The 61,800-nt window shown below is 34.7% G+C and overlaps 2 protein-coding genes across 2 annotated transcripts; one reads left to right on the forward strand and one right to left on the reverse strand.

The window, feature by feature from the left end:
• Positions 1-36,094: 36,094 nt before the first annotated feature.
• Positions 36,095-37,931, reverse strand: LOC131039236 (heat shock protein STI1). The gene is made up of 2 exons (XM_059213643.1): positions 37,505-37,931; positions 36,095-37,390 (listed from the first exon to the last, which is right to left on the reverse strand). The coding sequence occupies exons 1-2, from the start codon at positions 37,929-37,931 to the stop codon at positions 36,972-36,974; spliced, it is 846 nt and encodes a 281-aa protein (XP_059069626.1). The 3' UTR covers positions 36,095-36,971.
• A 12,422-nt stretch (positions 37,932-50,353) lies between these two features.
• LOC131039290 (methyltransferase FGSG_00040) lies at positions 50,354-52,150 on the forward strand. The gene has a single exon (XM_057971996.2). The coding sequence runs from the start codon at positions 50,354-50,356 to the stop codon at positions 52,148-52,150; it is 1,797 nt and encodes a 598-aa protein (XP_057827979.2).
• Positions 52,151-61,800: the final 9,650 nt, after the last annotated feature.

The raw sequence follows: 61,800 nt of genomic DNA on the forward strand, positions 1-61,800 counted from the left end.
TCCATGTGACTTTCATTACAATCCAATTCATTGCATATTTATGAGTTCTGCAAATTCCCTTTGCACATTCCTTATGTAATTATTTGTTTGCAATATGTATGTATGTTATACATTATATGCGTATGCATATGTATGTATATGTGCATATGTGCAATTCTATGTACATGTGCATATGTATGTAGGTGGATATGTATATGTATGTACTTATGCATTTGAATACGTATGTATCAATGTGTAAGGATTGTATACATGTTGTCAAATGTTAAAGACAGTCAAAAAGTTGTTATGCATTCAATAATGTATGGATGATTTGTTGTGACAACGTTACGCTACCCTCGATTATTACTATTTTTTGCAAGCATGCTAGAGCATTGAGGGAAGAACCATACTTGTGGAAGATCATCATATCAATGTAAATGTGTTTATTAACACACTTCAATTCTTTGGAGATTATGCCTTTAATGCTTACATCTTATATTAATTTGTGTAGATATCTTAGGTAGTTATGCATTTCTTATTAAATGTGTTTCTTAACACACTTTAGTTTGTTTTGCATTTTTTTGTGATTTTTATGGCAGGAAATTACAAAAATGATAAGGATTCACTATGTCGAAGACAACAAGCCTTCCTCTCAGGTAAAATCAATATGACTTTACTTTGGCAATGATCTAGTAGACAATGCAATTTGTCGTTTGTTTATGTTTCAATTTATGAATTGTTTATGTTTCAATTTCTGAATTGTTTATGTTTCAATTTGTTTAATTTCCTCACTTAGTTCATATGGCTGCAAGAAACACACTTAGTTCACATTAGAAAAAAATCTAGTAGAAAATGCATTTTTTGAATTGTTTATCTTTCAATCTTCTCTTTGTGGGACTTTCCTTTGACAATGATCTATTAGACAATGCAATTTCTGATTTGTTTATGTTTCAATCATCTCTTTTGGGGAATTTAATTTGTTTCAATTTCAACACACCTATGTATATTATTGATCAAAAGGAAGTGCCCCATTTGTAAAAAAAATCAGACAAAGAATTGTTTTATAGTGCCTTAAAAGATATTTTGGTAGATACTGCCAACAAGGAAAACTTGGTAGCTAACAAGATATCTTGTAAGGCACTAGAAAATAGTTCTTTGTCTGGTGCCTTTTTACAAATCAGACACTTCCTTTTATCGTTTCAATGCAATGACCTAGTAGACATATTAGACACTGCAATTTATATATGATGACTGCAATTTGAATAATTATAAGTGTTCAAATTTCTCACTATCAAAAGAGGACATATCAGTGGCATCTGAATAATCAAATGCCACTGATATGGCCTTTTTGATAGTAAGCAATTTGAACACTTATGTGGCCTCTTTTGATAGTGAGAAATATATGAGAAAGATCACATCAGAAAAACCAAACATATGAGATTTATAACAACACCATCAATTCATTGGAATATCCATTTGAGATATCTAAAAACAACGAAGTTCTGAAAACATTACAAAATATGCCAGTATGTCATTCTATAATCACATCACAGTTGTATTGAAACTCAAAATCTGCTCTTCGGAGGGCTCACAAAATATAATTGATCACGGACTTGATCAATTCTCCATATGGGTATTAAATGGAGGAGGTGTCACAAATCCAACCCCAACAGACTGTGGCCTACTAGGCTCTGGCCCAACAGTGGTGTTTTCTTGGCTGGGAGGGGTTTGTAAGCAACTTGCTATTTGAGCAAGCAATGCCTGGTTGACACCTGAAGTAAGTTGTATGGTGTCTGAGGATCTAGGTGCAGTCCCAACTTGCATAGTACTAATAGTTGCAAAGGCTAGGGATAAGAGGTTCATCATTTCCATGAGAATTGGGTGTTAGATGGGTAGAGGTTCTATGACTGTGGCCACATATTTCATCCTCTTTGCACGCTTGGCTGCCTTTCCAACTTTCATCCTCACCTTCTCAAAGTTTGCTTCTGCATCTTTCTTTGCCTTCTCTTGTCTTTGAATGAACATCTCTTGGGAATCCTACAATTTTTTGGCCTATTTTCTAACCTCATAGCCTCCTTTTCTATCGCTTCTGCTTCATGTTTTGCCTTCCTTTGTCCCATCTGTTCTTTCTTTCATTCTGCCAATTCCTCATCTCTTTTCCTTTCAGCCTCTTTATCTTTTTCCCTTTGAATGTAGTCATCAGATGTCAAGATCTGTGACTGGCTACTAAGACGCAGCACCCCTTTCCTACCTCCACGTGAAGATTGATTCATTTTCTATAGTGGAAGTCTTAAGAATATGGTGATTTGCCTTGGCACTTGTTGCCCATCCTCATGTGTAAATGGAACAAACTCAGGTTCGTCTTCACTTATGTGAATTTTGTCTTCACAATCAACACCATCTTGCTGCTCCCACTTGATTGCATTGGTGAAGTAATGTATCACATCTGCTAGATCAATTTTTGGCAGACTTGGCATGGAAAGGGTTACATCATCATAGTTGGTTGTTTCTTGGGTCCAGTTTGGTATGACAACTTGTGTTAGCAAAGACATGCTTGGTGATATACTTTCCAACCCCTCATTTGGCTGGTTGGGTTGTGGGGGCAGACTTGGTTCGATAGTTTGTGGTGTCAAACTTGTACCCTCAACCATTGCTTGTGTTCTGCTATGGTGTTCTACAAAATCTTGAATGTCTTCCTCATTAAAACCAACCAACCGCAAGCAAGCTTCCATTGCCATATACTCTGGTTCTTCATCCCTTGAAGTGGAATCATGTTATGTTCCAACAATTGGTTGTATATCAACTGCAACCTCAAATACCTCACTTGGCCTCATATCATTCTACAATGCAGATCACCTAAGTGGCCAAATCCCTATCCTACGGAAGCCACTAATTATATTAGCTGGTGTCAATGCTTGGGCAAAGGCCTTTCTCACAAGAGTTGCCAACTCTTCCTTTCCAATTTCAATGTGGGTACTTTGACATCCATATACTCCTCTGTTGTTTGAAATAATTCTTGAAAGGTGAGAATATAGAAACATCAAGTGGCTGTAGTTTGTGGCTTGTATGAGTATGAAGGGTTACCATATCTATATCTATCTACCTTGCTTCTTCAATTGTCTTGAAGGCTACATGGTTGCCATGACTGTCGAAGATCAATAGGGCCCTACGTGAGGGTGAAACTCCACCAGGGATTGAACATGCAAAATGTTCCAACTAATTTAAGAATGACTCCTTTGTCATCCATGCATGTTCTTGGACTGCCATGCATGGTCCTGACTCATAGTTTGCAATGTACTTTCAGATATGCCTCTTATATTTGAACAAATAAAATCCAGGAATGCTGAAACCACATGCACTAACACATGCCAAAACAATAATCCAGTCTCTATTCTTGGAAATTAGGTGTGGTACACACCTTTGGCCCAATTTGGCTATCACTCTCATTCCACAATTCCTCCCAGCTTGCACACCAGTCTCATCACAATTCCAGATTTAACTACTACCATAGTGATTGAGATTGTACATTACCTCCAAGTTGTCATAGAAAGAGGCAAAAATACAAGGTCAAAGCATAATAGCCCTATTGGAGTCCACTCCTTCTGTTCTCATCATCAGATTAGGGTGCCTTCATCTAAACCCTGCCCACCATGACCTCGTTGGCATCCCTTTTTTGGAAGGATTAGGCCTATTCTCAGTAATTTGGGCAATGGTTGATTGAAGTCAATTGATTTGGAGACCGTGACCAATTTCAGCCATGTCTTTGCACCATTAGACAACTTTGTCCTCCTCCTCTGCTGATAAAATGGTGCATGGACCCCTCCCAATTGTGGTTGTGGCTCCCATAAGCCATGCCCTCAAAGAGGCAATGGGGATACCATACTTGATTGATGTGCCTCTAAGAGACATGTGCTTGTCTTCTATGCATGATATTGCTTCTTTCATGTCAGATATGCTCCATTTTGGTTTGGGAACCTTTGAGGCCACCTGTACTTGTGGTGTTTCTAGAATAGGATTACAAGTTGCAGTAGAATGGTCATGCACAACAATAGTTTCCACATTAGTTGCATTGTTAGGTGAATGGTCATCTACAACAAGAGTCACTGGGTCTTCATTTTGGACAAAACTATCTTCATCAGGGAAGTGCACCCCATGAGTGACTCTAACTATTCGACATCTAACACATCAATTTCCCTTTCTACTTGGTGCCATTATGTTCAGTGACTTGCAACGATAAGGTACCAAAGATAAAATGCAACTGTGTGTGCCTATATAAATATATATACAGAGACAGATAATTGAAATGAAACCCTCAATGCCATTGAGATAAATGATAAAAAACAAATCAATTTCTGTAGGTACCAATGAGTACAAATCCATAATTGAACATCTTTGAACAAAATAAAATGGTACCGTGTCTCTATTTATGTATGCCTGATAATATAGAAAATAACCATATAGCCAGAGAACTCGAAACAACCATGCAAGAGTTAAGTATGTAACTGTAATGTGATTGAAAATTGGATATTGCTGATATTCTATTAGATAGTGAACAATTACATCATTGAACATGTTTTAACAAAATAAAACAATGTTGTGTGTATATATATACATACACACGCACATAGGTACAAAACTTGAAACATTATATAACAAGGAGAGAAACTAGAAGGATGAGATGCATGAGTGAAAGATGTAACTATGATGTGACTAAAAACTGGATATTGTTGATATAGTATTAAGATGCAGATTCATTTCTCAAATGACTAATAATTGAATGATGTTGTTGTATTTCTCATAAATTTTTTATTGGAAGTAATATATTGTATGCCTGATAATATTATTTACAGTGAGTATATTAACAAATTGAAGGCGGAGCAAACAATGAAAATGCCTCAAAAAATCTTCATTTCCCAAAGTTTTTTAGGGCAATGTAGTTGGCGGTAATTCGTGCCAAGTGGCCCATAACGTGTATGTGAGAAGGTTGTTATATGTCAATAATAACACAAACACACAAACATATATGTGGACAACAACCTTATAGCCAATATATAGTCAATGTAAGTAATAGTATCAGGAATACACATTATTTTAATGATAAATAATGAAGGGGTTTCGAATAATTATGAATAATAATCAACTTTTTTTGCATTCTTTGTAATTATTTTGGCATTATAAACAGAGAGACGCCATTTAACAATGCACCCATAAAATGAAATGATAAATAATGAAGGGGTTTCGAATAAAACAAATAGATAATCATTTTTCTGTGAGGATTTCAGCATTATTATACTGTAAGGATTTTGACATTATTAAACTGTAATAGAGCATTGAAATGAAACCTATATCGCAAAATGAAGCAAATAAAATGGAGTCAAGTTCACACTATAATGAAGCAAAGAAATTGGAGTAAAGTTCACACTATTAATGGACAATAACCATATAGGCACATTAAACTGTAAGAGAGCATTGAAATGAAACTGTAAACCGCATACAAAGAAATCATCAATAGACAAAGTATAATGCAGCTACGAAGGAGCTAAACCATCATTAGACATCCAATATGGCTGTTAATATTATTTACAGTGACTACATTGAAAGAAGTGCTAGTTTATTGAAAATCGTATAATTTCAATTGAAAGATTTATAGAATTTAGCGTTGACTGCAGAGGGAATTTAGTTATTCTATGTGTACCAAGGTGAATGTGCGCCCTTGAATAAGGAATGTGTAGAGGGTATTTGTAGAGCTCAGGAATATGCAATGAATTGGATTGTAATGAAAGTGAAACGAAATTTTTTTGTCTTATAATATAATTTGAATGTGCAATGCATTCCATTGTGGTAGCTAGCTATTTTCAAATTTGAATTTTTGTGGGAAATAGTCGGTCATGTCATATTAAATATGCAGTCCTCCATTGCTTCGAATTGTTTAGTTTTCTTCTATGCTTTGAATGAAACTTGGTTTTTTTAATTTGATTTTATGCAAATTCTTGGTTATTGGGGAGCCTTACACCAGTTATTGCAAATGCAGGTACCAAATGCAGATCCATTTAATGCATGAAGCTTTGAAGTGATATTTCAAAGAATGTACACTTGAGTGTCTAAGAAGTCTAAAGTTGATTGTTTTTATGTCATGTAATGCACCAATGGTTGTGCATATGTAATTATAATTGGAGTACATTTGTACTTTTTAGCCACTTGCATAAAGTGGCAAATGTAAACATTAACTTTTAAAAAAAATAAAAATGTTTATTATTTGTGCAAGTTGTTTTGTATTAAAATAGGAAATGTACCAGTAGTTGTTTATTTTTTTTTAACTTTTTTGTTGTCAACTACTGATTCATTTGTGAATATGTATTGGTGTTAAAGTAAATATTTACTAGTATTTTTATATTTATGTACTGACAATTTTTTTTTTTTTTATGTTTTGGGGGGTCAACATGGCAATAAGGTGACGGTTATTGGAACTATGTTATCTATTGGTACTCTTCCCCTAGTTAGTCACATGGACATTAATAGTTCTTTGGGAAAAATAAAAATAAAATAGTTACATGCTCAAAAGGAACTTTTCAAACCTTTTATTTTTACTTTTTTGAGTAAAAGTAATAATATATATATATATATATATATATATATATATATATATATATATATATATATATAATTAAAAATATCTAAATAATATCATATCTATCTTCCTTTAAATCATCATTTAAAATTAAATATTTTAATCTTAAATGACTTAAATAATTTAAATTCTAATTAATCGAATTTATTATTCAAATAAAAAAATTACATTGTATGTTTTATTCTCTATAAATACAATTTTTTTTAACATATTTCAATATTTATCATATTTATATATATATTGTAAAAGATGATTTTATCTTAAATTCTTTACATATGTATTCTTTATTATTTTTTAAATCAAATTAAAGCATAAAATAAAACAAGATCTTCAAATAATATTATTGGACCTCATTTTTCCTCATATTTCAATGATGTTTTTAACTCTTGTTCTTTTTGGCATTATAACATGGACAATATTTTAAAAAAATATCTCATGTTAATGATAGTTTAGAACTAACCCAACATTCTTAGCATTTGTAAACATGGATCGTAGTCAAATGTAACCAAGTTGGCAAAAAAGAAAATAACAAGAAAATAATAACCATAAATGCTAGATAAGAATTGTGTGCATGCATTAAATAGGCATATGGTATACATATGAAAATGATCATAGATATATAAACATGGTAGCATGGGATATACATGCAATCTCTCTCTCTCTCTCTCTCTCTCTCTCTCTCTCTCTCTCTCTCTCTCTCTCTCTCTCTCTCTCTCTCTCTCTCTCTCTCCATCTACATCTACATTTTTCCTCTCAAACTATTGGCAGGAATATGACGCACTGTGTCCCTTATTTTTAGTAGTACACGCTGCTTAATTGATCAATTAATATGTGAATCAGTTAACAAATCAATTGCGATAATTTTACATTCTTTAAATGTTATGAATTGTTAATGTGTTGCTTTTTTAACATAAAATGTTTAAAAAGTTGATTATCTACAATATGATTGGTTGAGGAGGTTTTGAGTCTTTTTGGGGGCCTTCATATTGTTGGAGAAAAACAAGTACTTTTCAAATGATAAAATATTGGTTGTTTAAAATATTATGTATTGACAAGTGTTTTTTAAGTAGTAAATTATGGGAGGTTTAAATATTTTATGTATTGTTATAGGGATATTTGGTACATGCAATAATAATGAGGCAATAATGCAACACAAGTTCATATGTGTACCTTCAAATGAATTTGACGTTGAAATTTTTCAAGGTTAAACAAAATGTGTTTTATTTCAAATATAAAATGTGAATTTTTCACAAAAAAATTTATTATAGAAAAAATATGGAGTTTGTCTTTTGGTGCAGGTTGACATCACTAATTTCATTTATTATGTGTTGTGTCAATCTAAGTTGTTAAATGATAGTCATATTGTTTTATGTTTTCTTATCGCAACTTTATATTTAAGATGAACCTAACATTTGTAATTTTTTTATTAAACTAACACATGTCCTAAGCCAACTAACTTATATATTATATGCCTCCTTTTAAAATAGGGTAAATTGTCATATTGGTTTCCACATGTCAGTGCCATGCACCCTTGCAATTTGGAAAGTGATCCCACCATATGAAGACATGATAGCAACACATTGCACAATGTAGTAAGAAATCTCCATGTGGAGTCTAGTTGAATAGAGAGTGGAGTCGCTCTTTCAAGCTAAAGAACAAAGAGATGTCTGCATCAACTTCTAAGAATAGAATTTTTTTTCACCATTTTACAAGCTTGCAACTTCAAACAAATGTCTAAGATTAAGGAAAAACATAATAGAGTAGGATCTGATTGAATAACATAACATGACACAATTGCATTGACATCTAACAATACAAATGCTTGTCACCATTTCACAATTTGAAACATTTTGAGAACAAGAAAAAATGTGAAAAACTAAAAGGACCTAACACACTAGTAAAAATTGATAACCTCAAGACCTACTGACATAGTTGTTATATGAAAAAATGTTGTAGTGTCTCAATTTTAAGATTGGGCCACCTCAACAAGGTTGCAATACAAAGGCCTTGCATGACACAATAGGAAATCGACAACTTGTGAAAGTTTGGACTAAACTTGTTGACTACAACATTAGGATTTTCTTGTGAAGACATGAAAAATTTAAAAGGTTTTCCAAGTTCATTAAATACCATTGATTATTGTGGTTTTTCAAAGTCTTTATATTAATGTCAAGCATTGATCTTTGTGAATCTAATAGCTTTGTGATGATTCTAGAAGTTTCAGTTTTCAAGTCTAGTGTTCCCCGTATTTTATTTTGAAAATCAACTACAACTATTCATCAAGTGAAATGTTTTTTATTGGGTAAAACAGGTTTGAAGGGACCCCAAAACCCTTTACAAGAAAATTTTACAGGAATCTGGAACCCACAAATAAAACATTGCCAGAATATCAACAAAGACCAACAACAACCTAACAATAGTAGAATGAAAAATAGAAACTAATAAGATTTGTCTAAAAAAGAATAAGGATGAAGCCACCAAAAATCTTAACTCATGAATACAACCATCATGGGTTTTAAAATGACTCCTACAACCTTGAGACAAACATCAATAAGTAAAACACCAGTTACCCACCGCCTACAATCAGTAGAACAATAGTAAATGAACCAAAGAAACCCTACTAAAGCAGTAAGAATTTCACCTTATCCTGCAACCCAAATCTCCACCTCAATAGAAGACACCTTCACTTCTATAGGATGGATCTACAAAAGATGAAAGAGAAATACCCTAAATATCCACTTCAATAGGATAAGAAGAAGGTCCACCAGAGGAAGGGCAACCACAATCCCCTTACAACATCTTCCACCTTTATTAACAGATTGCTGCCAATAGATAAACAAAGGCATACAATAGCTCATCAACTCAAAACCAAGGCTAGTCAAAGCTCCCAAACAACATCTCCCCACAAATCTTGCAAACCATGTCTCCACCTCCATAGAAGAAGACTCCATCTCAAAAGGAGGATCCAACAGAAAATGAACAAGGACAAGTTGAAAGTCATAAAAACACAACACTACCCCCTCCATCTCAAAAGGATGCATAGACAAGGGCAACACAGAAAGGGAAAACAAAGCCCCCTTGAAGCATAATCAAGACAAGACAACAAAAACTCCCAACCAAAAACAAACTGCTAGAACGTACCCTTAAAAACTAGTAGCAACATACCAACCAACACACAACATTGAGAGGCTACAAAAATGAGGGAGAGACAACACTCAACCACAGAGGAAAAAATACAAACACTGAAACAACCCCCAAATTCAGAAGCCAAAGGTGTAGAGTAGGCCTTCTCCTCCAAGAAGCCCCTGCCACCACAGTTGATCTCACCAAAACCCTAGTTATGACAGTCTAGGGGTAAGTGCACAAAGTTGAGTCTCTCTTTGGGGGAAGTGCGCGCATTGGAAACCCTGCCCCTAGGAACGGGCCCCTGTTATGCTTCCGGGACTCGAGGATAAAATAAAAAAGCGGGGCTCTGTTGTTAATTGGCTCTAGACCATAATGGGCCCCGTTTAGAAACATAATGGGGCCTCGTTATTTAAGTCAAAAAAATAACAGGGCCCTCTTTACAAAATGTGGACCCGTTTCTTAAATTTTGAAAATGGAGCCTGCCATGTGCATCGGGTTTTGGTTCGAGAAAGGCATGGAATGTCCAACCCTTAGCCTTGGACCTAGAAGTACAAGGTTGTATAAATGACATGGTGAAATGTTGACTTCTAGCATATGTTTACTTTGATGCCCATTATCAGAGAATTTTTCAAGAAAATTAAAACCCATTTTAGATTACACTATGTAGATTCCAAATATATAATTTTTTAAAGATTTGATTTTTTTAAAATTAATTTGTACTAAATTTGGTCCACTAACTTGAAATATCAGTTTATCTTATGTATTTAATAAATTTTTGGTTTTAATATTTTTTGAAAAAAAAAATATATTTCATCAATCTACACAAAATTCTTTTCAATTTAAAAAAAAAAATTCAAAAAAAGATAATTTTAGGTCAAATTATGTGGGTCGTACACGACGAGTTTTTAAAACGACAATTAGGGCCAATAAAAAATTAATAAAAAAATAAATTAAAAAAAAAAAAACAAAAAAATATGCTCATCAATCTTTAGTGTGTTACAAATCATTTCCCAAGAGGGTTTGAAAAGAAAATTTTATTTGTGTCAAAAAGTGTGGGCCGCACACGTGCATGGTATGGTCCTGAAACATGAATTTTTAAAAAGTGGTTTTTAGAAATCCCTTTTGAAAGTCAATTTACATTATTTGGGTAGTAAAATAAATTACATATTTGAAAACTAGACTTTGAGTGCTATATTTTGTACTACTAAATTTTTTCAAGATTTAATCTCTAAGTGCTTCAAATTTTCAGCTCAAATGTGGCAAAATTTGAAAAATCAAGGAAAACACTTCCACTTTTTGGCCAAAACGTGGACTCAACTTCTTGCACTGTCCCCTAGAAAAGAACCAAAAAACCATCCCCACAACCAACAACAAAAGATTTGGAAAACAAAACAAAGAGAATCCAATCTAGGGAAAGGGCATAGAAAGGAGCCCCCCAGATGAGCCAAACCATGACCTGGGTCGGGCCCAAAAGCGCAGCACCGTGCCAAACCCATTATAGATCAAGGGCATCCAAAGCTAAAGCCACAATAAAAAGCAAACTGCCAAGCTCAAAAAGTGTTGCAAACACAGGGGCCCTTGCAATCACTATCGTTGGAGTAGAAAAAAAGTGGGACCAAACAACCCCCCATAAAAGAAAGGCTCCCATAAGAGCCTCGAGCCCAGCCCACCAAAACAACCAAACAACCTTGCTCATCATCTGGATCATTCACATCACCCTCTCTTTCCTCGCTCTCCATGGATGAAACCCTACTTGCAAACTTCCCACTCCCACTCATCCTCCCCTCCACTGTAATTGTGAACATTATTATATTAAGATGTGCTAAATTAAGTTAATGGTTTTTTCATCAAGTGAAATGTTATATACATAATTTCTATTAATATGAGTATATATTATTATTTAAATATTTTTATAAATTAATAGTTAGTTCCTCTTGTGAAGCAAAACAATAAGGTAATCCAATAAAATTTATCTACCTATTCTTAGTGTTAGATTCAAAGGCATTGCATCTTAATTTTTCTTGTTGCAACTTTATATTTAAGAAAGGCCTACAATTTGTGAATCTTCCATAAGCCAACATGTGTTCAACACCAACTAACTATTTGCATTTAGTTGTGTTGTTTCATATTGTTGGTTCTTAACATATGTCTCATTTCAAAGTTGTGATCATGTGAATTTTTTTTTTGTGTTGTGATATCCTTGAACTATTGAGAATAATGTCATATGCTTGAGAAATATTATAGTTAGGTCGGATAGAATCAACTTTCAAATATAAGGCATCGACTATTGCATGAGCATCTATGAATTTAATTGTATCCATTGTTACTCAAAAGAGGTTGCCCCATTAAAGTAGCCAATGATATTTTAGAATAAAATTTTATCAAATTTAATAAAATAATATTATTTGTGTTCTCATTTTAGGAATGGCCTTCAGATTATTCTATACTAGAATATTTGTATTTTCATTCTCATGAATATATTATTATTACAAGGTAATTAAATAACTACAACCTAGCATGTTGTAAACTTATTATGGAAAAGTATAATTTAATTATGACTGACTCAATAAAGATCATTTTCTATTCTTTTTTATTAAGTTTTACTTTTTTTTAATTCATTTAGCTACATGGTTAGATAATCCTTCATTAATTTTTTCATGAATGATTGCATCACAAACATTGTCCAATTTTATAAAAGGTTTTATCATGTACCATAAAACATCTTTTGAGCGAGATTATAGAGCCAAAATTGAATTCCCAGTTTGATGAGTTGATTATGATGGAGTTATTGAGCATTATGACAATGTAAGAGCATTATTTATTAGTTTGATGAGTTGATTATGATGGAGTTATTGAGCATTATGACAATGTAAGAGCATTATTTATTACCATGTTGACATGTCATGGAGTGAGATGCTAGAATTTAGGCCCTATTTTTATATGCTATATTTAGGTCAAGGTATTACCCATAAACCCACTTATGATTTCTTGCATTAGATTCCCTTTATATTGTGTGCTTAGATTAGAGTCAATTATGTACTGTTGTATTTTTTATTTATAGGTACTATTTTTCTACTAAAATTACTTCAAAATATTACTATTGGTGAACATCCTATAAATATGTAGCTTGATATTTGTATTGTACCTCATAGTTGCTTAATAATAAAATTGTTTTTTCTTTGGAGTGTGTGATTTTTCTCCCAAAAGGGGTTTCTCGATGCATTTCATCTTATTATAGTATAACCTCTTTGTGTATTATTTTATAAAAGAATAATATTAATTATTCTTACAAATATCTCCCTCAAAGATTATTATAAAAAATGTATCCTATACCATTTCTTTTCAAGGATTGATGGTAATCATAAATAACTTTGAGAAGTTAATAAATAATAAGTGTTCATGTATTACTCAATCCACCCCCTTGAATGATCAACTTTACAACTTTGAGCAACTGTTGGCAAAAAAATATGTTAGTGTTAAATTTCTAATATACAAATGCTATTAGAATTAGTAATCTTTGTATTGTTCCAAATTCATATGTTCCTTGTTAAATAGTCCTTAAAATATGGTTAATGCTTAATGATTATAAAATGATAATTTATGTTTAAGTGCATATCTTTAAATTCTGAGACATAACAAATTGTTGTGCAAACATCTTCTAAGTCGACTTCCAACAATTATGAGGTAGTGGGGGGAGTTGAAAAATTGAATTTCATGTATCGCTTTTGTTGGTTGCAAGAATGACCTAGGGTACGCAATGCTAGACTTATAATAAAGTAAATATCTAAAAATATATATATAGATAAAATAATGATAAGATCAAATATACATAAGTTTGTATAGGTGAGAATAAATAAGGATAAGGAATAGCAAAAGAATCGAAACTTTTGTACAAAAGTGTGTCACATTTCACTATATAATTGCTAGCATGTCAAGTTTATTACATTGAGTAATATCACTTAGTTAGTTGCATTCTATTTAGCAACTTCTTCATACCATATGAATATGTATTACAATCATCAAATAAATCAATGAAACTTTATGCTCTTCTCTTTATTTGGTATCAGAGCCATAATAGTTCTTTCAATAGGTTTTGAGTAGGCACAAATTTGGGTATAAATCCTAAAACTTTCTAGTTCCACTACTATGTACAAGATCACCACATAGGAAAATATTGAAGTAGGATCAATGCATATGGAAAGAGTGATGGCGTGGAAAAGAGATGTTTGACCTATGCAAGGTGTGGCAAACCAAGCACTTTGAATGGTGCTAAGGAAGTGAGGGAAGGATATTCCTTAGATAGAGGAAATTGGTGAAGAGTTGGAAAGACATAGATAAGATAAATTTAGGCATTATATATGTTTTTGTTATATGAATGAGTCCTTTGGAAGGAAAACCCCAAGATTGGTATGCTTATGGACTGAGAATTCATGTTAAGGAAAAGATAAAAAAAATATGTACTCAAGTTGAATGATTGGATGTTGAAATTCTTTTACAGAGCAGAGTTAAGAGCTTCTAATTGGCCATTAAGATACTTGTTGTTCGTGATGGGTTGAGATATCATAGAGAAAGATTGATTTTGGGTTGATTAGCCTTTTTATTGCATATGTTCTCATTGAAAGTGGCCAAGTGAGTAATTGCTTCATTTTGGCTTTGGTTTGTTGGATAGTGACAATCGCATAATTGTCTTTCATAAACAAGGTTGCATACAAGCTTCTATGCAAGGGTAGGTATTATTGAAGAAAATCCTAAATACCAAGGTAATTTCATTTTTGTTCTTAATGTGTTAGGCGAGCATTTGTATTTCATTTTTTCTTATTTCTTTTGGATCCTTTTTTACTAGATCATTTGAAGTAGATATGATAGCGATTGTGTGTGATTGATATTTTTTGTTTGGAGTGATAAGGTTGATATTTGTTTGTATTTTCTAAAATGGACATACCATTAGAAATGTATTCTAGATTCAATTTTTATTTTTGGCTGATGGTGATGGTGATGGTGATGATGGTGATGCTGATGGTGATGCTGATGGTGATGGTGGTGGTGGTGGTGGTGGTGGTGGTGGTGGTGGTGGTGGTGGTGGTGGTGGTGGTGGTGGTGGTGATGGTGATGGTGGTGGTGGTGGTGATGGTGATGGTGATGGTGATGGTGATGGTGATGGTGATGGTGATGGTGATGGTGATGATGATGATGATGATGATGATGATGATGATGATGATGATGATGATGATGATGATGATGATGATGATGATGATGATGATGACATTTAGCTATCTTGTTAAATAATTTGCCTTGAAAATATAGTAATACTATTTCTACACTTAGTCAAATAACTTCACAATCATTAGAAGATATGACTTCAACCCTTTTAGTAGAAGAAAAGAAAACAAAAGAAGATGCAAAAGATGTTTCTCAATAAGAGAAAACATTATATTTGCAAAGAAATAATAAAATTCAAGCACTAATAAGGAAGAAATTAAATTTTTTTATTGCAAGAAAAAGGGTCGCATAGCTTGGTTGTGTAGAACTTGAGTCGATAATGTTCTTGAAGGAAAATTTAAGGATCAATCAAATGACTTCAAGTAACCTAGTTTTTGTTGAGGATGAGGATTCAATAGATAATGAAGCTTTTATTAATGATTCTTTTGGTGCAAATAATTAACCCACATACTTCAAGCCTTTCACATTTGGACGTTGGTGGCACTAGAGGTTGGAAGACTTTCTATCATACCAAGTCAACTTTTCACTTTGAGATGATCCTTTGAATGAGAAGCAGTTTTGGTTTGTTAGCTTTTCTTTTTTGATTTTGATAGATTTGAAGAATAAATGTATTGTGAAGATTGATTTTTGGAGACAGGTAAAGGATTTGGTGTTGATCTTAATATAGATAATTGTATAGTGAGTTAATGAGTTTGTGATTATAATTATACCCTTCTAAAGGTCATTAGACAACTTAATGGAGCTTTGTTGCAACTCAATATGGACTATTGTTGAATAATCCAACTTGAAGCTATGAAATTTGACATAAATATATATAAATTTGAGCATTACAATGATAAACAATATCGCCATAATTAAATTTTATTCTATAGTGTTGGTTTAGTTAATCTATATCTAAGTTAAATTGAAGCCATTTAATGATTTGAATTTTAATAATGTAAAAATAAAATAATAAAAAAATGTAAATAAATCAAAGTAATCTTCTTTTAGATATTGGATCCCTCCAGTTCTTTTATGCTTTTTCTTTCCCAAATTTTGATAAAAGATTTTATATCATGGAGAAAGAAATCTTAACACTTTGACTTTTCGCTCTTTATGCACTTAGCTCTCTAGTTGATTTGATATTCTTGTTTGCCCATACCATTTCTTGCATTGTGAATGTTTTGTTTGCCTCCAATAACACTTCTCTCTTGTTTATCTCATTTGCCCATACCACTCTCTCACATACAATCACATCATACATCAAAGATCATCCACACCAAACTTATATACCAACAATCACAAAATAGGTCATTTACCATGTCGGCCTGCTAGTGTAACGTGTAGTCTCATGTAGGTTTGACAAGATCCCAAAGGATAAATGCGGATCACAAAAACAATAATAAAATGATGTGTCCATGTCAGCCCAATCATCCCAAACATGATTCAATGCACCATAATTACCAAAAAGCTTTCGAACCAAAAATGCGTTGTTCACCATGGAATACCGGTTAACTAGCTACCGGTTAACACTTGCTTCTGGATAAGAAGAATTACGACCACCAGATCGAATATATATGAAGAGTTGCCATCAATGACAACCCTAAACCAATAATCAGCCAGTGAAAACTACCAGAAACCACCAGATGAGTGTCAATTTCCAACAATCTACCCCTTTGGCATTGATAGAAACACTCGTGAAAAATAGCTAAGTGTTGAACGCTGTTCACCAATTCAAAATAATCAAAACAATTTCTAAGGCTCCCCCTTAGACAAAGAATTCCACTCTTCTATACTGTACATTTTTCTCCTTTCCTCTCCCCCTTGACAACAATGCCAAAGATGGGGTGATGTCCAAAACTTATATACAAAGATATTTGCTGGAGAATTTATAAATACTTGAAGATGTCAGCATAAATAGTCTTCAAAAATCCTAGGTGAGTATCCCACCCACTCTTCAAGTTATCCAAAACTTTGATATAAATGCACTAAATACAGTGGCATGAATCTCTAATTCCTTTAGATCAGATGGCATGGGTTGGGCCATTTCCTTCATACAATCTACCTTATTACTCAACATGGTGTCCAACCGGGGGGCAGGTTCTGGAGTTCACTAAATTTTCTTAAAATTTTGTCCTTGTCCACTTGGAGGCTTAAGATCTGATCATTTAGAGCTATAATCTTCCCTTCAATACTGTTGGTCAGAGTTACATTTGGGTTGAAGGATTGTGAAATACTAGCAAGCTTTCCCTAGCAAACACCGATATGCTTGTCTATATCTATAGTGAATTTAGGCAAAATTAGACAATACTTGTACAATTTACCATCTTCTGACAATGCATCAGAAATAATCTGCAGTCTCTTATATAGTCTCAGTCTATCATCCTCAATCATCTTCTAGAATGTCTAGACCTCACATCCTTAAATCTATCCAAAACTTTCTGAGTAGCAAACTTCTCTAAAGAATCAAAATTTGTATTTACATTGTTAATCAATTGCAACAATTTACCGAAGGGGATATTATTAGAATCTAATTGTACATTTTGAGCCACCTTCTGCAAAATGTCAACTGACATCAAAATGAGCTTCTTATCTTTAAATTCAAACTTCTTGTAGGAGACATATGTGCAAGGTTCACTGAACCATCTATATTTATAAGGATTTGAGGTGGGATCCTTGTAACCAGAGGAGTGAAAATTGCTGCATCAACTACTCCTTTGCCTTTGTCGGACTTTGCAACCTTTCTCTCTGTACTCTCAACATCCTTCTTCTCTACCTCATCCCCTTTATCTTTTACACCGGTGTTGCCACTTGGTGTAGTATCATCCTTTTGGATCTTGGGGGTTGCTGAACTATTTACCACAAGATGATTATCACCAGTCTCAACATCAAGTGATGTGTTTCCTTGAGCTTCTGAATGTCCCTCAATCAAAGTTTCATCCTTCTGACCACCAGAAACACCCTGTTGTTCTTTTGGCTGAGAGGACTTAAATGCATCTTTGTATAAGGAATCATTTACAATTATTTTTCTCCATATGTCCTCTGTCTCCTTTCTTACTTCTTCCTCTTGGCCAATGATTAATTTGTTTACCCTATTTTTGCTAATGAACTCTTTCTTGTTGGCTTCTTCAATAAATCTTTTGACTTCATCATGAGTAACACAGGTACAAACATTTATTAATTCTCTTTCTTTTATTTCTCTGTCAATCTTGCTAGCTGTTAGCCTCCTTGCATCAATAATGTTATATATATCCTTAGGGATACTACGCCCTAATTCAATCAAAGTCTTGCTAAATTTATGCAAGTATAAAACTACAACTTCTTCAACCTTTCTCTAATCTCCCTCATCTAGATGTTCATAATAAGCTCCAAGATTCTTCAAGTTCCCATCAACAATTATTTCATTTATCAGTTGGTCTATTGACAATGGAGAAACAATTGTGTACCTACCTTGTAGGTCACCATACTCAAGGTCTTTGTCAAGTTGACTTCTAATCTGTCTTCCTCTCTTGGGTCTACCAATACGGGCAGGTTCTGATTTAGTTTTCTTGCTTAGCTAGGCTCCACCGGATTGCAGCTTCCTTACCACTCTAGCAAATTCACCTTTCTTCTTCACCTTTCCTGCTTCCTCATCATATTTTGTTTCAGAAGCCATCAGAGACACAACAGCATAAGTCCTCTAGGGCTTCTCCTTTTTCTTCAATACACCTTTCTCGGATGGGCTAGGTCTTGCAGATTGTGCCATTAGAGAAGGAGCAGATTTGGTTTCTTTAGGTTTGACCTTGGAGGGAACCAGATCAACCTTAGGCTTCTTGGTTTCCTCTTTGGCCTCTTTCTATGCATGTCTCTCTATTGCTTTCTTCACCTCCTCTTGGGTGAATCCCATCTAAGCTGCCATCTCCTTGGTCATCTTTGTAACTTTCCTTTTTCTGGCAAGTACAGTGAATTGCATGTGCAAACTAAGATCCTTCTCCTTGAATGTTCCAAATCTCCCTTCCTTATGATCCACTGGTTGACTCAATAAATGTTGAGCATATGCCTCAAGTGTGATGGAGTCAATTGCATACCCTATGGGCATGATCCATACTATTTTGGGCTCCACAACTTCCATCAAACATTGATATTTGTCAACCATGAAGCAAATGATTTGCTCATACTTCTCCATAATTTCCTTAGGGATTCTCTCTCTTCTTTTCATTGCTGCTTGGAAAGATTTGAAGTATCCCCAGAGAGCAGATATTCTCATTGTAGCATCTCCAATTCCCCACAATCCCTCTTTAATCTGCATCGCCATTGGTCTATTGTAGGCCCATTGGACCTTTCCTTCACACCGGGTATCTTATTCAAGAAGTATAAGGCCAAGCAAATAAAAAGAGTTCCATATTTGAAGGTGTGCTTCTTATCTTGCTTAATTTTCTTCAAATTGCTTAATAACTCATTCAGGAGGACTGTGCACAAGTCATACATCTTGTAATCTTTCAACATCTAATAGGCTGGGTATATAGCAGTACCAAAAAAAGAGTTGTGTCTGCTGGACTGGTAAACCTTGTATCCGACAACCATAGATGAAAACTTCACATCATTCTCCAAAATATTGCTGATAGTCATTGCTCTATTGTCGAATTTGGAACCAGTGGTCACTATCACTGAGTCATTCAACACTTTCCTTAGGCTAGGTACTTCACCGGTTTCATTGAGGGGATGTCACGACTTGGATCGCCTGTTTGGTAATCTTGTGAGGCCTTTCTAGACATATAAACTCATCACGAACTCGATTGAGAATGTACCGAATCCACTCTGCTTCGTTGAACAATGAAAAATGGATGAACTGTGAAAAACCCTTGTCTTGAAGAACTTTGTACTTAGGTTTGAGATTTCCCAAACTATCTGCCAAGTGTTTGTTATATAAGTCCAACATATTTTCATTACCAAGCTCCTCAATATCATAGTGGATGTATGCCATAATATCTTCATTATGAAGCACACCATAGGGCACTGAAGAAAATGCACCTTCTGGATTGTCTTCAACAAACTTGAAAGGGTGTTTCTTGAATATAAGTCTAGCTCTGTCCTTAATCTTGATCACCAAAGGGGTAGCAATACCAAAAGCTGAAGCCATTTCAAATTTAGGGTTTGCGGAAATAGATAGTCTGAACAGATAAATACCTTGATTTGCAACCGGGCGCTGAGATTCATTTTAGAGTCTCTGAAATCACTGTTGAAATCACCAAATCACTTCGCTCTGCTTATTTGCACTATTTTCTTGATCGCATTGTGACAAATGTAACTTTGAAGTGCCTTTTTATCCTTCGAAAACCTAATTCTTCACTGCAATAAATGTTGCAACCAGTTATCATGATTTTTATAGAGTCGCTTATCGGAGCATCAAATTTTCTCTAAAACTTTCGGATAACATCTGCATTCATGATTTAAGCCTTTTGCAACCTTCTAGAATCGATTGTAGATCACCAAAGAGGGGGTTCTTAGAATCTGTATGAAAAGTTCCCCCTAAGGCATAAAGCCCTAGTTACCAGATGAAGATCCTGCATCGGATTCGGGTGCAGACCCATTTTCTGCTTTGGATTCATCTTTTCTAACACACATCTTCTTATGTTTGTCTCTGATCTCTTCTACCTTTGCCTTTCCCTTCTCATCTAATTTGTTTTTATCTACCGGAGCACTATTTTTTCTTTTGCAGTACTTGATAATGTGACCTATTTTGTTGCATGCACGATAAAAAACATTTCTTTGCATAGGTTTGAAATTGATCTGATTTGGTCTCATCCTACACTGGTTAGAGATATGTCCAAACATCCCACTAACTGACTTGTGTCCAAAATTATTGCATATAAAACATTGACCGGTAAAGGTAGGAGCATTATTCATGTTGTTCATTCCCTTATTCATCCTACTTCTGCATTGATTCACCATATGACCAGATTTATTACAAGTATAGCATCTACCATTGAATTTATGAGCATTAGGTTGTCTTACCGGAGGATTATTACCCTTCTTATGATCAGGTTTTGCATTTCCTTGTCCAGATCTGGAGGATTCACCTTTCTCAAATCCAAGTCCTCGCATGTCCTTTCCATGTCTCTGAGTTTCCAACATCTCATCAAGCCTTACTAAGCTGGCTTTGAATTTATCTTTGTATTCATTAGCAGCAGCAAGTTCATCCCTTAAGGTAGTAATTTGTCTTTCAAGTTTTTGCCCATTATTTCATATTGTGTCATCTCAAGCTTCAACTAATCATTTTCGTAGGTAATCCTGAAGCATTCATCAACTCTTTCCTTAAAATATTGTGCTATATTCTCTTCATTTTTCTTCCAGTCCTCAATCCCCTTAGTCAGTCTCATCACAATGGATTGCATCTCATTCTTCAAGGTAGCATTCTCTCTCCCAAGCTTATCACATTCATCAACTTTACCTTGATTTTCCATGATTTGATCTTCTTTCTCCTTCAGCTTGTCCATTAATTCCTTCCTCTTATCTCTTGAAGTGCTCACTTGACCCTTCAAGTCATTAATGAAATCATCAACAACATTCAGGTTTTTCTTCAAAGAACTGATCTAATTTTTTGTTGCATCAAGATCCTCAAGTGCCACACTGATATGTCTTTGAAAACCAGAATCCATTTATTCAATTTGTTGGACCTTCCTCAAGCAATTAAGCTTCCTCAGAGGAACTAGGCTTTGATACCAATTGTTTGGATCTGGGATCACTGAGAGGGGGGGTGAATTATTGATCTACCAGTTATCATATTTTCAAACTTAACTTTAAACCACCAGAAGCAAATAGATGAAATTGAAATGCAGAAACATAGAACAAACAACCACAAAAGCATAACACCATATTTTTATGTGGAAACCCAAATGGGAAAAACCACAGCAGGATTTGAACCCACAATATTATTCCATTATATCCAGTAGAAAAACAATATTACAATATGGGAATGCACAGGCATTCAGCCACAGTGCTTAGAGCTCACAACTCAATTACAATAACCCGGAAGGCTACAAACCTAAGGGAAGGCTCACTGCCTTACAGATTGATTACAATAATGAATTATAGAAAAATGAACTCTAGAATAGCATCTACAATGCTTGGATGAGTTTCGGTTGAGTGCCAAATATACTGACTAGATTACCTTCTCTGCTCTGCCCTGTTCACAGTCTTAGTCAGCTACTGGATAAAAAATGTGAACATGAAACTGTGCTACAAAGGATTCTCGATAACCACTCCCTCGCATACAATCACATCATACATCGAAAAGATCATCCACGCCAAACTTATATACCAACAACCACAAAATAGGTCATTTACCATGTCGGCCTACTAGTGTAACATGTAGTCTCATGTCGGCTTGATTGGATCCCAAAGGATAAATACGGATCACAAAAACCATAATAAAATGATGTGTCTATGTCAGCCCAATCAACCCAAACATGATTCAATGCACCACAATCACCGGAAAGCTTCCAGACCAAAAATTCTTTGTTCACCCTGGAATACAAGTTAACACTTGCTTCCAGATAAGAAGAATTACAACCACCAGATCAAATCTCTATGAAGAGTTGCCATCAATGAAAACCCTAAACAAATAATCAGCCACTAGAAACTACTAGAAACTAGCGGATGATTGTCAATCGCCAACAAATGATAAACCTCAGCTTGTCTGCGAACATGCACTTCTCAAAAACCTTCTTCTTGTAGTTTAGATGGAACAAGCACCTGCAACCAAACTAACAACTAATAACACAAATCCAAGATCTTTTAGCTCTGATACCAATTTGATGCAGCGCATCTATCACAAACCATAAAACCTTCAAGGGTACTACTAATTGAAACTAATTCAAGACCTTCAACCTGATTTGATAAGGCATCCAACAAGATTAATTTCTCTTTAACTTGATTTGACATTTCACACATGTTTCAACACATCCATTCTCCTCTAACCATTAGTTTTCTTCACAAGTATTTCATTTACGATTACCAACAATAGAAACTTCAACACACCTTAGGATCATCCAACATACCTTTCTTGTACCCCTAAAACTTGTCCACAAAGTAGGGATCTCACTGTTGTAAACTCTGCTACAAAAGAAAACTTATTTCCCTCAAAAAAACAAGTTTTGATCATACATTCAAGAGACAACAACTCTAGCCCCAAAGGACATTCAACTATCTTATGTTGTCTCAATAAACAAGATGTGAAATGGGAAATTACTAATTTGTATCAATGCCTTCAAATAGGATTACTAACTCTGATTTTTAAGGGTAACTGTCCCTACCCAGTGACTATATTGACAATAACTTCCCATAAATACTTCAATCCTTGATTGTGATTACATTTCTTGACTCCCTGGTGCAGGAGCACCTAGTTGAGTAAAAACTCCCATTTTTTAGTATTTAATGCTTTCATGTTTGTAATGTCTTGTGTTAGGTTTTTTATGTTGTTTTAGGTTGTTATGTGTCATGTTTAGTGGTTTTGATCTCATTTTGGGCTCAAGAGATCAAGTTTTGCCTTTTAGGCTTTGAGTTGACAATTTTTGGCAAAAATGTGCAAAATTGCCAAAAAGGTTTTCTCATGCCTTCAAAAGCATTGAAACATGTTTTTTAGGTGTTTTTAAGCATTTCTAAGTTTTTTAGACAAGTTGACAAGGGTATATTGTCAAAAATGCCTCATTGAGCAAGAAAAGTTGTCATTTGGATTGAAAAGTTGTCAAAGTTGTCATTTTTGGGTTTTTCTTGCAAAATATAGTTGTGAAAGCCTCCTGTCCATACAGGGATTGATTAATAATTGGATGGACTATAAAAACACCTCCCTTTTCCTTGAATAAGGTTGGTGATTGTATGAGCAAGAACTTTTCAATAAAAACATGAAAATTTGGCTTTTATGACTGTTTTTTCCTTCCTTTGTAAAACAGTCCATACTGTAGCTCCATAGTCCATACTGTACCTTTGGGAGGTGTTCATAATAGTTGTATAATTCTCTCTAATTGATTGTGGTATTTTTTTCTTTTGTAAATTGGATTGTACAAAATTATTTGCAAACTGTGTGCTTGCTGCCCTGTCAAGGGTTTGAAATTCTAAAATGTCCCCACTTGACTAATCCAGGTCTGGGATCCCACATAATGGATTTAATCAAGTTGAAATTCATGTATATACTGTACATATGCTCTATTTTGCACCAAAATTATGGTTGGAAGAGGGACTTGAGTGAATACTGGGCAAGTACGGGTTATTTGGCTAGTAGCATGAACAAAAACTCAAGATTTGTACCCAAAAGTAATTTGGAGTGAACAAATGAATGAGACAGAGGTCTGGGCATGTGGCCAAGGGAGTGAAGCATCATCTTGATCTGTTAGTATAGCTTGTTCCATTTAATCATTCTCACTTTGTAAACAAAACAATGAGTTCACTGTTTTTCTGAATTATGTTGTCAATTTGCTTATGGAATGCTTCAAAAGCATCATCCAAGCCTTGTAAATGAGAAGGAATTGTAATAGGAGATTATACAATGTTTTTTGACCTCATTGAGTTGTATTTCCAATTCAAAATCCTCCATTTTGCAGGTCCCAAGGCGTGATAGTTGCTGACTGGTAAAAGGGTAGCCTTCTTGACTGTGACAGTGACAATTTTGTTGTTTTCTCAGTGACTTGCCAAGTGTTTGGCATAATGCTGGTCCAAAAAAGGTAGGAGAAGCTCTAATTTTCTATGGCAGAGGTCTCCAAGTAGTATGGGATGATGAAACAAGTTTGATGGAGAGAATATATGGTGGAAGCACCCAAACCCTCATGAAACCCTATGTTTAAGCCTAAAATGGTGGACAGTCATTAAACCAGTTTGAGGGAGTCCAAAACCAAACAAATCTCTTTGCTTAGACCTAATCCACACTAACCAAATCATTTCCCATGGTTAAAAATCCCATCGTTGGGTATTATGAGCAAAATTTGGCCAATTAGGCCTCCACGGGCTAGTAGCCCTTTGACTGCATAACACACACTTTTTGGAACCTGATTGCAAGGAGGACTTGGGAACTTATTAAATCTTATGTGATCATTCTAAGATAGTGAATCAAATGTCAAATGGAACCTTGGACAGTGTGTAGCCCCTTTTTGAGGTTTTGACCCTTGGTTGCCTAGTTGAGTAAGCCAAGGCTATGGGCCTTAAACTAAATTGTGAGCATCAAAACTGGAATGAAACCTTGCTGCCCCTACTTGTCCATGTAAAAGACTCCTAAAGCACTCTAAAACAGAGGGTTCAATGCCAAAGAACAAAGATTTAGGGTGTGTAGTTGGGTGGAGTGAGCAATTTCAATAGATTTGATCATGGGTGTGAGCCATCACCAAAAAAGGGAGTTTGTTAGGGAAGTGATACATGAAGTGCTTGGCACTATAACCACAAGAATGATTTTGTAAACACATACAACAGAGTCAAACAATTTTTTGGGTAACAAATTGAACCTCTTGAGCAAATTGGCCTTTTTGAGCACTTACCTATGAATCTCCCTATCATAGTGGTATCGGAGCCAACAAAAGATTCAGGAGGAAAAGAACATTAGGAAAACATGGTGACTAATGTAGAATTAGCCAAGAAGGTTGAAGACCAAGAAGAGGAAAATAGGGCACTCAAAGAAAGATTATATCAACTAGCAATGAAACTAGTTGAAGTAGAAATCAAAATTGAAGAGGTCCATGATAAGGTTGGAGATAAGGGTAAAATGGTAGCCATAGAAGATGAGGTTCCCATACCTGACCCTGTTATTGAGCAAGAACCATTCTTGAAATCCTTGAGAGCTATGAGTGGTAATACCTTAGAAGGAGTGGCCCTTTTCAGTGGAAAGATGGATCCAGATGCTCTAATAGAGTGGATTGAAGGTCTAGAAAACCATTTTGAATGTGATGGTATAACCGAAGCACAAAAGGTTAAGGTGGCAAAATCAAGGCTGAGAGGGGCAGCCTTAACTTGGTGGAAGTTCATCCAAGAGGAAAGGGTGAAAGAAGGTAAGCAACCACTAGCCCCCTGGAAAGAAATGGTAACCGAAATCAAAGAAACCTACCTTCCTGAAGACTATGAAATACAACTTCACAAGAAAAGACAAAATTTGAGAGAAAAAGACCTAGATGTCAGTAGCTACACTGAGGAGTTTCAAAAATTATGCATGAGATCCAGAGTAGAGGAGGATGAGAGCATAAAAGTGGCAAGGTACTTGAATGGGTTGAGGTGGAACATCCAGGAAGAGATGAGCTTTTTATGCCCACAAACAGTACACAAGTGCTATCAATTGGCACTTAGAGTGGAAGAGAAAGGTAGGAGGAAGCAAGAACAAAACAATAGAGGAAGAGGTAGGGGAAGAGATGGTAGAGGCCATAGAGGCAGTTTTGGGGGAAGGAGCATAGATCAACGATCCCAGGGAGATTCTAAACTTATTGAGCAAAGTGGGGATTCTCATAGCAAACCCAACTATAGGGGTAGGGGATCAAGCAACCCGAGTAGAGGTAGATCTAATGGACTAGGGAGAGGGTCCTACTTCTCAACCATGAAGTGCTATAATTGCCAAAAGTTGGTCCACCTTGCCTATAGATTCCCAGAGAAGCCTAGTTCATCCTATGGTGGTGAAAACAGGGTAAACTATGTTCAGGAAGATGGAGGAAATACCTGAACTTCAGCATTGAACAACCTAGCTTCAGAAGATGGTGAGAGTTTAATGATCAAGAGAGTGTTAATGAAGAAGCCACACAGTACAGAGGTCTCACAGAGAAGAGCATTGTTCAGGATTAAGTGTAAAATCATGGAAAAGGTGTGTAAGGTGATCATAGATTCAGGATCCAGAGATAACATCATATCAGAGGAAGCAGTAAGCAAATTGAAACTACCTAGGATACAACACAAGGAGCCATACAAAGTCACATGGTTAAATAAGGGATAACATGTGTTAGTAAATGAGCAAGCCTAGGTAGACTTCCACATAGGTGGATATGTAGATAGGATCCTATGTGACATCCTTCCTATGGATGCTTGCCACCTGCTGTTGGGTAGACCATGGCAGTTTGACAGAAAAGCACACCATGATGGGGAAAGAAACTCCTATTCATTTCAGAAAGATGGAGTAACCTATTAGATTCAATCCCTCATTGAAGAAGGAGAGAGCAGCAATAAAGTACCTAATATCTTGTTAGTGAATGGGAAAGAGTTCATAAAAACACTAGAAGAGGGTGAAGGAGTGGGATTTGCACTCATAGTGAAACCCAAGGAAGAAAAGGTAGAAAAGAAAGTTGAGATACCATATGAGGTGCAGAAAATCCTTGATAACTTCAAACAAATAATCAGTGATGGTACACCTACAGCCTTACCACCTCCTAGAGCCATTAGCCATCAGATTGACTTCATACCTAGAGCCTCTTTGCCCAATAAGACAGCCTACAAGATGACCCCTGAACAAAACAAAGAGGTAGCAAGACAAATACAAGAACTCTTAGACCAAGGGCTGATTAGGAAGAGAATTAGTCCTTGTGCAGTACCTAAAATGTTGGCACCTAAGAAGGGTGGAACATGGAGACTTTGCACAAATTCTAGAGCCATAAACAAGATCACCATCAAATACAGATTTCCCATACCTAGTATAGAGGATTTGATGGATTGTTTGGGGGGTGCATAGTATTTCAGTAAGATTGACTTGAAGAGTGGTTACCATCAGATAAGAATCAAAGAGGGGGATGAATGGAAGACAACTTTCAAAACAAATGAGGGTCTCTACGAGTGGCTTGTCATGCCTTTTGGACTCTCTAATGCTCCCAGCACATTCATGAGACTCATGAATGAAGTTTTACATGATTTTATTGGCAAGTTTGTTGTTGTGCATTTAGATGATATTCTTATTTTCAGCAAGACTAAGGAAGAGCATTTGAAGCATTTAGTTATTGTTTTGAGACAGTTATCTGATGAACAACTAACCATTAATCTAGAAAAATGTGATTTCTTGAAGAAAGAATTGGTCTATCTTGGTTTTGTTGTATCAGCAGGCAATCTGAAAATGGATCAATCTAAAGTTGCAGCAATAACCAGTTGGCCAACTCCTCGGACAACCAGTGATGTTAGAAGCTTCCATGGTTTGGCACAATTTTACAGAAAGTTCATCATGGGATTCAGTGAGATTTGTGCTCCAATGTTAGACACCATCAAAGGGGGTGTAAAGGTAAAATTCTAGTGGACAAGTGCAGCCAATAAGGGGTTTGAGTTATTGAAAACTAAAGTAGCTACTCAACCAGTGCTCATTTTACCTAGTTTTGATAAGCTTTTTACTATTGAATGTGATGCTAGTAATATTGTTGTAGGAGCTGTTTTAAGTCAAGAAAATAGACCATTTGCATTCTTTAGTGAGAAGTTGAATGATGCAAAGAAAAAGTACTCTTCCTATGATTTAGAACTCTATGCATTAGTACAAGCACTTAGGAAATGGAGACACTATCTTCTTCCTAAGGAGTTTGTTGTATACACACATAATTAGGCACTAAGTTTCTTGAACTCACAGGATAAACTGAATCATAGGCATGTTAAATGGGTAGAATACTTGCAAGCTTACACTTTTACTCTTAAGCATAAGAAGGTTCAGTTGAATAAAGTAGCAGATGCTTTGAGTAGAAGGTTGTTAACTATTCATGAGATTCAAGTTCAGAGCATTGGTATTGATAGTTTCAAAGACATGTATCCTACTGATGATGATTTTGCTAAAGCTTATAGAGTTTGTCAAGATTTTGAGAATAATTTCCATGGTGCATATGTTGATTTCACGTTGCAGGATGGTTTGTTATTTAGGGGTGGACAGTTGTGTGTTCCAAAAGATTCTATGAGAGAGAACCTCATTCAAGAGAAGCACAATGGGTGCTTAAGTGGACATTTTGGTATCAACAAGATCTTAGAGCTAGTTCAAAGGTTCTATTATTGGCCTAAGATGTAGAGAGACATCAGGAGGTATGTTGAGCAGTGCTCGGTATGTCAGAAAGGAAAAGGTAATTCCTCTAATGCTGGTTTATATCAGCCTCTTCCCATTCCACATAGGCCTTGGGATTGCATTAGTATGGATTTTGTGGTAGGATTACCTAGAACTCAAGTAGGATTTGATAACATCTTTGTAGTAGTTGACAAATTTAGCAAAATGGCTCACTTTATTCATTGTAAGACAACACATGATGCAAGTCATATTGCTTATTTGTTTTTCAAATAAGTTGTTAGAATTCATGGTTTGCCTACTAGCATTGTTTCAGATAGGGATGTTAAGTTTCTTGGTCATTTCTAGAAAACATTGTGGAAGAGATTGGGTACTAATCTCTCTTTTGGTTCAGCTTATCATCCATAAACTGATGGCCAAACCAAAGTTGTGAACAAGTCTCTTGGAAACATGCTTAGGTGCTTGACAAAGGAATATGGGCAGAGTTGGGATCAGCTCATTCATCAAGCAAAATATGCCTACAATGACAATGTTAACCGGTCTATAGGTAAAAGCCCTTTTGAAATTGTTTATGGTATGCATCCAAGGGGTATAATGGATTTGAGGGATATCACTAATTTGCAGCATAAGAGTGGAACAACAGATGACATGGCACAATCCATGAAGGAGGTTCATGAGCAAGTGAGACAAGCTCTCCAAGATACCTCCCAAAAAGTCAAGGCAAGAGTGGATGCTACAAAGAGAGATGTTCATTTTTCCATAGGTGATTATGTGATGGTTCACTTGAACAAGGCAAGGATAAAAAAGGGAGTTCCAAGAAAACTTCAGATGAGGAGAATAGGCCCTTGCAAAATCTTGGCTAAGTATGGGTCTAATGCTTACAAAGTTGATTTGCCTATTGATGTTTCTTTGTCTCCCATTTTGAATGTTGCAGATCTGATTGCTTTCAAGGGGCAGCCACCTGAGGAGATTCAACGAGTTTCAGATGTTTCACAATCCCTTTCTAGTCTATCTCTCCCTTCTCTTTCTTTTCCCCAAGCAGAACAGGTTCTAGACTCCAGGATTCTCAAAAAGACAAGGAATCACACCTACATGGAGCATCTAATAAAATGGAAGGACAAGCCTATCTTAGAGGCCACATGGATACCTGAAGCTAACTTTTAGAAAGTTGTCATACCTTCTTCTTTTCTGCCTCAAGGAGTCACATGACTTCTTTGTTTTGGGGGGAGTATGGTGGAGGAGCACCTAGTTGAGTAAAAACTCCCAATTTTGAGTATTTAATGCTTTCATGTTTGTAATGTCTTGTGTTAGGTTTTTCATGTTGTTTATGTTGTTTTATGTTGTTATGTGTCATGTTTAGTGGTTTTGATCTCATTTTGGGCTCAAGAGATCAAGTTTTGCCTTTCAGGCTTTGGGTTGACAATTTTTGGCAAAAATGTGCAAAATTGCCAAAAAGGTCTTCTAAAGCCTTCAAAAGCATTGAAACATGTTTTTTAGGTGTTTTTAAGCATGTATAAGTTGTTTAGACAAGTTGAAAAGGTTAGATTGTCAAAAATGCCTCATGGAGCAAGAAAAGTTGTCATTTGGCTTGAAAAGTTGTCAAAGTTGTCATTTTTGGGTTTTTCTTGCAAAATCTAGTTGTGAAAGCCTCTTGTCCATACAGGGATTGATAAATAATTGGATGGACTATAAAAACACCTCCCTTTGCCTTGAATAAGGTTGGTGATTGTATGAGCAAGAACTTTTCAATAAAAACATGAAAATTTGGCTTTTATGACTGTTTTTTCCTTCCTTTGTAAAACAGTCCGTACTGTAGCTCCATAGTCCGTACTGTACCTTTGGGAGGTGTGCATAATAGTTGTATAATTCTCTCTAATTGATTGTGGTATTGTTTTCTCTTGTAAATTGGATTGTACAAAATTATTTGCAAACTGTGTGCTCGCTTCCCTGTCAAGGGTTTGAAGTTCTAAAATGTCCCCACTTGACTAATCCAGGTTTGGGATCCCACATAATGGATTTAGTCAAGTTGGAATTCATGTATATACTGTACATATTCTCTATTTTGTGCCAAAAGTATGGTTGAAAGAGGGACTCGAGTGAATACTAGGCAAGTATGGGTTATTTGGCTAGTAGCATGAACAAAAACTCAAGATTTGCACCCAAAAGTAATTTGGAGTGAACAAATGAATGAGACAGAGGTCTGGGCATGTGGCCAAGGGAGTGAAGCATCATCTTGATGTGTTATTATATCTTGTTCCATTTAATCACTCTCACTTTGTAAACAAAACAGTGAGTTCACTGTTTTTCTGAATTATGTTGTCAATTTGCTTATGGAATGCTTCAAAAGCATCATCCAAGCCTTGTAACTGAGAAGGAATTGTAATAGGAGATTATCCAATGTTTGTAGACCTCATTGAGGTGTATGTCCAATTCAAAAATCTCCATTTTGCAGGTCCTAAGGCGTGATAGTTGCTGACTAGTAAAAGGGCAGCCTTCTTGACTGTGACAGTGATAATTTTGTTGTTTTCTGAGTGACTTGCCAAGTGTTTAGGATAATGCTGGTCCAATAAAGGCAGGGGAAGCTATAATTTTTTATGGTAGAGGTCTCCAAGCAGTATGGGATGATGAAACAAGTTTTATGGAGATAATCTATGGTGGAAGCACCCAAACCCTCATGAAACCCTATGTTTAAGCCTAAAATGGTGGACAATCATTAAACCAGTTTGAGGGAGTCCAAAACCAAACAAATATCTTTTCTTAGACCTAATCCACACTAACCAAATCATTTCCTATGGTAAAAAATCCCATCATTGGGTATTATGAGCAAAATTTGGCCAATTAGGCCTCCATGGGCTAGTAGCCCTTTGACTGCATAACACACACTTTTGGAACCCGATTGCAAGGAGGACTTGGGAACTTATGAAATCTTATGTGATCATTCTAAGATAGTGAATCAAATGTCAAATGGAACCTTGGATAGTGTGTAGCCCCTTTTTGAGGTTTTGACCCTTGGTTGCCTAGTTGAGTAAGCCAAGGCTATGGGCCTTAAACTAAATTGTGAGCATCAAAACTGGAATGAAACCTTTCTACCCCTACTTGTCCATGTGAAAAACTCCTAAAGCACTCTAAAATAGAGGGTTGAATGCCAAAGAACAAAGATTGAGGGTGTGTATTTGGGTGGAGTGAGCAATTTGAGTAGATTTGAGCATGGGTGTGAGCCATCACCAAAAAAGGGAGTTTGTTAGGAAAGTGATACATGAAGTGCTTGGCACTATAACCACAAGAATGATTTTGTAAACACATACAGTAGAGTCAAACAAGTTTTTGGGTAACAAATTGAACCTCTTGAGCAAATTGGCCTTTTTGAGCACTTACCTATCAATCTCCCTATCACTCCCATTTGGATTTTTGATAACATACAAAGGACTTGGCATGTAACGTTTAAAACAAATACACTAACTATCAACTGTCAATCAACAATTAAGCCTTTTAGGCACTCAACAACAACAATAATCTTTCTACTCTACAATGTTATTATGGATTAAATTTGACCAAATACAATATTTCAAACCTTTTTTGGATGTTATTCACCCTTTGACCACAGTTGACCCTATCGGGACCTTTAGGTATCTTGGAACAAATTGGCTCATCAAGCCTTACAAAGTGAATCATTTGGATACAAATGATCTGTAAGACCTTACAAATCATTAATAAAACATTACAAATAAAGACAAATGCAATTTGACCGCATGATACATCTTCATGGTTAGGTGCTCCTGCACTAGGTAGAAAAGGAATTTGGTTATTTAGTCACCCATGTGTCACAATATCATGTCAAAAGGATCTCTCTACCTCACATGGCTTAGCAGTTGGTCAATGGCCATTTTGTTAATGATTCCATCCCCACTCTTCATTAGGATGAGGAAATTATTTTCCAAGATCTTCTCTTCTTGGATATTTTTTGTAAAGTGTTGTGTTCCAATATCTAGTGGCACAAGACTTTTTGTTACATGAAATGTTTTCTCCCTAAGCCTGCTTGGTTGGCTTCTTACCAATGGAAATGGATTAACCATGGCGAAATATTTAAATTCCTAGACATGCCTTTTTGCCTTGTACATTTTAGGTTTGTTCCAAATTTTTGGCTACCATTAATGTTTATTATTCTTCATTTCAGTTGCCTTCTAAGGAATTCTATTTAAAGGTGGAAAAAATTCTCAGAGATTTCCTTTGTGCCTTTTTTCAGCCATCACAACTTTCACTATGTTGTTTGGGAGTTATGTTAATGTGACTCAAGCAGTTTGGATCTGCTTTCTATTCACTGGTAGGATTTGGCTCTCTGCACCAAATGGATAATTAGGGTGCTCAATAGGAATAAGCCTAAATTTTTTTGGTCTACCATTATAAATTCTCTAGCTTTCCTCATGGGTGTCCAACCTAGAAAGGCCTTGACTTTGGAACAATTCTCACTATGAAGGATCTTCTCAAATTGAGGGGACTTTTGTTATCAAGAGCATCTAGAATGTCAGGAAGATGCTTAACACCTATCTAATTTTAAATGGAGATGGTTTTCTTAATGGGTTGTCCATCAACTAAACTCCATTTAATGGTTTTATCTCTTCAACATTCAAGGGAGGTTTTTGGTCCTCTGGACTAAAGACTTGCATTTTTTCAAAAGAGGCATCAAGGAGTCGATAGATATTTACCATCCCGCCACTAAGAATTTTACCTCTTGGCCTAATTTCAGAGATTAATTCAATCTCTCAACACAATATCATCTTACTCCCTAATTGATTATTGACTCTATCCTCCTTCGAGCCTCAATAATTTTCCCAAGTTTGAAGTGTTAAGCTATAGTGGAAAGATTGAAAATGATATCTAGACACTTGTTTTCAAAGTTGCAAACCAACCAAGGGTTATTCTTGGCTTTCTCCTCATCTTCCCATGATAGATCAACTAAATTAATATTTGCAGTTGCAATCTTCCCTTGGGTTATGGCAAAAAGGTTTCAAGGAATTTTGGAAGCTACTCTTGAGCCTAAGTTGGCCCATTTTGCATAGTGTCTTCTATACCAAGCCCTTCCTATAGGGCCCTAGTTAATCTACATGGGTATCCCTTCTTGCAATTGCCCCTTCTATGGCTAAATTGAATCCTTGAAGCATCTAGTTTTTCCCTCAAGATCAACAAGCCTAGAACTAGATCCATGAATTTTTTAATTCATTCCATCCCAATCCCTTCTTGTAGCACATGATTCTTCTTGGAGATTGGTCGAGCCTCCCTTGCAAGTTAACTCTTGAATACAACACATTTTTAGGATGCAAATTCTTTTCAATATTTAGAAGGACAAAAATGCAACTTTATTTAATAGCACTGCTTTAGACAAGAAATTCTCTTTATATACCAAAACTATAATTTGTTCTAATTTATGCTCATGCAGATTCAAGTGCAAGGTAGAAAAGTTGCACTTGAGGTGGCCCATTTACAATAAATCCTTTACCATTGCGGAATCACTCCTTGTACTATTTCCTGGGTTCTTCTCAATCCTACCTCTTCTCATGGGTGTCAACATGGTCATAGTTCTTCCAGGTGGGATAGTTTGGGTGACTACGACTCCCATATTTTTGTTACTTAGAACCCCCGGGACTTTGTAGCTCATGGAGGATAGTCACAATGTTCTTGCCCACCATCTCCTCCATAGCACATTATTTGCCCTGACACTAACAAGATTCCCCATGTGCATCTTGCCATCTCTTCGGTCTAGCAACAACCACAACAAGAAGAAAATGTTGAAAATAATGCTCTCGTTGGTTGGAATCCCATCGATGACTTTGCCTCTAGGGATGTTTGGGGAAAACCATATGATAGTGATCCTCTGTCACCTTTATGAATGACTTTAGTTGCATAAATTTATGTTGGACTTGATCTGTTTTTTTTTATGTTTTCAAAGCTATACTCTTATGTTAAGAATTTTGTAGATATATTTTTCTACTATCCTAACCATTTTTTTATGAATATATAATACTATATTTTTACTAATACAAAATCAAATTAGACATATTCATAAAAAAAAAATTCAATCTAAGATCATTCATTTTATTTATTCCAATTTTAAAATTAGAATTCTAGTTTTTATGATGACAATGAATATATATTAAACTCAAAACCATACCATGCACAAGTATTTCCTTTCTCCTATGACATGTAACTAAGTGTCAACACTCTTATTTTGAGTGCTCCATCGTGGTTTCTCCTACAATTTTCAAGGCGTTGTCATGTTATTTAAATGATTCTACATTTCTGCCTAAGAGGTATGTTTTACTTGATATTGTATTGTTTGTGTACTTTGACTTTAGGAGTCCATATTTCCTTCTTCCATAGGCAATATATTCCTAAATGCTATTGAATTCTTATAGAGGCAAGTAGTGCAAATTCAGAACTTACCCTTTTCCAATGCCGGAACTTCAAGAATAGTATTATACATTTGAGGAAATGGCTATCCATCTATCGTGATGCATCATGATGTTTGGATGCTACATAATTGATGTTTCGAGTTCTCGTGGATGAGGATTGTTTACAACCTATTCACTATATCATTGACTCAAATGAATTTAACAACACTCATCATTGATGAGAAGTCAAAACTTCAATGGAACATCTAGTCATCATTGCCATGGTGCATCCTTATGGCTGGAGAGTTGTTTTATACATTTTAAGAGCCATTAAATAAAATACTACTTGTTGAACCAACCACAAAATTTTCTTCCACCCTCGTTATGTTTCCGTTTGTTTTAGCATACATTTCTTCAATTTTTAGGCAACTTAAAATTCTTTTCTCAAACGCTTTTTCTATTCCTTTCTTTATTTCTTTTTACTGTAAACAGGTTATAATTATCTAGTGATATGCATACTTTCTCCTGCAATTGGGCATCTAAAATAATTTTGTTTGAAAGTAAATTTGATCTTAAGTCGAATTATCTCAATGCATTATCCAAATTTCTTTATTCTTTTCTTTAATCCTATTAGATTTTCACAATCCATACAAATATTGTTTATAATTTCTAGATTTAACTGTAATTTTTTTAACCATCAATCAATATGTTTGTTTAATGATACATCCTAAATATTGATGATTAAAAAATATTCAGTACTCAGCTTTTGTAGAAGTTTTCAATTCTTACAATTGAAAGCACTTCATTTGTCTGACGCTGGAATGAAATAAAAGAACAGAAGTTAAAATCTTGGTATTACTGATGCTTTAAAAACCTACCTCTATATATGTCTATAACAACAGCTTCAAACGATACTAAAATGTTATTGAAACGAAAATTTCATCGGGATTCCAGGTCCTGACAGTTTGAAAACGCATAACGAATCGCGACTCTACTAGAGCTTTGAGGACATCTTCTTTCTGTTTTCCAAATACTACTATGCCGTTTTCCATTGTCTTTTGAAGAAGCAAATCTCTCTCTTGTCCATGAACTTCCTCTACAAGCATCTGAAACAGTTCCAGGGAGATTGGAGAACTTGGATCGGCATGCCGCAATGACTCTGCCACTTCCAATTTTGTAGGAAGCAACCGTAATAGCACACTAAAATCAGGATATTCCATAGCAGCGGCATAAACATATTTGTAGATACAAGAAAATGAGGCACGTATGAGGTGCTTTTCTTCACTCTGGGCATCAATATTCTCCAACTGCACAGCGAATCCTACCATGGACTGCATGTCTCTGGATGAGACATTTGTTGGTTCAGCTTGATCAAACAGAGAGTTGTAAAAATTGTGAATTATATGACTCAGTTGCTCAAAAGACGGACCAAGAAAACCTTCCAAAACACACCGCTTACACTTACAGTGAAACCCTAAATGTATGAAATGCCTTCGCGTTCCACCAGTGGAACAAAGTTTCTGAAGTAAGACACGGTTATTTCCTCTCCTGCAGCAATTTCTCTCACAGCTATAATGAACATTGCTTTTCCCACCACCATGCATTTAGCATTTGGAAAACATGAATGATTGATGAAAGATGGGAGCCCCCAAAACCCGCATTGCTCCATTTTGCTTGCCCTGTTCCAAAACCCTACCTTTCAGTTTACATCATGTTCATCCTCCACTGGTTTTTCTTCATCCTGGCTAATATGTGTGAGTAGATTGTTGAGCTCCATAGCCTTTCTGAGTTTAAAAGCGTCGATTCGCAAATTCTTCGGAGTTTCCCCAAATTTGTTCCAACTGCCGTTATTTACCCTGAACAACTCCATGTCGGGGACCTCTGCCTCCTGTATCCAAGATGACTGGGTAAGGTGCTGCAATTGCCTTAAAATCCTGGGGCATGACATTGCGCAAGTGGCCGTTTGCTCAACAGTGTCTTGAATAAAACCTTCAAGCACGCTGGCAGGGTTCCCTTTGCAACCAAAGGCCACCGGCCTGCGATAAATGCCGCTCATTGCAATTGCATTCTCCACGAGCAGAGTATCTCCGATCTCGACATCCTTGGTAACAAACAAACCTGGACCATGCACAGGTGACTTCTTAATAATTACCGGACCTATATAATTACTCAACTCTGGAATATCTTGCAGCTTGCAATCATTTAGAAAATAGGCAGATAGATCAAACTTACCCTGCTGGTTCTCTTCATTCAGCTTCTTCGATTTCTCATAGTAAGGCAATATTTCCTTTGCAGCTGGGAATTGCTCTAGTGCCAGTCGAAAACATGAACAGGCTAAGCCGTACTCCTTCAGCCCGTGCAAAGCCCTGCCCTTGCGAAAGAGGGACTTGAGATGTGAAGAATGAAGTTGCAGCGCTTTCTCGCAGTCTTCTACTGCTTTCCCGTACTCTTCCAGCTTTAACAATGCCTCTGCCCTGTTAGAGTAACAACTCACAAGAACATCTTTCAGAGCAGAGTCTATGCATTCAGAATAACATGCGATTGCCCCTTTCCAGTCCCCCTGTACAAACCGTTGGTTGCCTTTGGTCCGCAAATCAAGCAACTCTGAAACCTGAAACGCTCCCAATTTTCGCTGCATTTCTCCTGCATTGCTGTCCATATTTGCAATTTCTCTCACTAGACTAACGATAGCAAAATGCTATTGACGGCAGACAAAACATTCGAAACACAAGAAATGAGATAGGCAAACCAGAACACCTGAGTGCGTAGAGAGGAAAATCGGGTAGGGGAAGGGGTCCAGTAGACCACCATGTTCCGATGACCTCACTCCTGGATATTAAAGAAATCTAAAAAATGATAAATAAATAAAATCATTAATAAATTTTACATGTATCAATAGTAGTTAAAATTTGTAAATTTTGATTGAAAGTGTTGTGCAATTTTATTGGTATCATAGCCTACAATTAGGAAATTTGTACATAAGTATTGGCAATTTTTGAGGTGGTTGTAGTGCATGGTTACTAGGAAATTTGGACATAAGTAATGGCAATTTTTGAGATGGTTGTAGTGCACGGTTATTGAGGCATCTTTAAGTAGGTTTTGAGTGACACTAATAAATGACCATTTTATGACCATTGTGTGCATAACGTATCCCACAACATTCGTCTTTACTACCTAGAAGCTAGAACAATAGCTATAAATAGTTAAGTTGGATACAAGACAACCAAACAAAAATCGTTGAAATCAGAGGTAATGTTTAACGTCTATGGGTGCACAAAGTTAGCTATAATCACTACCGGTGCTCTTCCTCGAGTTAAAATTTCTTTGTGAATGATATAAATCTTTTATTAAGAATTAGAAAAGGAAAAAAAAAGAAGAAAAGATTACTTTAAATTATATTTGTCTTTTTGTTATTTTATTTGTGCACTATTAAAATTGAAATCATTAAATGACTTCACTGTATTTACTAAGTCTATGAACCCAAAGTACTTTCAAATCATGCATTAAATTTACATATGTAATGTTCAAATTTACATTACTTTTATATTTTCTTTGAGAGAATATGTTTATGTAAACATATAGTGAAATGTGGCACACTTTCGTATTGATTTTGATTCCTTTGATTATTCTTTATTCACTCTTATTTATTCCCCAAGTTAAAAATTCTTTGTGGATGATTTAAGTCTTTTATCAAAACTTGGAAAACAAAAAACAAAAAAGAAATGAAGGGGTCCAATATCTAAAGAGAAGATTAATTTAAATTATATATGTCTTTTTATTATTTTATTTGTGCATTATTGAAATTGGAATCATTAAATGACTTCACTTTAACTCGGACATAGATTTACTAAATCTATGACTCAAGGTACTTTCAAATCATGCATAAAATTTAAGTATGCAATGTTCAAATTTACATATGTATGTCAATTTACATTACTTTAATATTTTCTTTGAAAGAATATGTTTATTTGAACATATAGTGAAATGTGGCACACTTTCATGTTAAATTTGGTTCCTTTTATTATTCTTTATTCACCTTTATTTGGTTCTTTTGATTATTCTTTATTCATGCTTATTTGGTTCTTTTGATTATTCTTTATATACTCTTATTTATTCTCACCTATACATTTTCACTCACTAGTCAAAAGAGAGCAAAATAATAAGAAGTGGAGGAATCCAACATATAAAAAGAAGATTACTTTAATTTATTTTTTATTTTTTATTATTTTACTTGTGCGTTGTTGAAATTCGAATTGTTAAATGACTTCACTTTAATTTGGACAAAGACTTACTAAATCTATAAACCTAGGGTATTTCCAAAGCATTCACTATAGCATAAAATTTTAACAATGATAACTCTCATATGCACTAGTTAATGTTCATCATTGTAATTTTAAAAATTACATAAGTATATCAATTTTCATTACTTTTATATTTTCTTCGAGAGAATATGTTTATAGGATCATATTGTGAAATATGACACACTTTCATATTAAATTTGGTTCTTTCATTATTATTTACTCATCCTAAGTTATTCTCACCTTTACAAAATTCTCTCTATTTGGTCTTATCATATTATGATCTATATCTATTCCTATACATTTACTGTATTATTAAATATAAGAACCCATGGTATTTTCAAAGCATGCATTGTAAAATAAAACATAATCATGCTAACTCTCACATTTAAAATTAATTTTCATCATTATAGTGCTAAAATTTACATATTAATGTGGCTCATTAAGGGGCAAGGCTGGGTTCAATCTAGCAATGTGTGTCTTTCTAATGAGAAGTGAGAGAGACCTTTGGAGAGATGGTGGAAAATTAATTTTGATGGTGCCTCTAAGGGTAAATTTTGATTGTGTTGTGCAATTTTATCGGTATCATAACACACAACTAGGAATTTGTACATAAGGATTGGTAAATTTTGAGGTAGTTGTAGTGCACGGTTACTAGGAAATTTGTACATAAGTTAAGAATTAGTCTATGGGTGCACAAAGTTAGCTATAATCACTACCGATGCTCTTCCTCGAATTAAAAATTCTTTGTGAATGATATAAATCTTTTATTAAGAATTAGAAAAGGCAAAACTAAAAAAAAAAAAAGAAGATTACTTTAAATTATATTTGTCTTTTTGTTATTTTATTTGTGCACTATTAAAATTGAAATCATTAAATGACTTCACTGTATTTTCTAAGTTTATGAACCCAAAGTACTTTCAAATCATGCATTAAATTTACATATGTAATGTTCAATTTTACATTACTTTTATATTTTCTTTGAGATGTCACGACTCGAATTAGACCTTAGTTAGATTTATTTATTATGTCAGATATCTTTTGATTAACTTTTAATAATGATAGATGATATTGTGTGGTTTAGTGACAATGATGATGGTTAGTTATTTTATGATGATAATGTTTTAATGCTACTTTACTGTTATGATTAATAATACTTAATAATGATGTTTTATTGATATGATGTCGTTATTTAATGATGATAAATAATAATGTTATGATGTTAATATTTTGCTAGATTTTTATGTAATGGGATCTGACGAAATTTTGTCAAGTATAAGTTGCAGGGTAACCGTCGAAGGCGGACATATGACTGAGGAGGGGTTTTTCTACCTCGCCAGTAGCAACCTAAGTATTGGAACCCTGTGCAAAGTACCCAATTAGATAAGCAATTAGTAAATTAAATTAGGGAGTCTAAAATATATTGATAAAATAAAATAAAAATAATAATAAGGATAAATTATTAAATATACAAGTATTTAATATTACAATCAAGCTAGAAATAATTATAAAATAATTATTTAAAAGAGAGTAAATAAATTAATTAGTTGAGTAATTAAAAATAAAATTATTTGATAATTAAATTATAAAATATAAAACATATTTAAGATATAATATCTTATAAATACTAAATTTAGAGGACTAATTAAAATAAATAATGAGATTAATTCAAGAAATTAATTAAAATATTAATTAATAAATTTAGATAAATGATCAAGGCATGCAAAAATACAATGTTGGAGTAAACTTATGTACTAAAAATATAGACGACATGTGAGAGCCTAATAATTAATTATTTTCTTAAAAACTAAATCTTTAACAAATTGTAATTTAATAAAATCAATTAACTATTTTGTGAGTTCTAATTTTAATAATTAGTTTTATTTTAAGAATTTAATCATGCAAACAATTAAATTTTATTTTTAGAGAATTCAATGTTTATAAATATAGGAATAAACCTGTTATTTGATCATTCCAATTCTTTTTGAGCTTCTTGATTCGTGTGATTGCTGTGAAGTCGACAAGGTAGATTGAAGAGATTGTTTAAAATTTGGGAAACGCCTGCGATTCTTCTTTCTTACAGCCAGGTTCATTTATTTTACATATTTTATTGAGTCTTTATTTAATCTTTTTCTTTTAAAATTAGGTATTGTGGATTTAATGCGAATTTGTTTGATGTGTCAGTTGTGTTGTCAACACCTTCTTCTCGATTTATCATAAAAATTAGAAACTGGGTTTTTAGGAAATTTACTGGGTTTTTGTGATTCCAATATTTTTAGTTACTGTGAAAATTTCAGAGAAATTGGGATCTGGGTTTTTAAGAAAAGACTAAAACATTACGACTGTATTTGGAAAGTCTTGATAGTGGTAAATTCTAACTTAAATAGAGATTCTTAATTTAGAATTATTGAAAATATTAAAATTAAATTTTGATTTGAGGAAATTATATTATAAAGGGAAAATTTATAAAAATCTATAAAGAAAACATATAATAATATTATTCTGACATTAATCCACGGAGGGTTAATTATTTTTCTGTCTATGAGGGATGATTATGGAACGAGAGTGTTTGTTTATGGGCTAACCAGGGAAGGGTGATTTTCTTCACCTCCCCAATAGGGTAATGATGGCCATCATATTTATTTATTTATTTTTCTCCCTGCCATAACACATGTAGTTAGTTCAACTAGGATGGGTTGTTAGTTCTACATGATTGCACAGGATTCCTTTACTACCAGTTGGTACCGGTTTGCTAGGATACTCCGTCGTGAGGGACGGGAGCTTATCAAGAGCACTGGGAAGCTTATGCTTCATTTGGTTGGGTGGATAAAACGCCTGGGTCATATGTCCGTCATCCGGTTTGCGAGAGGAGGTTATCCAGGTCAAACGGAGGCGACACATCCAGAGACAAAGAAAGTCAGAGATTCCACATAAAATTTTATGTAATAATTAAAGATGTATATTTTATTTCATTGTAAAGACCAGAATGGTCGCATGTAGAGGTTATGAAAGAGGACCTATAAAGGTCACATGATGTAAAGCGACAAGAAGTCACCATGTAATGTAACTAACAAATAAAAAAAGAAGAAGAAAAAAGGCTACTAACATACTAACCCACTAACATGCATGATTTACTTTCTTAGATTAGTTTTCATTTACGCATGCATGCATATTTAATTATCTGGTAGATTATTTAATTATGAGTTTTTGCATGTTAATTTAATTCGTAATAATTTCATGCATATGATTTACGCTACTCATGCGCACACGTAACTCGACATCGTAACTAATTATGGTTTGCATTCTATTAGACCTCATGCAAAATTATAGATTGTTATTGTTCGCATGCACATTTAATTCCTACATGTTCTTTATGAGTTGCATGGTTGTTCAGTTACTTATCTATTACTTGCATGTTAATAATTATTGCTTTTGCATGTGCAATAATGGTTAATTTAATAATTAATTAAAACAATGAGTTTAAGTTTGGTTTAACTAGGGTTAGGACAAGCGGGTCCTTACATGAGAGAATATGTTTATGTAACATATAATGAAATTTGGCACACTTTCATATTGATTTTGGTTCCTTTGATTATTCTTTATTCACCCTTTATTTGTTTCTTTTTATTATTCTTTATTCATCCTTATTTGATTCTTTCAATTATTCTTTATTCACTCTTATTTATTCCCCAAGTTAAAAAAATTTTGTGGATGATTTAAATCTTTTGTCAAAAATTGGAAAAGAAAAAACAAAAAAGAAATGGAGGGATCCAATATCTAAAGAGAAGATTAATTTAAATTATACATGTCTTTTTATTATTTTATTTGGGCATTATTGAAATTGGAATCATTAAATGAATTCACTTTAACTCGGATATAGATTTACTAAATTTGTGAACTCAAGGTACTTTCGAATCATGCATATAATTTAAGTATGCAATGTTCACATTTACATATGCATGTCAATTTCCATTACTTTTATATTTTCTTTGAGAGAATATGTTTATCTGAACATATAGTGAAATGTGACACACTTTCGTATTAAATTTGATTCCTTTTATTATTCTTTATTCACCTTTATTTGGTTCTTTTGATTATTCTTTATTTATGCTTATTTGGTTCTTTTGATTATCTTTATATACTCTTATTTATTCTCACCTATACAGTTTCATTCACTAGTCAAAAGATAGCAAAACATTACGTGGACGAATCCAACATATAAAAAAAAGATCACTTTAATTTATTTTTGATTTTTTATTATTTTATTTGTGCATTGTTGAAATTCACATCGTTAAATGACTTCACTTTAATTTGGACACGGATTTACTAAATCTATAAACCCAGGCTATTTCCAAAGCATTCACTATAGCATAAAATTTTAACCATTATAAATCTCATATTTAATAGTTAATGTTCATCATTGTAATGTTCAAAATTACATAAGTATGTTGATTTTCATTACTTTTATATTTTCTTTGAGACAGTATGTTTATATGATCATATAATGAAATATGACACACTTTTGTATTAAATTTGGTTCTTTCATTATTCTTTATTCATCCTTAGTTATTCTCACCTTTACAAACTTCTCTCTATTTGGTCTTATCATACTATGTTCTATATCTATTCCTAGACATTTACTGTATTATTAAATATAAGAACCCATGGTATTTTCAAAGCATGCATTGTAAAATAAATCATAATCATGATAACTCTCACATTTAATCATTAATGTTCATCATTATAGTGCTAAAATTTACATATTAATGTCAATTTTCATTTTCTTTTAGCTTTATTTTGAGAGAATATGTTAATACAACATATATTGAAATGTGACACACTTTTGCATTAATGTTGGCTCTTTCAATAGTGAAATTTGAGTGCATGGAGAGAGAAAAGTCGGGAAAGAACAAGCAAGGAAAAAAATGAGGGGACCAAATATCTAAAGAGAAGATCATCTAGCATTCTTTTTAATTTATTATTTGAAGTTAAGTCATCAAATGGTTTCACTTTAACTTGACACAGAATAACGTAAAACTTAATCTTGATGATTCTTATTTGATAATCAACGTCCATTATTGTAGTGCTCAAATTTACATTTTTATGTCAATGTCCAATATCTTTTATATTTACTTTGTGAGAATAAGTTATTATGATCATATAGTGAAATGTAACACACTTTTGTATTAATTTTGGTTCTTTCGTTATTCTTTATTCATCTTTATTTATTCTTACCTATACAAACTTCTCCCTATTTGGTCTTTATCATAATCCTATCTAAATTTGTTTCTAGAAATTCATTTTATTATTAAATATATGAACCCATGGTATTTTCAAAGCATGCATTGTAGAAAAAAGACATAACAATGATGACTCTCACATTTAATAATTAATGTTCATAATTGTAGTCCTCAAGTTTACTTACTTATGTCAATTTTCATTTACTTTTATGTTTATTCTGAGAGAATATGTTAATATGACATATAGTGAACGATGACACTCTTTTGCATTAATTTTGTCTCTCTCAATAGTGTAATATGAGTGCATGGAGAGAGAAAAGTTGAGAAAGAAAAAGAAAGAAATAAATGACTTGGGACCCACTGTAATAACCCACTTTACTTAACCCAACAAAATTTGACCACTTTTTTTTGTTTGTTTACTTTAATCATTTGTGTTTGATTCAATCGCATACTCTGGGCATCCATCCATTAGGATTAGGCATTCATCCATCCGGGATGAGCATCTAACCATACGGGTTAGGCATCTGTCCATACGGAGCAGAAGGTTTCATCTATCCAATACGGGATAGGCATCTACCCATACGAGGTAGGCATCTATCCAATTAGGATAGGAGGTGCTCTAGCCAGAGACTTAGACTCATCGGGACCATTCGGGTCCTGAGTCACTCACTAAGTACTACACTCTTCTAATAGGAGTGCACCGAGGTCGCCGTCCTTAGGAGAAATCAAAATAACATAATACAAGCTTGAATTCCGCCTCGAAATTTGGCTTAAAGCCTCGAGAAGTCAAGCGAATCCATACGAGATTCCTTCTGAGTATGCATTGAATTACTTTTTCTTTTTTATTATACTTATCTTTCAAATTACTATTCTACTCAATCCTTCTTCTTACCAAACCTAGACCCCATCCACGAACGCCTAAGTACTAGGGGCAACTCCGTCCCTAGACTGCCTACATACTCTTTTCGACACGGGATCAAGGCGTAAAGTATGTAGTTCTGTTTGCTACTCTATGGTTTGATGTAAACTGATTAGTGGGTACACAACCCTTTCTAGGGTCAATGTCCTAGATAGTTTCTCTGCGATTGCTACCCACGGTGGTAGCACTTAAGAAAAGGCTCAAGATGGCCTATTGCTTGTGGCCTAAAACAACTAGATCCTAATACCTATCATAAGCGTCACCCTTGACCAAATTGTCAATCGTCAACAACTCTTCAAGATTAAATCAATTTCATAAAAGCATTTCACTCAATCAACCTTAAGGGGGTTTACTATGGTTCAACTCAACGGATGTGAAATCATTTAAGGATTATCTTATCAGATTATCGATCCAAGGGGGATTAACCGCCCCTTGGATTTTAACTTCCAAGTGTCCCTTATTACTCCTCGACGATTTATAGGGACGATGCCACAGACGTCATTGATGCAGCTCTATTAGGCGTTAAGTGCAATAGTTCAACATGATGACATTACCCGTAAGCGTGACCCAGAGGCACTGTATATATCGAACGCTGCTAGGTTTTGGTTTTTCGACTTCCTTTATTTAGTTTTCTAACGAAGAAGCTATGAAAAACATCATGCTTGAAAACAATTATGAATTGAACGTGTATAATTAGACATTGCAAAGCTTATTTAATTGAAACAACTACTTGATGAACCACGTGGAATAAAAACCACAACTAAATTATTTAATATTCAAAACTTGAAATATAACTTGCATAATAATGACAATTATGAAACTTGTATATTAATAATTAAACGTGTAACTTGCATGAAGATGAAGAAAATGTAACTTTGTCATCAATAAATGCAAGTAATGTATAAGTAATTCGCATGAAGCAAGGATAGTGTAAGTTACATGCAAGGTTAAGCAATGTGTTGATTTCTACCATGAGAATAATCACTTATAAAGTCACTAGTCCCAAAAATAGCAATTAACTTAGATATTTGATTCAAATCATATTAATATGAATTAATTGTTTTTAATGAGTCCAAAATGCCAACTAAGTGACCCAATGAATCTTAAGTAGTTTTTATAAAATTCCAATTATAAAATTTAATACAATTTAATTTACAATTAGAAAATTGCTAAAAATAAATTAATAATATTTACTAAGGATGATTAATTTCAAATTTACCTAAGTTATATTTTTATTTAACTAAAATTTGGATTAAAAATGTTAACAAAGTCCAAATTGCCATGAGTTAAATTTATAGTGGCTTTATTTAAAAAGAAAAAGAAGCAAGTGGGAGTGGGGCCCACAGGTCCCATCACCACTGCGGATATGCAGGAGCAGGCCCGCAGTGATGAAGGGACCGTCGTGGTCCCCTCCACTACCCTGTGGTGACCGCAGGGTTAGTGGAGGGTACCACTCTCCTGCGGTGGTAATAACTCCGCCCCCCTGCGATTGGCCCGCTATTCCATGCAAAGGGCAAAGTTAAATCTACGGATTTTTTCGTACTATTTCGTGCACTATTTCATATATATTTTTACTTTGCATAAATTTTAATTATATATATATATATATATAGTTTTTCATTCCAGTTTATTTAATAGCATAAAAGATATATGTATAAGAGAAATATTAGTGTAAAAAAAAATGAGAATAAGAATTTAATCACGGGGATGAAATAGCACAAAGAAATAAATTTGTTTCAGCAATGTACAAATAATTAAATTATCACAGAGATAGGTAGATGATTACGCTGAGATAAACAAAGCTTTCAAAGAAAGATTTTCAGGAACTAATATTCACAGAGAGAGATTTATACTTTATTTCCACAGAGAATAATGAATACAGTGAAGTTTATACTTTATTTCCAGATGTTTTCTGTTCACATAAAAGTAAGACTGCTCTTAGAGGAGAATGAATTAAATTAAGGAATTAAGATTTATGATCAAATCTACATTCAGAGAGAGAAATGGGTTTATACTCACAGGAAAAATATTTATATAACTTCATATACAGATGATCAAACTTGTATTCACATAGAGGTGAGATTTTTTCCACAGAGAAGTAAGATTTGATTTAGGAAATAAGATTTACATTCAAATTCCCATTCCAGGAGCGAGAGTAATGAATTTTAAGAGAAGAATAATAAGGAACAAGATTTATACACAAGTGATTATCATTTAATCACACAGAGAAGAGTTTAATCTCCGAAAAAGTAATTAAATAAGGGAAATATGATTTTTGCACAGATCTAGAAATTTTTTTTTTTTTTGGAAAAGCAAAAGCAAGATCTGATATATTTTTTTTCTAAAGAAAATTAAATAAATAATAAAGCTATCTTTTACATGCATTATCAATATTTATCCCTAAATAAGAAAAAAAAGAGATTTACAATCTAATTTTTTTTATAAAGGAAGATCTAGAAGCTATATTTTTTTGATAATACAAATTTCTCATACGTAAATGAGAGATGACAAAAGAAGAGAACCTGGCTTATCGAAGCTCGATGTTGAATCCTCTCCAATCTTCTAGCTATCCTTTTTAGATCCTTCCTTGCAACTTGAGAGAAATATTCAAGAACAACTTAACAATCCTACAATGAAAATGTGACTACCAAAGAAGATCCTACTACTAACAACAAGGAAACTTGGGAAATTTTCTTCAAAATATAATCAACTCCCTCTTATGAAAACTTGCATACAATTTATAGGAAAAATCCCTTAATTCCACTATCTAGAGAAATTAATTAAGAATGAGATTCTTTTCCAATATTGGACTCATGCAAAATTGATTAAAATCCTAGTGGCGGAGTTACATGCAAGGTATTGAAGATTCTTCTAGAAGCTTCTAATTCCTCCTACAACATGTGCCATAATTGGAAATGGGAAAATAAAAAATAAAAATAAATAATGCCTTTTGAATTATATTCTCCAAGTGTGTGTGTGGGTCCATTATTTATTCTTTTATAATATTTATTCAATCATTTTCAATAGCTCAACCAAAAATATAATAGAATTGTATCAAATCAAAAAGTGATAAAGGAGGGTTGTGACACCCACTATCTAAAGAGAAGATCAAGATTCTCAGTTTTTTTTTAATTATTATTGTTGAAATATAAGTCATCAAATGGCTTGACTTTAATTTAATATATGAACCTTTTCAAAACATGAATTATAGCATAAAACTTAATCTTGATGGTTCTTACATTTAATAGTTAGCATTCATCATTGTAGTGTTCATATTTACAAATTTATGCCAGTTTCCATTACTTTTAGGTTTACTTTGAGAGAATATGTGAAATTGAGCATGAAATGGGGGTCCTAGTCTAGAGATATAAACTGAGATTTTAATATCCAAATCACTATCATTCATTGGAGGAAATAGCCAACAATATCCAACTTTAGTCTACATCTTAAGAGATAGTTGGATGTTGTGTATGATTATTTCCCCCTTTTTTTTGTTTTGATTTGATTTGATGTGGATATGTAATGAATAGGTAAAATGATGCAAAATTGACAATATTTGACATAAATAAAAATATACAAAACAAAAAGTAGACACAAAAGTATAGACTTGAAAATGACATATAGAGAAGAACCTGTTACTCGAATCTTAAACCGAAAGTGTCGATCTAGTGAGCTACGTCCCCTAGATTGGAGGTGTCTTCGTTAGTTCATCTAGCGAAGAGATATTGAAGCTTTTTGCATATCGGGAGTTGCAACATTATGAATTCAAGTTTATGAGAAGAGATGTAATTACTAACAATGCAAGCAAAAGTTGTTGGGAATGTGAAGTCCAACGGTCATATGACCTTTTGGTTTTTCCCAAATCTTTGTTTTATAGCTGCATATGAATGTACAAATCAATGTGTAGAGTCCATGTATTTGTAATTTGATATTGGTTAATACAAAATAGTTCTCTTCTTTCTTGTGGATGTAGTCTTTAATGGTGAACCACGTAATCTATAGTGTTATGTGTTTGTTTCTGTTTTAGTTTAGTCGTTTATGTTATTTAATATGTTTTCTTTTCTCATTTAAAATTAACAATTGGCATTAGAGCTTGGTTAGATTCAACGAAGATGGAAGAAGGTGAAGTTTGGAAGCTAGATAATGGTTTTATGTTCCTTACCTCTTCATAATTTGAGTATGTTTTAATGGGTCTAATTGAAATGAGAGTTTATGATGATGATAAAGCCAATTCAATCATTAAAGAATTTCATGACAATTTCGATTCAACAGAAAATGATGATGTGCAAGTGAAAGCTGAAACAAAACATCATGTACATTGGTGGGATAAAGAAAGTGAAAACACTAGTGTCTGATGGAAAGGTTACAAGGAAACTACACCGGATGCTAGTTTTGTTTCTTTCTCCACTCTTGATGCAACTATAGCACAAATAAATGCTTTGAGCAACCATGAACTCGTGAAGAGTGATGTGGAGGAAATAAAAAAATATGGTGAAGTGGTAGAATTTTAGTTATTGCGTCCCTCCTTCATTCCCGACTTTTCTCTCTCGACCTTTTCAATCTGGTTAGTCTGCTTAGAGCATTTTGCTCTTGTTTCAAGACTAGTGAGCAAAACTGAGCAAATATGGACAGCAATGTAGAAGAAATGCAGAAAAGATTGGGAGGGCTTCAGATTTCTCAAAAGCTGCAAGGTCAAGCGAAGAGTTTTTCTGTTGCAGAGTTTCTTGATTTGCGGGCCAAAGGCAACCAATTGTTTGTACATGGGGACTGGAAAGGGGCAATCTCATGTTATTCTAAATGCATAGACTTTGCTCTGAGCAGTAAACAAGAAATTTACAAGGAAGCCATGGACGTCCTTGTGTTTTGTTATTCAAACAGGGCAGAGGCATTGTTAAAGGTGGAGGAGTACGCCAAAGCAGTGGAAGACTGCGATAAAGCCCTGCAACTTCATTCCACCCATCTCAAATCCCTATTTCGCAAAGGCAGGGCTTTGCACGAGCTTAAAGAGTACAACTTAGCTTGTTTATGTTTTCGACTCGCGCTAGAGCAATCCCCTGCTGCTGAGGAAATAAAGTCTCATTATGAGAAATCGAAGAAATTCAATGAAGAGAACCAACAAGGTAAGTTTAATCTCTCGGCCTATTTTCTAAATGGTTGCAGGGGAAAAGATATTCCAGAGGTGAGCAATTATATTGGCCCAGTAATTATTAAGAAATCGTCTGTGCATGGTCGAGGTTTATTTGCTAGTAAGGAATTTGAGATCGGAGATTTTGTACTTGTAGAGAATGCGATTGCAGTGAGTGGCATTTATCGGAGGCTGACGGCCATTGCTGGCAAAGAGAACCCTAGCAGAATGATTGACCGTCTTAAACAAGACACAGTTGAGAAAGCAATCTCTTGCGCAATGGGATCTCCCAGGATTTTGCGGCAATTGCAAGATCTTACCAATTCATCTTGGCTAAATGAGACAGATGTTCCAGAAATGGAGGCTTTCAAAATAAATAATGGCAGTTGGAACAAATTTGGGGAAAACCCGGAGAATTTACATCTCAACCCATTCGAACTCAGAAAGGCTATGGAGTTCAACGCCCTTATCATATATATTACCCAGGAAGAAGATAATCCAGGGGAACCTGACCTCTCCAGCAAAGGATGGGTTTTTAATATGAAGCGGATAACAGAGCGATGCGGGTTTTGGGGGCTTGCATCTTTTATCAATCATTCGTGTTTTCCAAATGCAAAATACATGGTGGTAGGCAAAGCAATGTTCATTATAGCTGTGAGAAGAATTGAAGCAGGGGAGGAGATTACTGTGCCCTACTGTAGAACTCTTGCGCCTCTGGTGAGGCGCGAGAAGTATTGCACACAAATGGGGTTTCGCTGTGAGTGTAAGCGGTGTGTGTTTGAAAGATCTCTTGGTCCATCTTTTCTAAAGCTGACAAATGAGATCCTCGCTAGTCATCGCTGGTTGATGGGAGATCTAGCAAACGGACTAACGAATGTTTCTTCCAGAGATATGGAGTCCCTCGTAGAACTCCTCCTGCAGTTGAAGAAGTTTGGCGCTGATGGTGAAAAGAAACACCTCATAAATGCCTCATTTGTTCATGTTTACTATTTTGTTCTTTCTTCTGCTATGGTGTATGTTTCTGTTCAGGTGTTATCACGGTTGCTTCCCACAAGCATGGAAGTTGCAGAGGCCATCCAGCATGCTGTACCAGGTTCTGCTGCCTCCCTGGATCTGTTTCGATTGCTTCCAAAGGTACAGATGGATTTGCATCTTGAGAAAGCAACGGAAGACGGCATAACGATCATTGGAAAACAGAAGGCACGTGTCCTTAAAACTTTGGTGGCATCAAAGATTGATGCAGTTTCACAATCAGTCATGAGAACCTGGAATGCACCTGATGTGAAATCTCGCTGAATGTGAGTGTTTTGATTTATGTATGATCTTTCAAGTTATTTGAGTTTAAATTCAAGTCTTAGTTTAGATATGAGTCCTTTGAGTTGAAATTAGTAGTTTTAGTGTGTAAGAATGAATTTACTTTCAGGAGAATGAATAAATAGAGATTTGTTTAGCACCACCCTTTTTAAGTTTGAATTTGTTGTTAAGGGTAAAATGTTTATGAAATTTTTTGAAGAGATTGTGAGGTCATTAAGGTCAAGTTTTCTTAAGTGAACTTCATAGATGATTAGATAGTATGATTTCGATTGAATAATAAAAACAACATTCATTAACATGTAGAGAACCAAATAAGATATTTTGTCCTTTATTAAAATTGAATTGTGTTTTAAAGATTTAGCTTTAAATGAAATATCTGAGTTGATTACAAATTGAATGTCTTTAAAAACCAAAACATAGAAATAATTGAAGAAAGCATCTACCAAATTAGCTTATAATGTCTCTTATTTTTTTAGATAGATGTATTTTAGATATATTTTATCAAGGGGTGGGTGGGTGGCAATATAACAATGGGGGGAATAGTTGTGCCTCAACGGGATGGGGGGACTCAATAGGTTTCCTATTTGAATAAAAATCATTTGTTAAACATTTAAGTCATATAAGTAAATCAATAGTACCAAAGTTTTATGAAACAAACTATTTCAACAATTTTATGTGATTTATTTCCTAAAATACATTTTCAAGAGTTTTTTTTCTATAATTTGTAAATAAAAACATAAAAAATGATTTGCTTCATGTTTATTAGACATTTTAATTTAAATACACATAAATAAAGTGGAATGAAGGTATGAACCATTTGATGGTTGTATAGAAGAGCAAACACTATATTTCAATCATTAAATAGAAAAATAAAAAATTGATGTTAATCTATTGATTTCTAACAATGACAAGAGTTTTAACAATGATTTAGATGCATTTAATAATTAGATTAAGAGTGTGAAATAAGAAAATGCATGACAATTAAATGATTGTGGGTCTAATTTTAACTTTAAAATTGCTAGAAATTGATTCTTTTATTCACAAATATAACTAACTTGAAAGAAAGTGTGAACAACCGCTAGATCAATTTAATTATGTGAAAAAACTAAAGGAAAATAGCCTAGTCATTAAAGGAAATTCAAGAAGTGTAGTTTCATGAAAATAGAGTTGGTCTATTTGAGATTTGTCATTTTTGGGAAAGGATTGAAAATGTACCCATTAAAAGTAAAGGCAATTATGAAATGGCCAACACCAACAAGCATGAAAGAGGTGAGATATTTTCATGGATTGACAAGTTCCTATAAGAAATTCATTAGGAGTTTCGGTGCCATCTGCACACCAATAACAAAAGCAATGAGAGGAGATCAAAATGAATTCAAGTGAACACTAGGAGCATAAGACAATTATGAATTGTTGAAGAAAAAGGTAACACAATAGCTAGTGTTAGACTTACCATATTTGATAAAGTATTTTAGGTTGATTTTGATGCTAGTGGAAGTGCAATAAGAGAAGTATTGAATCAATAAGGGGGACCAATATCATATTTCAATGGAAATTTAAATGATGCGAGAAAGAAACACTTAGTTTATGCTATGGAATTCTACACCATAATTCAAGCTTTGAAGAATTGGAGACATTACTTGTTGTTAAAGAAATTTGATGCAGGAGCATCCCTGGTTCACAACAATCTTGCATCAACCAAAAATATTTTCTTTTTTGTTTTGTTTTCTATTTGCAGTTTCAGTTTTCCTTTCTGTGTGTCCCGGTTTTTGGCTCACCGAATCCTGTGGAGTTGGTTTCTACTTGAAGACTTGATCATCTTTCTTGCTTTCAAACCGCATCTCATTTGGATAGCTTTCCGACAAGATATCACCACCGGTTTCCATGACAGTTTCTTGTTAACAATTGTTCCTTTGTTACTGGTTGCCTGAGACCTATTCTAGTGATATACCAGAACCCATTCCAAAGCTTACGGAGCCTTGAGCATTGATCTCGGTGTTTCTTTGCGTGTGGCCGACCTTCTACGTTTCATCATTTGGATTTTTCGAAGGAATCTCTTGGCGGAGGCCGACCTTGTTCATTTTGCACGTTAGATCTTGTTCTTTAGGTTTTGATCCCTTTTGGGCTGACTGGATCCTTTGTATATATATACATATATATATATATACATACATACATACATACATACATATATATATATATATATATATATATATATATATATATATATATATATATATATATATATTTGTAATCATTCTTTAGAATGTAATAAATTCAATTAGAGTATCAGATAGATAGACTGTTCCTAGAAGATAGATCTTTCGATTCAAGGTCCTGGTTGTGACCTATTCTACCAGGACTATGTGTCAGTGTGTTGTAACCCGGTTGTTACCGGTTGGATCTAATCAATTTTCATGTAATAAAACTATTTGTTCTACATTGCCTCCATCATATCTGTGTGTTTCCATTATGTTTACTCTTGCTAACTGGTCTGGACTAATATCCTTGAGGTCCCTCCTCACTAGTGAATGCTTCAAGTGGTATCAGAGCGAAGTTTCATTCCGAAGGCTGTGTGTCCTAAATTTGGTTGTAGGTTGGCAGATTGCATATCTGACCTGCAATTGAAGAGGACGAACATGAGTCTATGGCGTGAAGAGGAACTAGGAATGGTGGAGCACATGGGAATGCAGACCTTGATGTGATGGAGATGTTACGAGGAATAGCAGCTCGGTTAGAAGCTGTGGAAATAGCCCATAGAAGAGGTCGACATATTGAAGATGTAAGCGAAGATGAAGGAGAAGAATCTCCGATAGAACAAGTAAACCTACTGGCAGTTGATCCAGATGAGGAAATGTTTTTAAGGGTTTTGAGTAGGGCGAACACTAAACCTCATTTTACCCCACTGGAATATGATGGGAAGTTAGATTCAGATGAATTGATGGATTGGATCTCAGAGATAGAGAAGTATTTTGATTTTGAAAACACTGTAGAAGAGAGAAAGGTGAAATATGCCTGTACCCGGTTGAAAGGTCATGCATCTCTTTGGTGGGAGCATTTGCAAGTTGATAGATGAAGAAGAGCTAAAGAAAAGATTAAGACATGGGATCAGATGATTGGTAAGTTAAAATCAAAGTTTGTTCCGACGAATTATCAAGTGGATTTGTTCTGGAAATTGTAGAACCTGAGACAAAAGGAATCTAGTGTGAAGGATTACACCGAAGCATTTCACAAATTGAACATCAGATCCGGACATGTTGATGATGAAGTTGAACAAATTGCAAGATATTTGAACGGATTGTGGATGTCTATACAAGATAAACTCAGTATGATCAAATTGGAGAGTGTTGAAGAGGCTTACCAGTATGCACTAAAGGTTGAAGATAAATTGAATAAAAGGCATGAGCAGAGACATAGAGGTAGAGGTGGAAGGTTTATCGAAGGAAGATTTCAAGGAGGAAGAGGATATATTGGAGGAAGAGGAACTAGTATAGATCAGAACAAGGACAAGGAAGTGAGCAAGGAAGGTAATTCATACCGAAAGGATGATAGAAATTTCTACCAGAGGAGAGAACTGGATGGTTACCAGAATGAGAACTTTGGAAGACAAGACAAGATGACATTTAGAGGAACCTTCTTTAAGTGTGGAGGAGAAGGACACCATGCATTTGAATGTAAGAAGACATAGGCTATCAGAAGAGCAACAATGGTGGAAGAAAACCCCACCGAATCAGTCAATAAACCAGAAGATGGAGAACTGTTGATGATGAGGAGAGCTTTGTGTCATACCAGAGGAGATGAAGATCCATTGCAAAGGAAGAACCTTTTCAAGAATAGATGCAAGGTATCTGGTAAGTGTTGTAAAGTTGTTATTGATAGTGATAGTTCAGATACTCTTTTTTCAGAAGAGATGGTGAATAAGTTTAAATTGGACAGATTGAAACACCCTAAGCCTTATCAGATAGCATGGATTCAGGATGAACATAAGTTGTTAGTAAGTGAACAGTGTTTGGTAAAATTGAAAATTGGGAATTATAATGATGAAGTTTTGTGTGATATTATGCCTGTGGATATTTGTCATATTTTATTGAGAAGACCTTGGCAGTTTGATAGATAGGCAATACATGATGGGAGGAAGAATACATACACTATTGTGGCCAATGGAATGAAGCAAACCTTGTTACCTTTGGAGGAACCTTTGAAGAGTGAAGTCTATATAAATTCCAAAATCTGTTTAGTAGATTGAAGGAAATTCATGGATGGAATGAGATATGAGAATGTGTGTTTTGCCTTAATTCCTAAGAAGACTGAGAGACCGAAACCGGAAGGAGAACACCCCGTAGAGATAAGAGATTTGTTGACAAAATATGAGGACATCATTTTAGATAATGTACCTGATGGATTGCCACTTGTTAGAAGTATTAGTCATTGCATGGACTTGGTTCCCGGAGCTAGTTTGCCTAACAAAGCTGCACACCAGTTGACACCGACAGAGAATGAAGAGTTGAATAGACAAGTGCAAGAGTTGTTGAAGAAAGGTTTGACCAGGGGGAGTTTGAGCCCTTGTGCAGTACCAACAGTATTAGTACCTAAGAAGAATGGAGAATGGAGGATGTGTACCGATTCAAGAGCAATAAACAAGATCACAGTGAAATACTAGTTTCCTTTGCCTAGGATGGATGACATAATGGATTGTTTGAGTGGAGAAAAATACTTTAAAAAGATAGATTTGAAGAGTGGATGCCATCAGATCAGGATCAGAGAAGGTGGTGAGTGGAAGATAGCATTTAAGACAAATGAAGGACTATATGAATGGTTGGTGATGCCTTTTGGATTGACTAATGAACTAAGTACTTTCATGAGGTTGATGAATGAGGTATTAAAGAAATTATTGGGTAAGTTTGTTATTGTGTATTTGGATGACATTTTGATTTTTAGTAGAACAAAAGAGGAGCATTTGTTGCAGTTAAGACAAGTTTTGCAGAGGTTGAGAAAAAAAGTTGTTGATCAATATCAAGAAGTGTACTTTCATGAAGGATGAATTAGTCTATTTAGGACTTGTGATATTTGAGGATGGTTTGAAGATGGACCCTGAGAGAGTGAAAGCCATTATGGAGTGGCCTACACCGGAAAGCATTGGAGAGGTAATATCATATCATGGATTGGCTAGTTTTTACCGGAAGTTTATCAGAAATTTCAGTTCAGTTTGTAACCCTATGGCTAAGACCGTGAGAGGAGATCGAAAGGAATTCAAGTGGACCACCAGAGAAAACAAAAGTTTTGAATTGTTGAAGCAGAAAGTGATTGAGCAGCCTGTGTTAGCTTTACCGGATTTCAATAAGGTATTTCAAGTGGATTGTGATGCAAGTGGAACAACAATAGGAGCAGTTTTGAGTCAAGAAGGGAGAGCAGTAGCATATTTTAGTGAGGAATTGAATGATGCGCGAAAGAGATATTCAGTGTATGATCAGGAATTTTATGCCATAGTTCAAGCCTTGAAGAAATGGAGACACTACTTGTTGCCTAAGGAGTTTGTGTTGTATACAGATCATCAAGGTTTGCAGTATTTGAACAATCAGAGTAAATTGAATCAGAGACATATGAGATGGGTGGAATTCTTGCAGAGTTACACCTTTGTGTTGAATCATAGAAGTGGGAAATCTAACAAAGTTGTTGATGCATTGAGTAGGAGAAGGAATTTGCCGACATAGATGAGAGTGATAGTATTAGGTTTTGAAGATTTGAAGACCTTGTATGATGAAGACCCAGATTTTGTAGAACCTTGGGGAAGCATGTAGAGAACTGGTTATGGTTGATAGGAGAAAATGGTTGGATTATTTCATTTAGGATAGGATGTTATTCAGGGGAGTTCAATTATGCATACCTAAGAGTTCATTGAGAGAGAACCTAATCAAAGGGAAACATAGTGGAGGTTTAGCTAGACATTTTGGCATTGATAAAACAGTTGCATTGGTGAGTGAGCAGTACTTTTGGCCCCAGATTCATAAGGATGTTAAGAGATATGTGCAGAGTTGTAAAGTTTATCAAATTGCAAAAGGTAGTAGTCAGAATGTGGGATTGTATAAACCTTTGACAGTACCGGTAAGACATTGGGAGGATATAAGCATGGATTTTGTACTTGGATTACCTAAGACACCAAGAGGGAATGATTCTATATTTGTGGTAGTGGATAGATTTTCAAAGATGGCTCATTACATACCTTGTAAGAAGACATCAGATGCATTGCATGTAGCAGACCTATTTTTCAAGGAAGTGGTGAGATTGCATGGATTACCTAAGAGCATAGTTTCAGACAAAGACATTAAGTTTGTTGGCTATTTTTGGAGAATACTTTGGAAGAAGATGAAGACAGATTTGAAGTTCAGATCTACTTTTCATCCAAAAACTGATGAACAAACAAAAGAAGTTAACTGGAGTTTGGGAAACTTGTTGAGATGTTTAGTGGGAGATAAAACCGGAAGTTGGGATTTGATCCTTGCACAAGAAGAGTTTGCCTATAAACAATTCAGTGAATAGTAGTATTGGAAAAACACCTTTTGAGATTGTTATTGGAGTGCATCCTACAGGAATAGCATAATTGTGAAACATTAGCAGTGAAGACCGGAAGAGTTCAGAAGTAGAAGATTTTGTAGATCACATGGCAACATTGTATATTCCGGTTAAACAACATTTGGAAGACATGAATAAAAAATATAAGGAGAAGGTCGATGAGAAGAGGAGATATAAGGAATTTGAAGTTAGCGATGAAGTGATGGTATATTTGAGAAAAGAGAGATGCTCTGTTGGAACTTATAATAAGTTGCAAATGAAGAAGTTTGGACCTTGTAAGATTTTGAGAAAGTTCAGTTCTGGAAATGCATATGAAGTGGAGCTATTGGATAGTCTACGTATTTCACCTATATTCAACATTGCAGAACTTCATGAGTACCATGAACCAGAATTCAGTAAGGACAATATTGCAGACTTGGAGAAACAATTGCCTCGGAAGGAACCGGATTAGATTGAAGAGATTTTGGACAGTAGGATTGGGCATAATACCTGAAACAGTCAACACAAAGAATATCTTGTGAAGTGGAAGAGCAGACCGGTTGAAGATTCATCTTGGAATTCTTAGGCAGAGATAAACTGCCTTGGTTTCCCTCTGACCCCAGAAAAGTGAGAGGCTCACTTTTTCATTAACCTCAGACGGCTGATGTTGTAGCATCCCCAGTTCATAGCAATCTTGCATCAACCAAAATCATTTTCTTTTCTGTTTTGTTTTTTGTTTGCAGTTTCAGTTTTCTTTTTGTGTGTCCCAATTTTGGCTCACTGGATCCTGTAGAGTTGGATTCTACTTGAATACTTTAGCATCTTTGTTTCTTTCAAACCGCATCTCATTTGGATTACTTTCCAGCAAGATATCACCACCAGTTTTCATGACAATTTCTTGTTATTGGTTGTTCCTTTGTTATCAGTTGCCTGAGACCTATTCTAGTGATCTACTAGAACCCATTATGAAGCTTGCGGAGCCTTGAGCGTTGATATCAATGTTTCTTGGCGTGTGGCCGACCTTCTATGTTTCATCCTTTGGATTTTCCAGAGGAATCTCTTGGCAGAGGCCGACCTTGTTCATTTTGCACGTTAGGTCTTGTTCTTCGGGTTTTGATCCCTTTTGGGCCAACTAGATCCTTTGGATCAATATATATATTTGTAATCATGCTTTATAATGTAATAAATTAGAATCAATCACAGTATCAGATAGATATACTGTGCCTAGATGATAGATCTTTTGATTCAAGGTCCCAGTTGTGACCTATTCTACCAGGCCTATGTGCCAGTATGTTGTAACCCGGTTGTTACCGGTTGGATGTAATCAAATTTCATACAATAAAACTATCTGTTTTGCATTGCCTCCATCATATATGTGTGTTTCCATCATGTTTACTCTTCCTGACCGGTCTGGACTGATCTCCTTGAGGTCCCTCCTCATCGGTGACTGCTTTAGAATTTGTGTTGTATACTAACCATAAAGCCCTACAATACTTGAATCTAGCCAAGGAAAATTGAACCATAGGCACATGAGGTGGGTAGAGTTCATGCAGAGCAATACATTTGTATCGAAAATTTACAATATAAAATCACACAAGGTAGAAGATGTGTTGAGTAGAATAAAACTTGTTGGCAGAGATGGAGGTACAAGTAATGAAAGTTAAAGAGTTGAAACACTTGTATGAGGAAGCTTAAAAAACAAATAGAGATCTAGTAGTGATAGATTGAAGCAAGTGAATAGATTGTTTCAACCAAGATGGTCCATTATTCAAGGGAAACCAACTATGCATTCATAGGAGTCCAATATGGGAGAACTTAATCAAGGGAAAACATATGGTGCATGAACATGGCAGTTTGGTGCACATAAGGCAAGTGGATTTTCTACGTGAACATTATTTTTTATCTCAAATTTATAAGGATATAAGAAAGTTTTTCAAGAGTGTAGAACTTGTCAAGTTGCAAAGAGAGTATTCAAAACATGAGATTATACCAACCTTTAACAATATTGAAAATACCTTGGGAAGACATAAGCATGGATTTCATATTAGGTTTGTCAAGGACACAAAGAGGAAAAGATTTCATATTTGCATATGTGGACTGATTTTCTAAGATGGCACATTTAATTCCTTGTAAGAAAACACATGATGTTGTACACATTTGTGGCCTATTTTTTAGGGATATTATGAGATTGCATGGATTACCATATAGCATCAGTTCAAATAGGGATACCAATTTACAAAGATATTATAGGAGGACATTACATGGAAGAAGATGAAAATAGACCTCAAATTTAATTGAATATTTCACTCACAGATTGATGAACATGTAAAGGTAGTAAACAAGAATTTGTGATTTATTTTGAGATGTTTGGTAGGAGATAAGATAGGCAATTAGGACATAATTGTTAGGAATAAATCTTTACTTGGCAGTGTTAATTTCCTTTTACATGTTACTTGTAGGAATATTTCTAAGGAATCCCTACAAGTCCTTTGTCTTATTTGAGTTCTCACATGTGTGATCATAACTCTTATTTTTTTCGAATATGTGAAATATTAGATTTCTTCCTTATTAGGATTTTTATACTTTGTACACACATAGGATGCTAGATGACATGCTTAGACTTGGGAGTTAAATTTGCAACTCCACTCTCACCTCTATATATTTAAGGTGCCTCTCTCACTTCTTCTATGGAAGCATTTTGTATGCTAAGACCACTCTCTCTTTCTCTCATTGTATTTTCTTAGGCTTTATGCCATCTTCATAATTATGGGGGCTTTTTCTTTGTTTGTCTCCCCTTACAAATCTTGTGTCTCCTTCTTGGATTATTGTGTGCTTTCCCTTGGTTTTGGCTACTTTTGTTTATAACAATATATACCTTGAAATAATTGCTCATTGATTAGTTTGTTTCTGGTACTTCATGTTATTTTTCTTTTCGTGGTATTAGAGCAACTTTCTACTAATCATTTCTTGAACTTGTATTTTTGAAGGATTACCATTTATCTATGGAAGCATTTCTATGCTAAGCTCACTCTCTCTTTCTCTCAATGTATTTTTTTAGGCTTTATGCCATCTTCATAATATTG

Source organism: Cryptomeria japonica, chromosome 10 (assembly GCF_030272615.1).
Source record: "Cryptomeria japonica chromosome 10, Sugi_1.0, whole genome shotgun sequence".
Lineage (NCBI taxonomy): Eukaryota > Viridiplantae > Streptophyta > Pinopsida > Cupressales > Cupressaceae > Cryptomeria > Cryptomeria japonica.

Bases quoted from the DNA above. Each gene is read 5' to 3' on its own strand.
- LOC131039236 (XM_059213643.1), bottom strand. From the start codon at position 37,931: ATGGACAGCAATGCAGGAGAAATGCAGCGAAAATTGGGAGCGTTTCAG. The intron at 37,391-37,504 runs GTAAGTTTGATC...TGCATGGTCCAG, and splicing joins GAATGAAGAGAACCAGCAGG to GTTTGTTTGTTACCAAGGAT.
- LOC131039290 (XM_057971996.2), top strand. From the start codon at position 50,354: ATGGACAGCAATGTAGAAGAAATGCAGAAAAGATTGGGAGGGCTTCAG.